The 51,536-nt window shown below is 36.1% G+C and overlaps 2 protein-coding genes across 4 annotated transcripts; one reads left to right on the forward strand and one right to left on the reverse strand.

The window, feature by feature from the left end:
• Nucleotides 1-367: 367 nt before the first annotated feature.
• Nucleotides 368-33,310, reverse strand: LOC121413084. Its single transcript, XM_041605848.1, has 4 exons — nucleotides 32,854-33,310; nucleotides 31,653-31,816; nucleotides 30,870-31,135; nucleotides 368-1,980 (listed from the first exon to the last, which is right to left on the reverse strand). The coding sequence occupies exons 1-4, from the start codon at nucleotides 33,094-33,096 to the stop codon at nucleotides 368-370; spliced, it is 2,286 nt and encodes a 761-aa protein (XP_041461782.1). The 5' UTR covers nucleotides 33,097-33,310.
• LOC121414371 lies at nucleotides 6,707-19,626 on the forward strand. 3 transcript variants are annotated; one of them, XM_041607524.1, is made up of 6 exons: nucleotides 6,707-7,595; nucleotides 9,305-9,401; nucleotides 14,050-14,163; nucleotides 14,455-14,553; nucleotides 15,392-15,484; nucleotides 16,846-19,626. In XM_041607524.1, the coding sequence occupies exons 2-6, from the start codon at nucleotides 9,305-9,307 to the stop codon at nucleotides 16,986-16,988; spliced, it is 546 nt and encodes a 181-aa protein (XP_041463458.1). In that variant the 5' UTR covers nucleotides 6,707-7,595; the 3' UTR covers nucleotides 16,989-19,626. The 3 variants fall into 3 exon arrangements, with proteins under 3 accessions (XP_041463458.1, XP_041463460.1, XP_041463459.1); XM_041607526.1 differs by lacking the exon at nucleotides 9,305-9,401 and adding an exon at nucleotides 12,265-12,452; XM_041607525.1 differs by lacking the exon at nucleotides 6,707-7,595 and adding an exon at nucleotides 12,265-12,452 and having other exon boundaries at nucleotides 9,314-9,401.
• Nucleotides 33,311-51,536: the final 18,226 nt, after the last annotated feature.

The raw sequence follows: 51,536 nt of genomic DNA on the forward strand, positions 1-51,536 counted from the left end.
AGAAGCCTACTTATTCCAAAGGTTTCATTTCCCTTTAAGAACAACAAAACAAAATACATGTATATACACGTTTTGTATTACTTTTCCCCCTTCTTCTACGTTTTGTTTGTTTTTAAATAGTTATCTAATAAATTTTATCAAATATTTGAAATTACATTATTCTTTTTGCGTCATCTGATTACAAGGGTGTATTTTGTAACAGATATAAAGATAAATAACAGTGAAATTGGGCCGAGCAATGTTATTTGAATGTTTCATGTTTTTGAGGAGCAGTGCACTTTGGTCTCGTTTGTTTTGAATATTGCGGGTAAAAAATAGAAGTAAGAAAACAAATAATATCTAGTCTTTCACAGATTATATCTTCGGATTAAGAGGGTGTGTACTTTTTGTTGAAATTATTTACCACTTTACGATGATTCACGATGAAGAGATGTCCTGATACCGTGTGGGCCTGCATATGTTCCCTGATCTCAAGTGTGTTGCTGGATGAAGTCGATGGATGATCTGCCACAGCTCTGGCCACTGTTTGGTCTTGACTCTCATATGCTACATCAACAATGAAGTCATCATCTGTACGCCCATATCCCATAACGCGTTTTGATTCTATGAGACTAGTTATGATATCCAATCCGACCTCCTTCTGTTGGGCCGAGGTGAAGTACAGAAGCTCGCGGAATTCACGTGCATTTCCGACTATATCCTCCATCAACCTGTCGTACTCGCTTCTGTTTGAGTTGTGAAGAGATGCAAGATACATCCCTGATAGATACTCCTGAAACAGCTTGTGGGGGAACTGCACGGATGAGTCTGCGGGATGTTTATTGTATCTTTGTTGTCTCCTCTGAAGGATCGGTGCTTGTTTAGTGAGTACTCCAACTTGACAACCTGTGTTAATACACCCTGGCCAGCTCTTGAACTCTTGTTCACTGAACACTAATCGCCTTTCCACGAGCCCCTGGAAGGCAAGACAACCGATGTTGGATAGATGGAGAAGTACTTCTGCACGCTGAACATGCCATTCCTCGTCTCTTGACGTCAGACCGAGCTTTGAAAGATAATGATCGACCAAGAATTGAACCATCTCATCAATCAGCTGAGAAAATGTTTGTAACTTCGACATTGCTATGCGACGTTCGCCATCGAAATCTTTCCACATGATACACAGCATAGCTGTGTATATGGGGTATGGAGCCATGTTCTCTCTGATTACATCGTTATTTGATATAAATCGATTCAAATCTTCAGCCGAAGTTGTGTCTGGATTGAAGAACTTGGTGACGTAGGAAGATAGATTTTCATCAGAGAAACCTTCCACGGCAATGAAGGCATAAAGCTTTCTAAGCTCTTGAATCTTTCGTATCTCATCTGATCTCCAACGTCTGGATGTGATTAGTACTTTCCCTGACTTGAATAGCCGATTCAGGATGATAAGGGCGATTTGGTAACAGCTATCAAGATCGCCAGCAAACTCGTCAAAACCGTCCAGAACGAGAAGGACGTCTATCTGATGGGAAAATACATACTTGTTTAGCTGCATGGCTGTAACCATATTGTCGTCTGGGAGGTAGGACTTTATAATATCTCCAATAGTCTTATCCTTTACTTCACGAAGGAGGACGAGAAGTACAAGTTTGAAATCTTGGTAGCCTGCTCCATGAATCCAGTCCCAAACGATCTTTGCACAGAGAGTTGTCTTCCCCACACCACCTTCACCTTCAACCAACAAGCGTTGAGGAAAGACTCCGTTTACCTTGGTCTTGAGGAGGTCTTCGTAGAGTAGCGGCGTCTTATGCTCAGTTCCCTTATCTTCCTCCATCAACGTCAGATTTGTGAAAATCCGCTTAAATTCAAGTATAAGTCGGCTGTTCAGTGGATCGGCTTGAATTTGACAGTGGTGAATGGCCGAATATTTCTTGACCTCTTTGATGACCCGTTGGAATTCATCTTCCGTCATTGATGGTATGTGATCTCCGGCCTTACCTGTAATGAAATAGAAAATAAAATATATCAATTACAAAGGAATGCATTCCTTTATGACTGTCACTCAATGTCTTGATATTTTGTTTTGTGCGATATTTATATTTTCATCTCATTTTTATGAAATATCTTTTTTTATTTTGGGTATGTTTTTTAGTTTCGTTTTTATGATAATACTAATAATAATAATATAGGATATTTATATTGCGCACATATCCACCTTGTTAGGTGCTCAAGGCGCTCCTATATAGGCGTTCATAGCGCACACAGCTTCTTAAGGAATTACTTCCTACCGGTACCCATTTACCTCACCTGGGTTTATATTTGCACCTTATGACTCAGAGTGAAGAACAACTTCGGTGTCTTGCAATCATTAGTAAGATTTTTTCTATTTTTCATATGAATGAACTGATTAATAAGATTATTTTTTTTCTTATTGTAAATATTGTCAATGCTGTTGTTTTGGGGGTCATTCTCTATAAGCAGTTTTTTTATGGTCCTAACCATATTTTGTACCATTTTGCCAGGGTTTGTTTGGCATACTTGTACATATTATTTTTACACTCAGTTATTTCATATGAATGAATTGCCATAGTTTGATAATTGCAATTAAATTATTTTGTCAGGATTTGTTCGGCATACTTGTACATATTTATTTTTACACCCAGGTATTTCATATGAATGAATTGCAATAATTTGATAAGTGTTATTGAATTATTTTGTCAGAATTTGTTTAGCATGTACATATATTCAAGTATTTCATATGAATGAATTGCCATAGTTTGATAATTGCAATTAAATTATTTTGTCAGGATTTGTTAGCATACTTGTACATAAATAAATTGCCATTAATTTGTTAAGTGCAATGAATAACCTCTTCATCTTATATAGGGCATATTTATATATAATATTAATGGTAATATTATAATCCACAAAATCAATAATATAAGGCAAATTATGAATCTGCACTGTGGTATTACACTTAGAGAGATTGCGTTCATACCAAACAATTATGTTGAAAAAATTATAATGCCCTAATCGTTCGATTATTGAAACAGTGTTATTTCATTTGTATAATGCTGGTAGTGAAAGTAATGCATATTTGTTTTAATATTTTCTTGAATCAGGTACTTTTTATAAAAATATATAAGCATGAATATTCACAATTTTCAATGTTATATTTGATGCAATGACATTTTCCAGGGTTATTTGTAATACACATACTTTTATTCCCACATATTTCATATAAATGAGTTTTCATAGTTTGATAAATGCAGTCTAATTGTCGCATAACTTAGGAAATTTGGGGCTAAATAAATATTTCCATTTCTACATATGATGTATATTGTGATGAAACATATATTGAGAAGTTAAGACAAGGACTTGAAGCGTTTCTTTCTCATTACTATCAGAATTAAATAAATATGCACTCATCAATTGTAATTTCTTGTCTAAGTTGTTCATTTTGTAGTAGTATGATTTCACCAGTTAAATGTAAATATTACAAGATATAAAAAGAATAAACAGAGAGATAAAGCAGAAAAAAAATTCAAGAAGAGAAAGTGAGAGTTAGAGGAAAAGAAGCGAATTTGACTAAGGGGAAATGAACATAAAATGAATGAGAACCTACCCCCTCCCTCCAAAAAAGTACTAGTGATAATGATAGAAAAAAAATATAAAAATATGAAAAAAAATTAAATGTGATTAAAGTAATTTTTCATGGTAATGAAATGAGAGAAATAGAGGTGAACTGGGTAGATGATGCGAAGAGAGGAAGAGAACAGGCGAGAATAGCACAAGTGTTAGAGTCGGGGGAAAAATAGAGGTGGTGGGCGGAGGCATACTTCTCTCAAAATGAGAGCGAGAGAAAGGCAGAGGAGACGCAAGATTGAGTGCAATATGACATATGGGAAGACGACGTCAGAGAGAAAAGATGTAGAGAAATAATACCCCCTCCCCCCAAAAAAATAATGAAATGAAGGATAACGAGCAAAAGACTGATAGAATAAGGAAGAGAGAGCGAGAGAGAGGGATAAAAAGAGAACATGAGAACAAAATATAATGCCGAACCATAACGTGTGCTTTTTGCTAATACACTGAATAATTATTTAATTCAATAGAATATGATTTGTATGACATTATTTTTTTTAACTGGGTAGATGATGCGAAGAGAGGAAGAGAACAGGCGAGAATAGCACAAGTGTCAGAGTCGGGGGAAAAATAGAGGTGGTGGGCGGAGGCATACTTCTCTCAAAATGAGAGCGAGAGAAAGGCAGAGGAGACGCAAGATTGAGTGCAATATGACATATGGGAAGACGACGTCAGAGAGAAAAGATGTAGAGGTTAGGATATATAAAAGATGAAAGATAAGACAGCGGCCCGGGGGGGGGGGGCACTTCCATTCACGAGTGGATACCATACGCGACCATGGGGTCTCGAAAAGCACCCTAAACACGTAATTTCCATATTCTGAAAATGCACCCCTTAACAAGTATTGACGTGTGAAACCCTACCCTTAACAAGTATTGGAAACAAAACGATACTCTTGGCAAATATTTCCTGAAATGAACCCTTAAACAAGTAAAGGGATGTTTTATTGTTACGGGTCCTTTGGTTGTCGGCTTTACCTTATTTGGTTTAGTACGACCCCACCTTCTACACCTCGCGCAAATAGGACTCTAAACACGTAGTGTTGGGGCAAAAAGGACATCCTTTATAGAACATTTTAATTTTGTTTTATCATCCCCGCAAATTGGACCCTAAACACGTAATTTTACTAGCGAAATGGATATCCTTTTTTCATTATTTTTGTGTTTTTGACACCCTTTTCACGTTACGTACGTAACGTGCCCTATCGTGAAAAGGACATCCTTTTTACTGTTTTTTGGTCGCGCATGGTATCCACTCGTCAATGTAAGTGCCCCCCCCCCCCCGGGGACAGCGGATGAACGAGGGAGAAGGTCAGAGGTCGGTTATGGACATTCAGAGGAGAGTCCGGGTGAATTTTTAAACTTTCATCCTCCTCGCCCTCCCTCATTTTCTCATCATTTTTTGATACTTTTTGTCTACTATTGTGAAAAAAATGAAAAAGGAAAACCATTCAGCACGCTATTATCGTCTGTTTTTTTTTTAAAGGGAATCGTCTATGTAGTCTGCTCTTTTCAAAGGGAGCCGTCTATGTAGTCGAGACACCCCTAGATACTCCCGAACAAAAGAATATCATGGCGGCTGCTCAAACAAATTCCTTTTAAAAGACCAGGATGTAGAGATTTGGTCAACGCCCTGCATGAATACAAGGAAGATTAGCATTTATCGTCAGGTCGACCACCTCAATGCTCTCCGTATTTTGCAACTCCAAAGCTATATAGCTGTACATATATATATAAAGAAATGAATGTTGACTCTTTTATTTTGCTTGCATGGGTTTAGGAAATCAAAGTATTATTTACTTCGAACGCATGGCAGTGCATGGTTTATACATAAATAGTACAATCTTCCCTTGGCAATGATGCATGCATATGGCGTAGTGATGGAGAAGATGCATGAGATTTAGAGAAAGAATACCCCCCCCCCAAAAAAAAATAGTAATAATGAGATGAAAGATAACAAGCAAAAGACTGATAGAATGTGGAAGAGGGTGAGAGAGGGAGAGGGGGTAAAAAGGGAAAATGAAACCAAAATATAATGCCGAACCATAACGTGTGTTTTTTGCTACTGCACTGAATATTTACTTCTAAAGAATATTGCATGACTTTATTTTATTTATATTGGATTATTACTGTTCTACCGGCAGTAGTTTTTTTATGGCCTTGCAGAGAATGAATTGATCATACATTATGCTTTAATACTTGTCATTTTATCCCGGCTGTACTCTCTTTCCCTCCCAGGTAAGAGCATTTACCTAGAAAAGTCGGTGGAGAATCATTTCAATTTTCAAAAGATGCGTGATAATAAAATGGACCAAAAGATAAGTAGTAGAAACAGATGAAATACAAATACACCCCCTTTGTTTGCTACAACCAGACAAATCCTTGTCAAATCTGCCAACTTTTTTTTCCATTCTTGACCCCCCCCCCAAAAAAATTATGTATATATATATATATATATATATATATATATATATATATATATATATATATATATATATTTGGGGGTGAATAGCGATGGAGAATAATATTAGTGGAAAATAAACGATCGACCCAATTTTTTGTAATGGCAAATGCCCACTCTTATTTTTTTTGTGGGGGTGGGCTTACCCTGTTTAGCATGGAATATGAAGTATTTTACATTGCAGGGACATTCAGAGGAATGTACGGGAGAAATTTTGAACTTTCCCCCTCCTTGCCCTCCCTCATTTATAATGTTTTGATACCTTTTTGTCTACTTTTGTGAAAAAGAATGAAAGGAAAACCAGTCAACACACAGTTTATCGTCTGCTCTTTTCAAAGGGAACCGTCTAAGTCACGGTAGTTATTAGTCGAGGCACCCCTAGGTACTCCCTAACAAAACAATACCATGGCGGCTGCTCAAACAAATTCCTTTTAAAAGACCAGGACGTAGAGATTTGGTCAACGCCTTGCATGAATAAAAGGAAGATTAGCGTTTATCGTCAGGCCGACCACATCAATGCTCTCCGTATTCTGCAACTCCAAAGCTATATAGCTGTACATATATATATATATATATATATATATATATATATATATATATATATATATATATATATATATATATATATATATGTATCTAAATCCTACTTAAGGAGAAGCTTTAGGGTTAATAATCAACGGAAGGGCGAACTCGACCCAAAGGGGAATATTTGGATTCGCCCTTACGTTTTAAAGCTAAAATTCTCAATGACGGGGGTTCAAAACAATGCTTAAAATCTATTCCAGCAGAGGGCAGTATTCCTTTTTACTTCCTACGAACTTTGGGCCAAATCTACCCAGCAGTACTCTGACATTACAATCATGCACAAAACTGTGTGTATATACCGTTTGGAGGAAAACTGGTTGCTAAGGCGAATTGATGTATATGCTGACAATCTTTGTAAAATGGGGTATATATCAACATTATCTGTCAATGAAAATGTAACTCAATCCACCACCTACGTTATCCCAAAACTACACCACAATATATAAACTGTACAAAACATGAATGCTTTTAATCCTAATAGTGCCCCTCCTTTTTCGAAAATCTCTATATATTTTACTTTTATATCTTCTACGAAGATTTCGCTGTTACAATGATAAGCGTTTGCAACGTGAACATGTAGTGTGCACGAGAACAGCGAAAAGCACAAATTACCGAGCGCGCAGGCCTCGGCAGCGCCTAGCACGGCCTAGCATATGGGAGCTGCACTAGCTAGGCGGCCGGCCTGGCCCGGCTGCCCCGGCGCAGCGCGGCCGGTGCAGGTGATTAGGTCGAGGAGCTGCGTCGCGCCTAAAACCAGTGCAGCCGACCGAACACGACGCCTTCCGCCAGTGAGTGGAAAGTTTCTTGAAAGTTTCCTGAAAGTTTCCTGAAACTGTAAATACTACGACAGATGGTGGACTGTACTCACTAAGAAGAAGAACTTTAAGTTTTGGATATATTTCTAGCAACTTAACGCAATAACGGTAAGTCAGTGACCACTGTGCATACCGGTAGGCCTAGGCTAACACAAAACTATGTAATATATCAGTCATGATTTGTAATATGAAGGGAGTGTCTAAGTCTGCGCACCTAAAATTTGATCTCGATTTTATTACAAAGTAAAATATTATTTTGAGAGTCATCAATGTCATTCCATTCTCTATATTCTAATGATCAAGGAAACAAAAAAAATCAAGAAATTATTTACAAGAACAATGTTTTTCTACGATTTTCAGACGGGCTTGTCACTTTGTGTAGCAAAAATGATTGGTGCCCATGTCTGCGCACTAGCTCATTTTGCACGCAAATCAAATGCAGTGAAGTTTCGGACATTTCTTTTTTGACAATTATTGAAATTTTCAGGGTAGCAAATTGAAACTTGCTGATACTCATTTTTAATCAAATATTTTTGTAGTTTTTGGTATCAAAATGGATTGCTGCGGTCAAGATTGAAAATTGGTATCACTATCTAGTATCAGTTTGATGTTTTGTTCTATGAAAATTGCGCATTTACGTGAGTGCGCAGACATGGGCACTGCACAGACTTGGGCACTCTTACCATACGATTTGTATTTCTGATTTTGTCTGCCTTATTTTTCCTCTTTTCTTTTAAACGTTGAGCACACATTGAAATTTTCTTTGGCTAGCCTAAGCCTTCATTGCCGTGTTGAGTGCATGCTTTTCACAACTCCTCAGTCCTCTTTTCACAACTCCTCTCTCAGTTTTGTATTTGACTTAGATCTAGATCTACATGTTAAACGTACGAATGTCACTGTCTAAACGTAAACCCTGTTCTGTGTACTAGGCCTACCCCCATCTGATCCTGTCATCATGTAGAACAACTCCTCTGCACCATTTGCAGTTCTCCAGACTGGAGGAAACTTACCGAAGAAGAAGAAGCTGCCGAGACTTCTCTTCATTAGATCTAGTCCTAACAGTTAGGACTAACTGTTAGATCTGAAAATGAAATGTAGCTCCGCGGCCGTTATTGGTGCAAAAAATTCCTCCAAGCGGCAGGCCCTCCAAGCTATAAACTAGTTAGTTTTATAATATAGATTCTAAGTCTAAGTTAGATAGGCTAACTATAGGCCTAGGTCTAGACTTTGTCTAGGGGCCTAGACTAGTCCTAGGATGGGGGGTTGGGTGTCCGGACACTTGTCTTAACAAAATTGAAGCCCTGTTTTTTGTCTTTGGATTAAGCCAAAATATATAGATCTAGGCCTACGTTGAATTGTGCTTTTCATCATCAATATTTGATCTCCACAATATTGTTTCCCATTTTGTGCTAAAAAACAACGAAGAATTTGATTGTAAACCTTTTCAAATGGCTGTTAAAATGGAGTGTCCGGACACCCAACCCGTCCGGACACCCAATAACTGGACAAAAAGTTACTAGAGTCTAGATTTACTAGTATTAATCCGAGTGAATTACAATAGACCACACTGATAAACCTAAACTAAATAGTAAATTTTCTAAACAACAATTTTTAGAATAATAGAAGTCTAACGTAATAGGACAAAGAGGAATAAAAGATCTAACCAGTTGTTTATCAGTGTGATCTACTTTTAAACTGTTAGGCCCCTAGATCTAGTCTAGATGTTAGATCTATACCGGTAGTCAAATAACTTAATGTAGATCAATAATCTTAATGCTATTAAGTAATATCAATAGATTTACTTCTCATTTTTGCAGATGAAAAGAAGAAAGCCAGAGGAGGTAGCGAAGCACTACATTAGTTGTGGCCAGGACCCAGACTGGATCCAACAAAAATGGGTGAACAAGGAAAAAGGTTAGATTTTCTTTAGCTCTGTCATCAGCATTTTCCACAATTTGTATGTTCCTTGCAGAGAAAAGTGCAAGAGCAATAATCTTCAGGGGGCTTAAGTTAGGGAATTGTATGCCTTGGGTGCTACGTAACATAGATCTAGTCTAGCTACGGACAGCTCAATGTGTGATGGGGTCACAATAATTTGTGCAGTTTTCACAATTGTGTTTAGAATCTGATGTTTGGAGCAATAAATCTCTTGAAATACACAATTATTTGTTGAATCTATTTATATAAAACAAATAAATAGATTGTTGACTTCAAATCATCGAAAACAGAGCATTGATTTACGAATGGATTGCGGTACAGAGATCGCTATATCAAAATTCGAATGACGAAATGATCGCATCACTCCACAGAGCAAAATTGCAACAATTGTCAACAACGAGGGTCATATATTGTATGGCATAAGAAGATGGATGGTTTTCAATATTCATATTTGTAGATCAATACAACCCTGGAAAAGATTATTAGACAAGTAAGTGTTGAGTTCATTGATAGAACTTTCAGACGATTTCTAATAGCTAACTCATGGTTAGAGGATGACTACTCTAAGGGAACAATTACCGTCTGCATTGCTCAGACAATTACACCAAGGGTAATTACCCCTAGGACAAATATCCCCAGGAAACCCCCCCCCCCCCCGAACGACAATTACACCCCAGAAGATAGATAATTTAGAATAAGTGACAAAACATAAATGTTCTAAAGGGTAATTGACCCAGGGATATTTTCACATTAAATTTGCATAGTTATCCAATTGAAACAAATCAAGTTACTTTTAAGCATAAAAGTAAAACTTTAAAATGCCAAGACCTACGCTTGAGTAGACCTTGGACTTGGTCCTTGCTCATTTCTACAGAGTGAGCCATTCTCAGCCTCAAGCTAAACAATAACTGGAATACTGGAATTGGAAAAAAAGCAGAAGTAAAGTAAAATCAAAACCTTTTTGAATTGTGGTTGTTTATGTAAATTAGATCTAAGTCTATGCAATACACTTGAGGGATTCCAATTTCCAGCAAAAATGTTTTGATAAATTTTCTGGAGCAATTCTATATTGAAATTGGAAAAGCAATGAGTGGTAGGTAACTTCATATCTACTCAAGATACATTTGGGTCATTCCATCTGGATTCACCCAATGGGTTTCCTTACCGTCTCAGAATTTGCTCAAATTTGGCATACATAAAATTGACATTTACTTAATCCCAAGAACCCCCCCCCCCAAAAATAATGTAAATGGTCCATTGGTTTTTGCACTATGGCCTGCCCTTTTTGTTTTGTTTTGGTAAAAATGGGTGTGACCTTCAACATTCAACGGCACATTGCGCCTGAACCGGTCGACCAATTTTTATGAAACTAGTACCATTCAATAGGAAATTCAAATTTCAAAGAGGAATTCAAAAATGGTATCAAAACTATTATTTGAGTAATTTAACGTGGTATGGCCTGAATCTGTGAAGTTCCTGGTCCTGATCCTCAAGTGGATATTGATGACTAATAAGAACGTTAGCGATCGAGAGAGCTCAATATTTTCAGTACATTTTGGAGTTGAGTTCCACCACTTTACAATTGGCTGGAGGGACTATAGTAATTATTCCTTTCATGACAGTATTCTACAGTTTATTTGGGATACTGTCATGAAAGGAATAATTACTATAGTCCCTCCAGCCAATTGTAAATTGGTGAGATTCAACTCCAAAATGTACTAAAAATATTGAGCTCTCTCGATCGCTAACGTTCTTATTGGTCATCAATATCCACTTGAGGATCAGGAACTTCACAGATTCAGATTCAGGTCATAGCACTTTAAATTACCCCTTGACCTTTGCTTTGACCTTGATTTTGACCCCCGGCAGAATAATTTTTTAACTTGATTTTTATGTAACTTAATCGTCAATATAATATCAACATAATATGTAAAGATCTAGGATGATATTTTATTTCTTCATCTAAAAAGCTCTTTTAAATTATATTTACAAATTTACTGTTGGCCCCACATATTGATATTGGTGTTAATGTGTGTACAAGTCTCCATTATACATGAATACTCCCAAACTAAAATTACATTGAAATCAAATAAAAAAGGGAAACTCAACTTATCAGGTATTACAGGAAACATTAAACAAAATGAATAATATATGTAGACTACATGTATATTTGCTTATGAAAAGAGACATTTGTTTAGCCCTTTTGATTGGGGTGCAATTTGCCTACATACAACTCACAAGAAAGCTGTATTTTTGACGGAAACAACAATGAGTGTGCTTCCTAGTCAGCTCTACTGTCCCATACTAGATATACCCTACAGATCTTTGAAGTATCAACATGAGATATGTAGTATTTTAATTGATTGTAATGTAACTTTAGTTTGAAAGTATTCATGTATCATTGAGACTTGTACACACATTACCAACACCAATATCAATATGTAGGGCCAACATTAAATTTGTAAATATCATTTAAAATAAAAATTGGTCAACCGGTTCAGGCGCAATGTGCCGTTGAAAGTTGAAGGTCACTCCCCTTTTTGCCAAAACAAAACAAAAAGGGCGTGCCAGGGCTCAAAAACCGATGGGCCGTTTACACTAATTTTTTTTCGTTTCATGGAAAGCAAATGTTAAATTTTATGTGTGTCGAATTTGAACAAATTCTGAGAGGGTAAGGTCCAAAATGGCACTTTTATTGGGTGAATTGGCATGGAATGACCACCTTACCCGCGCCCATCCCCATTATCTTAATGCTTGCCTATAAATCGATCAAAAGGCATCAAACTCTTATTAATAAAGTCATATTTAATCTTTTGGAATTAACATTTCTCATCATCAGGTCGTGGTGTAGTTGCTACAAGGGATATTACAAGAGGTGAATTTATAGCTGAATATGAAGGGCATCTGATTACAGAAGAACTTGAAAGAAGGGAAGAACAAATGTCTTCAGATGTGAATTCACCTGGAAATTCACCTGTGAACAAGTGTCTTCATATATGAATTCACCTGGAAAGGAAAGAAACTATGGTAGGTTTCATAGCAGACCCAATCTTACATATCCGGAAGTAATATATTATCCCACATGTTTTGCTCAGTTCTCACTATCACATTGTAGCTCACATGAGTTAAAAGCTTAAGGTACCAAGTATGGTATTAATTGCCAAAATGGAGGGGGTGGAAGCATGGCCCAAAACAATCACTTATGATGTTCAAAACCCTAATAAACCATACATTTGTGGAATGCCGAGTTACTAAGCTATCCAAAAATTTGACGTTTTACAATCTTGGACCTTTTATATGCTAATTAGCTAATTTTTCCCCCAAAATTGTAAAAAATAAGGTTTTCAAAATGTGAATTATAAATTGTAACCTCCTACATCATTTATGCTATGTGAATTTTATCTTTTTTATTGGGTTATGGGCTGTGAAATCTTCGATTTTACGCGGAATTCCAATTTTTTCCCTCAAACACCAATCTACATTTTCCACATTTTTTTTCCTTCCCGGATCGAGATCCGAAAGTCGGAAATGCGCGCTTCAGAAAAGCGGTAAACTTCAGTTCTCAGCTCAGGCATAATTGTCCTAGCTAGAAAAGCATATATACTTCGCACTGAAGTTAGCTAGTATTCTTGCGTCGGAAAAACCACCAAAATTTACCCTTGCAAGCTACACGAAAACAGCGCATTCGTAGGGAAGGCGGAAGGCCATCAATAGTACATGCACGTTGATGTTAGTGCATACACAGCGAAAGACGAAAACAGCGCATTCGCGTATAGGTGGGAGGCCATTCATAGTACACGCATGTTGATGTTAGTGCATACACAGCGCTATGGTGCAAGTGCACTTTTTTTTGTCGCTAGCGAAATATGCAAATATACATTTTTGTTCAATAACGCTTATATATTTTTTGTAATACAAGGGGACATCAAAATGAAAAGAAATGTAAACAAAAATAAAACAGCATCTCATCCGAAATCAATATTAGGAATACTTTGAAGGGTTGCTTGTGCTTCCATCTGCACTCCATTTAATTTATATCCTGACTATAATCACATACAGTCACATAAACACCAAGGTATTTTGCTACATATAAAATAGATCTGTATATTGTCTCGCCTGCATAGCAGAGCGAGACTATAGGCGCCGCTTTTCCGACGGCGGCGACGGCGTCAACAATGAAATCTTAACCAAGGTTAAGGTTTTGAAATGTCATTATAACTTAGGAAGTATATGGACCAAGTTCATGAAACTTGGACATAAGGGTAACCAAGTATCACTGATCATCCTGCGTGAGTTTCCAGGTCACATGATCAAGGTCATAGGTCATTTAGGGTCAACGAACTTAGAATATGCACAAATTTTTTTGAAATTTCATCATAACTTGGAAGTATATGGACCTAGTTCATAAAACTTGGACATAAGGGTAACCAAGTATCACTGATCATGCCAAATTTCGGCGCACTTGCGCGATCAACGATGGACTGAAGTGATTGAAATATCCCAATAGGATTAGGGTTAATATTCTGCCATCCTCATCCTATTACTAGAAAAATGCTAGAAAAATCTGTCTATATGATTGTTATGTCTCATTTGTAGCTCTGTATTTCTGTATTGGTCATTTCAGCCGGATCATCTGTTGGTGTACCAACCCTTGGACCTCTTTCTCCTCCTAGAGTCCCACAGAGTCCCACTAAGGAACGCCTTGATCCTCAAAATTCATCACGATGTAATGATGGAGGTACTATGTTTTTTTTCACTTCAATTAAACATAATCATCTTAAAATATTCACTTTTTAGAACCTCCTGCACATTCAGTAAATTTCATTTTGGTATGAGAAGTATCAAGGTACTAGCAATTGATATTCTAACATCGTCATCATAATATACCTAAGTTTGTTTTTTACATTTTCTTGGAATAAATATGTTTTTATGATTTATAAGTCTCAGTCAGAATCTGTTATAAATGGCATTAAGTGAATTACCTGCAATGTGAAAATATAACTTTCTGTTTCTGTATTGTTTATTTCAGCTGGATCATCTGGTGGTGTATCAGCCCCTGGACCTCTTTGTCCTCCTAGGAAAAATCCTACCCTGGTACCCCTCAATCGTCAGGAAGATTCATCAAGAGGTACTGCATATTAAAACAATCCCTGTATATCAATAGTGTAACTAATTGTTTACTAGTTTATTCCTCCTTGTGCTAAAGAAAAAATATGTTTTAGAGACATTGATCTTTAATACAGTTTAATTTGCAATGAATAAACATGGATGTATGAATTTCTGTATGTCTTGTTTATTACAGGTCTCCCTGCAGTGTCCAGTCCTAATCAGGATTCTCTCTGTCCTTTTATGAAATTGTTGATTATATATTTATTTGGTACAACTTGCTGTAACAGTTTTCTTTGTCCCTGCTAGACTGACATCAAAGAAATGTCAGGGAAATTTATAATTGGCCCAAAATATCAAAAATATCAAAATAACATTTATAGGATAAAATGCTATGACCCTTTGATAGTGTAGTCTCTTTGACTGCAGTACAAGTCTTTTGTACTGCAAATAGTTAACTTCAACATATAGAAAACATTTATAGCTGGAAATGAGGTTGAAATAACTATTATTGAATTTTTAAGACTTCATCACAGATCGTCTTTTTGAAATGCTGGGAGCCCTAACTGGCAATTATTCACATGCAGATTTTATTTCTTGTCATTGAATTGATGTAATGGGAATTAACTTACCAGGAATGTAGCACCTTAAACACACCAATTCTTGAGGTAATCGAGCCTCTGATTGTGTGAAAGACCATTAATAATTCCCCATTCGCCAAAATAGAGTTCGTGATACACATTCTCCTGAAACATGACTTCTAATCCCATGCTTTCTATTTTGAAGTTATCTTGATATTCCAAAAAACAATAGTCTATGAATATTCTTCATTGACTATAATTATTCTCTCAACATTTTAGAACGGAGGTACACGAGATGGGAGTCTGGGGAAACGGCTCAACTAAAAGAGTTCTGCAAAGAATACTTCACATCAACTCAAACAAAACTTCCATGTAAGTTTGACTATCTGCTATATTTTAAATATGTGACCCTGCATCTCAAAACAACCATCATACCCCTCAAAATAATGAAAAGAAAGTACCCATTCTAAAAAAATATTTACTTAGAAAAGGGGCTTTGAAGTTTGGGGTCTATTCAAATGCAGAATCTCAACCAGGGGCGCTCCGTGCGGTGCATGGGACAAAAAGCAGAATACAAATCTCCACAGCAATCACTGTGAAGGTATTATTAAATTAAGCTGAAATTTGACACACTCATTACAAACAGTCTAGTTATGCTTATTCTCAACTTTCGATGCAATAGCATCATCCTTTTAAAAGTTATCTAGAGTTTGAAAGTGAAGAGGGTATAAAAGAATTTCAAGAATGAAAAGGGAACTCTACCCCCTAAAGACAAAGTGTGCTAGAAAAACTGCAGTAAAGACATATTTCCTGTTTGTTTTATGATCCAAGAAGAATTGCTCTTTCAGAAAATATGTAGAAAAATAAATTGACACATTTTGGTCCTATATTTTTGGTCCTTGTGTAAAATCGGTTTGTGCAACTTTTTGTTGGTTTTGAGATACGCGGTCACATATGATCTACACAAACATTGACAAACTACTAGGTGTTTGAAAACACTGATCATGTAATTTTCAGGTTTGAAATATAATTACTAGACAAATGCAGTTTGAATGTGACCCTTGTCTTTTTTTTTGCCTCTGCCACACTGTTATGTTTTTGGGCCATCTGTCATACTGACCATTCAGGATAATAATACATTAAAAATATTGAGTTTCCCCTGACCTTGTCTGTTTTGGCTTTTTTTTCTGTTCTCATTACAACTTATAGGTCATTTTGTAGTCTGAAGCGGTATTTGTTTTTTCACCGAGTACTCCGGTATTTAAAAAGGGAATACCAGATACATAAGACTGGTTAAGGATAAATGAGACTGAATTATGAATGCCTCATAGAGTACAGATGCTTCCTTTTGTTATGTGACTTTTTACACATAGAAAGGATCAGCAAAAGTGGAAAAGCGGAAAAAGGGGCAAAAAGTATTCCCTGAGGATTTGTCATACTGCTAGTAGTCTATTTTGCTAAGTCGTATGCATCATTCAGAGAAGAGGTTTCCACGGGTGTTCGTATCATTCTTTTTCTCATGTAAATACCATGCATACTTTTATAACGTGTTGGTGCATCTAACAACTTGAGAGAATCGAGTTAGACCTCACTGAATCTCCCTGATATCGGGGAGTTTTTTAGATCAGGTGCTTCTCACCTGTTAACTTATTTTAAATTTATGGCAATCTGTGCTATATCTATCTTTATTGATAGTAATTGCAATAACTTCAATGTCACTTTGATTTCAACAGCAAGAGCAGAAATTAGAAAATTCAAAATGAGATTTCCAGCCTTCAGACATGATGTAAGGACCATAGCAACCAAGGTCATGAACGAGGTGCGGAAGACCGAACGACTGACAGAGGAAAGAGTCAAACGAATTGGGATAAGATAATGAGGTGATGGGCTAACAGGTTAATCGGGACATTTATGGTAACAGTAACACGCATCTTTTAGGATAGATTCCGGATTGTGCTTAGAATAAAATAAACTTACAGTCTTCATAAATCCCTTTTGAGTGTTTTCAACAATCCAATTAGTGAAGTCTTTCTATATGAGCTCACCTGAGCCGAAGGCTTATAACTGCACAGATGCTCGTCCCTGCAAAAACTGTCGCCTCATGGGCAACAGAGCATGCGGATAGTGATTAATCACCTAAATATTAGCTGTGGGGTCATGCTTGTTATCAATTATTTTATGGTACTTTGATGAATTGTGTTAGGGTCCCTTACAATCAAGTGGGTGGAGCATTGGAGGAGTACCCTCTCATGATCGAGGATTTTAAATAAAATAATGCATGCAAACATATTTTTAAAATGTGATTCAGGCAATTGCAGGGGCAGAGGTAGTTGATGTCAGATTTGCTGGCAGGATTAAGAGTACATAGGGCCCACAGGGCAACAGTTTGTTCAGGGGTGACCATTTGGTAGGCAAGTCAGAGGATCTCTAAATCAAATTTATTGATAAAATACTACTAGAGGCATAGGATTGAAAGTTGCTCAATTGAAGCATGTGGTAATTACTAATTTGCAATTACATATGACAATTGCATGACATCAGGTGAGCACCAGGCCCCCTGGGGCTCTTATCATTTATCCCTAACTGCCCTCCTCCATAGTTTTGGCGATTGCATCGCGACCGCTACCAATTTCAGATTCTCGCTTTATGACTTTTTCCCTTGCAGTCTTGTCTTGCACACATTTTGCAGGGACTGATTTTTAAAATTTACAGGGGAGCTATAAATAGCTCTCCTAGAGGCTCTCAAGGAGAATTTTTAGGGGAGCTAAATTTGTTCTTCACGTAGAAAGATTGGGGTTAAAAGGGGCTCTGTAAATCACTCCCCAAAAAGCATTTAAGGGGAGCTTGGGAGAGCAATCGCTCTCACTCCCCTTAAATCTTACTCCCTGATTTTGATACCACATTTGTCCTTATCAGACCTACCTAAGGGGTATTATGGGCCAATTAGCAGACATGCCAACAAAAAAACGTATTCCGTACTTTTCTATCCTCTTTCGCTTCTTTAGGGGGTACTAAGATCTATAGATGTCTATGAATGCATAGCACCATCATGCCATACTGCATTGCACCTGTCTTCATAGAAAACATTTAATTGTCCAATGAATTGTCTATGTCCCTCATTTACCAGAACGAATGCTTTTGGTGCAGGAATGAAACACTTGTGAAAATGTATGTATGTATGTTTTCTATTGAAAATAATTGAATAATAAAAGGTTTCAGGTCGACAGGTGGAATGAGATTGATATTTTTATGATCTGAATAATTATTGACATCTAATGAGTTTGGGACCCTTTATCCAAATGTAAAAGACAAGAATGCGCTTTTAGGTTGGCAGTACTGAATTGGTATGCGCATGTCATTAAAAAGGCTATAGCTGCATATATTTGTGTACATTTACATACATTAACACTTTATGCAAATCTGCTGTACTCATAAAAATAGATAAGAATTGATTTATTTCACATTTGGGAAACATTAATCTTCATTATTACACAGTTTTCATGTAATTTTGTACTTGTTTAGGCTGAAGTTATGAAAATATCCCCCAAATGCATAAAATACGCATTATGAATAATTCATTTCCTAATTATGCACAAAAAAAATGCACAATTGATTGTAAAAAATTACACCACCAGATTCAGCATCCAGCATTCAGATAAAATTTAGCTTCTCAGCCTCACTCTAACTAGAGCATTTTACCCACTGTACAATATATAAATACAAATATATGTTGTGCTAGTAATGTCATGCCTAGCTGATTCTAGTTCAAACTCGGAGATGTAATCATTAGTCTAGTAAGATAGATGATTTTTTGTTTGTGAAGGCAGCTTTAATTGCAAATAATTGGAATTAAGTATTTCATTGTTGATTCACCTAACTCTCAGCAGCCTTATTAAAAAGGCTGTATAAAATTAAATCTGACTTATTGCCTACCTGAGCAAATGCCTTCTAAAGCCTCCCCTAATGTTTTGGGGGTTTACTTCTTTTTTTAATGATGTTGGTGCTGGGGACAAAGCAGGTATACTTGGCAGACAATCAGTGTATATATGCATAAAAATATACATGATAGCACAGGTACGTCATTTTTGTAAGTGTAAGCATGGCTGGAGTATGTTTTTTTTTTATTCAATTCAGTTGACTTCTGCTCAGGAGATCAAGTGTAATGTGAAATGTACTGGAATGGATATCATTTATTTGATAAGTGCTTGTCTTATGTTTCACTTGCTCTAGATGTGTAACAGCTACATTGTAGTTCATGTATTTGTGGAATTGGACATGAGAAGAAGAAATTCATGGCATATCCTTCCCTTGTCAGCACCACCCCCTTCTCTTTCGCTGTACTAGTTTATCGAAAAATTCACCTAAAAAACTGAGAAACAAATTTTACCTGCATAATATCGATTGCTGTGTTTATTTTTTATACAAAACAGGACAAATATCAAAATTCATGACGAACGTTGAAGAATTTTGCTGGATGTTATTACATGCATTGCTCCTTTTCATAGTATTGTATACCCATTGCATAATATACGTTTGTGTGTTTATTGTTCAAGTATGAAGTAGGAAACTTATTAACAATTCATAAAAAAGGTTCAACAAGTTTTTCCATTGCCATAATATGCAGTGTGTTACATAAATTAACCATTTGTCTTGGTTTAAGATATACATTTGGTATAAATATAACAATTATTAATTAATTATTAATTTTTATTTTATTATTAATTATTAATACAAAAAAATTTGCTCATAATTATAGATAAATGAAGCGCTCCTTGTCGTTCATAGCATCAATACAATGCTTCCCCTTATGTCACATATGGCACTGCATGTCTAGAAATTATGAGAAATTGAAATGAATTTTTTCAAGAACTGAGATTTGTAGTATCTGTAGTAATCTGTATGTATTTAGTACTGTGAGTTGGACATGTACAAGAGGTCGTAGTTCATGAAATGTGACATTTCAATTGTTCCTTTGCATGTTTGGTGTTTATAAGTACTTTGTGGATAACCCAGGTTTGGAGCAGTTCATGCTTCAACTTCATTGTGAATTGTCTTTTTACATTGTGTATGAATGGATGTTTTCACATTGTGATAGATTACTTGTTTCATTAAAATTCACTTAATCAGATGCACTTCTGTCCTCGTATGACATTTGTTGGTGTAAGTTTTTGTCTTTAATCTTGGACGCAGTCTTTTTCTTCATTTGTCTGCAGGGGGGGGGGGGTAATAATCATGCAGACTTCTCAATAACACTGCCTGCAGTTACTGTAAGAGAGTAAGACTTAGAGTGTTTTAGAAACGCACGACATTGTGTTTCAGGGTGAAATGATTCTTCCATATGAAGACAAAGTTACTCTTCCAGGTATCCCCCCTCTTGGTGGCACAATAAACGTGGCTGCCGTGCGTACACCTTTATTATTTTTTTATTTCATTTTCAGGCGGGGACAGGGGAGGGGGCTCTCACCACAAATTTTGTAAGCTTCAAGCTTATTATCTAAATCCCACTGTCAAAACAGACTTTACTATTATTCATGTACAGGTATTGGTGTATGTTTGTTTTTAATATGTGTGTGTGTGGCGTGTGGGGATACATATATTAGTCTGTAAATATATTGAAAAAGTGTTTGTGTATGTATGTTATACGTGTTTATGTAAGTGTTCTTTTTGTTTGGGGGTGTTTATACACGCGTATAGGGGTGTGTGAGGTGGTTGGCCTATTGCTTGGTTTGGTGTAACTATGGGCATGCGTTTGAGGGAATGAGGGAAATGAGATGAATTGAATTTTTATTTATCAAACGCCTAGTGGGCAATGACCACAATCTCATAATGTGTTTATTTGAGTGTGTGTTGGGGGGGGGGGTGCACAACAACAACGTGAAATGAGCGGAGAAGAGTGTGGGTGGATTAGTTTATATGCCTATAAATGTGTTATGCCTTAAATTGGTATACCTACTTCAAGAATGTAGGCGCATAATGAGTTTGTAATCAACATCCCATTGCCGTAATTAGTCTTAAAATGAATGGGCATCCACTACCTTATTGATTGTAAATTAAAAAACAAAAAAAAATTAAATATAGCCCCAAAACTTCAATTTTTTAAAATAATCATGATCCTTTTCGGGGGCGGTCTTTAACCCTTTTCAGAACTTAAACTCACTTTCCCCTGACTGAACACCATCCCAAACTGGGGGGGGGGGCGGGGGTACGCCCATGCCACCCCATGATCATCCCCCAGCTTGCGCTGTAGGCTACATTACGTTGCTCAGTATTTAAACTCCTTACCGCCATGCTATGAATCACGGTAATCCACTGCCCAAACCATCTATGAAAAATAATACATGCAGGTTAGAATCTTGCATTCTCACCGGTCACCCCTCCCCCCCCCCCAATCATGATCACTCATTGGCACCGTTTTTAGCAACACATATTTTAAAAAGAAGAGTCTACCCAAAAATATTTTTTCAACAGGATCAGAAATATTAGAAGATCAGAACAAAAAAAAAGTTGAGAAAAATCGGACAACTAATAAGAAATTTATGAGTGTTTAAATCATGGAGCTAAAGCTCCATGATGATAGATAGGTAGATCCCCTATATGCATGTTTACATCAATACAAACTTTGTAGCTTACGTACTGTAGAAATGATGCATTTTGCACTATAAATATAAACAAAATTATGGTAATTAGTGCACCCACGACGTCATCAAATTGGCAACATGTCTAAAAGTTTTCACTGATTTGCCCATTTTTTTCAAATCATTTAAAAGTCATAACTTTTTTTTATTACCTGTCCGATTTTCCCCAAACTTTTTTTTTCTGTATCTCTCACTTTAAGGGCTATTTTTTTTCTATTGCCAAAATAAACAAAGGTGCCGGTAATGGATATCCTTGTCTAACGAGTAACGCCTCTTGATGGGAATATATCGTCGGCGGAGGACCAGAAGGGCGCTATTGCAGATCAAAGATGTTCCGTTGGAAACCAGAAGGGCGCTATTGCTATTGACTTTGTACAGCAATAGCGCCCTTCTGGCTCCGAACGAAACACCTTTAAAATATAACAACGCCCGTATGGCTCTCAACAGACGATAATATGTTAGCCATCCATTCAAAATGACGTTGTTGAATATATATAATAAAGCTATCGATTTCCTAAATCCAGTTTTAAAACCATAAGCTCTTAAACAATTTAAAATAAAATTCCACTCTAGCGTGTCAAACGCTTTGTGAAAATCAACAAAAATAGACACCTTTCGGCAGGTTGCGTATAACACGACTAAATATATTTCCGAAAAATTTGTTCAGCTTTTGAAATCGGGACCGGCTTGCGATTGTGATGTCCACTCAGTTCAATACATGACGTACGTATCTATTGTCCCATGACACACGGCTTAATTCTACGAAAGTAGCTTTAATTATGTTGTATTTGAAAATATCAATTACATCCTGAATGAGCCTTGCTACATCAAAACCACGTCTAATATCCCTCCTGATCTTCGTCAATCAATTTATGCAGGACTTTCTGTAATCCATTAGCGAGTACTGTTGTAATCAACTTATAATCGATATTGAGCAACGTTATTGACCGCAAATTTTGTAGGTTTTCTCTTTCACCATTTTTGAATATGGGAGAAATAATCCCTTTCCTCTGTGAATATCATAGTATTCCTTTCGGAAAGCTCTTATTAATACTCTTAAAAATAATCCCCTATATAGTGGTGTTATGTTTGACAAAAACGGGTATTGCGTGTACTTCCAAAGGGAACATGTGACAAAAAGAGGTATTGCATGTACACAAAGGGGAATATATATAGTGGTGCTGTATATGACGAAAAAGGGGAATTGCATATATACAAAGGGGAATATAGTGCTGCTATATGTGACGAAAAGGGGAATTGCATGAACTTACAAAGGGAATATAGTGCTGCTATATGTGACGAAAAGGGGAATTGCATGAACTTACAAAGGGAATATAGTGCTGCTATATGTGACGAAAAGGGGAATTGCATGTACTTACAAAGGGAATATAGTGCTGCTATATGTGACGAAAAGGGGAATTGCATGTACTTACTAAGGGAAATATAGTGCTGCTATATGTGACGAAAAGGGGAATTGCATGTACTTACAAAGGGAATATAGTGCTGCTATATGTGACGAAAAGGGGAATTGCATGAACTTACAAAGGGAATATAGTGCTGCTATCTGTGACGAAAAGGGGAATTGCATGAACTTACAATGGGAATATAGTGCTGCTGTATGTGACGAAAAGGGGAATTGCATGAACTTACAAAGGGAATATAGTGCTGCTATATGTGACGAAAAGGGGAATTGCATGAACTTACAAAGGGAAATATAGTGCTGCTATATGTGACGAAAAGGGGAATTGCATGATCTTACAAAGGGGAATATAGTGCTGCTATATGTGACGAAAAGGGGAATTGCATGCATTTACAAATTTATATTTATTATTAATATCATGTGGTGCAATATATTTTCTAGAAAAACATTAATTTTTGTTTTGTCTGATCGTAAAATAAACTAATTTATTTTATTTTCTCATTTTTAAAAAAATAAATACTGCCCAGTTAATAAGGCGAAGGAGCCGACTTTACAAATACTGAAAGGAGAAGGCCCCTTTCGTTCATTGTGGGGTAAAAATACCTTAGGGAGAATTTTTGGGAGAACCAAAAATTGTATATTCCAAATTAAACGCAGGGACACAGGGAAAAGGTCCTCACTTTTTTAGATTACCTCCCGTTATTCACAAATATTTATCAAAATCAAAATTTAATCACGCATAGCCTCATTAACGTGATATAGGTTGAATTCCCCTTTGCGTACAATTTTCGAGCATTCGCCCTTTGGTTGAATCTAGGTATATATATATATATATATATATATATATATATATGTACAGCTATATGTACAGCTATATGTACAGCTATATATATATATATATATATATATATATATATATATATATATATATATATATATATATATATATATATATATATATATATATATGTACAGCTATATAGCTTTGGAGTTGCACAATACGGAGAGCATTGATGTGGTCGGCCTGACGATAAACGCTAATCTTCCTTTTATTCATGCAAGGCGTTGACCAAATCTCTATATGTACAGCTATATATATGTACAGCTATATAGCTTTGGAGTTGCACAATAAACGCATGCATATGGCGTAGTGATGTAGAAGATGCACGAGATTTAGAGAAATAATACCCAACCCCCCCAAAAAAAAAAATAATAATAATGAAATGAAGGATAACGAGCAAAAGACTGATAGAATAAGGAAGAGAGGGCGAGAGAGGGGGATAAAAAGGGAAAATGAAACTAAATATAATGCCGAACCATAACGTGTGCTTTTTGCTAATACACTGAATAATTATTTAATTCAATAGAATATGATTTGTATGACATTATTTTTTTTTTAGATTACTTGTGTTCCACCCCCATTTCTTTTTAATGACGTTGTACATAATACATTGATCACAGCTTATGTTTTAAAAAACGAGAGAGAGGGATAAAAAGGGAACATGAGAACAAAGTATAATGCCGAACCATAACGTGTGCTTTTTGCTAATACACTGAATAATTATTTAATTCAATAGAATATGATTTGTATGACGTTATTTTTTTATTAGATTACTAGTGTTCCACCCCCATTTTTTTTTTAATGACGTTGTACATAACACATTGATCATAGCTTATGTTTAAAAAAAAATTGTCATTTTATCCCGACTTTGCTCTCTTCCTCTCCCAGATAAGAACTTTTACCTAGAAAAGTCGTTGGAGAATCATTTCAATTTTCAAAAGATGCGTAATAATCAAATGGACCAAAAGATAAGTAGTAGAAACCTATGAAATAGAATTAGAAAGTTATCATCTGGCCAAAAAAAAATAAAGAAAGAAATCAAATACACCCCTTTGTTTGCCACAATCCGACAAACTCTCGTCAAACCTGCAGACTTTTGTGTTTTTCCCCTTCCATTTTTGACGCCCCCACAAAAGAAATATTTTGAACGTCCCTATTTCCCCAGATTTATTATTATTTTATAATGTCAAATAGCACCGTAAATATCATTATATTTGGACGTAATTTTACACAGCAAAGCATTTGGAGGTGTTGATCGGAATGTGGGAGGGAAGGGTGAAAGGGGTAAAAAGTCACAAATCAATCGCGTTTTTTTATATAATAATAATAATAATGTAGTTCTTATATAGCGCATTTCAGACCTGAAAGGACTCTCAATGCACTTTACAAAAATAAGAATTATACAATATAAGGAATTACTTAGAATAATAATTAGCAACATCAACATTAATCAGTTACATACATGTATGGCATAAGTATTTGGAAAGGCCTAGTTGAATGCTTCATTAAAAAGAAATGTTTTAAGTTGTGATTTGAAAAGTCCAGGATTATTTTGTGATCGGAGAGTACTGGGGAGGGAATTCCAAAGGGTTGGGGCACTGTAGGAGAAGGACCTTTCGCCATGCGTCTTAGTTCTTAGTCTGGGTACTTGAAGGAGTAGTTGAGTTGATGATCTAAGTGTCCTAGAGGGATGAGAGGGGGTGTATGGAGAAACAAGTTCAGAAATATATTGAGGGGCAAAACCATGGACAGCATTAAATGTTATTAGAAGGACTTTGAAGCGAATTCGTGATTTGATAGGTAGACAGTGAAGTTCTTTGAGGATTGGGGTGATGTGGTTGTGTTTCTTGAATCTGGAGACAAGTCTTGCGGCTGAATTTTGGATTCATTGGAGCTTTGCTATATCTTTGTCCGGCGTTCCGTACGAAAGACTGTTACAGTTATCAAGAAGGGAAGATACAAAAGAATGAATGAGGATCTCAGTCACATTCTTACTAAGGTATGACCGAATCATTCCAATACGTCTCAGAGCTAACGAGGCCTTGCGACAAACAATATTTACGTGTTGGCACATGTTCACATTCTTATCAAAAATGACACCCAGATCACATACTGAAGGAGATGGCAGAACCTGGCCAATCATTGATGTCAAAGGAGGGAGAGCCTCCTGCACTCGTCTGAAAGGAGATGAAACATGAAGCAACTCCATTTTGCTGTCATTAAGTGTAAGATGATTGCTCACCATCCAGTTCCGTACTTCCTGGAGGCAGATTTCCAGTCTCCCTACAACATTCTCCCTATCCGAAGACTTTAAGGAGACGATAAGTTGTGTGTCGTCAGCGTAAATCATTGTAGAGAAACCATGTGCCTGAATGATGTCCTGAACTGGCGTAGTGTAGCAGGTAAAGAGAATCGGACCGATTACCGATCCTTGAGGCACGCCCCACCGCAGTGGTGTTGAAACTGAGGTGTTGTCTTGAATGCGCACTTTCTGCTCTCTTCCAGACAGGTAAGATGTGAACCACTGCAATGCCATACCAGTCACTCCAAATCTGTATTTCAGTCTAGAAAGCAGAATCTCATGGTCGACTGTATCGAAAGCAGCCGTAAGATCAAGAAGGAGGAGCAGAGCCTCATTCCCATTGTCTAGAAATTGAAGAAGGTCATTATGTACACGTAGTAAGGCAGTTTCCACACTGTAGTGTTGACGATACGCCGATTGCCTAGATGGGAGAAGAGAGTTACTAGCCAGATATGATGTAAGCTGCTGACTGACCACACGTTCGATCACTTTCCCAAGTAGCGGGATGTTTGATATCGGACGAAAGTTCTTCAAGTCCTCGGGATCTAGATTCTGCTTTTTCAGTATTGGTGTAACAACTGCAGATTTGAGTGAAGTTGGAAAATTGGCAGACATAAGACTCTGATTTGCCATATCTGTGATGGCAGGAAGAAGAGTATTAAGACATCCGCTAAAGACACATGCAGGAACAGGGTCAAGTGCACAAGTTTTCACCTTCTTAGATTTAATAATCTTGCGAACATCTTTCTCTGAAACTTGATGGAATTCTTCAAGTTGACATGCAGACCTTTCCAAGGTAGCTTCAGTAGAGGATGGTACAGGTGACAGATTGACGTTGGTAGTTGATGCTCGAAGTTTGGATATCTTGTCGTTGAAGTAGTATGAAAATCGTTGACAAAGTTCATCCTTCGAGCTGTGGGATGGCAACAGTTGATCAGATTGCTCGACTGTTAATTCGTGTACAACTTTGAAAAGCTCCTTGCTGTTGCTACCAGCTATTTTCTCTCGATGGTAGGCACATTTTGCTTTCTTGAGTACACATTGATAATCAGTCAATGAAGCTTTCATCATCTGTTTGTCTGTGACAGTTCCGGATTTTCGCCACTTCCTTTCTGCAGAACGCAACTTTCGTCGTCGGGCTTTCAGAGATTCATCATACCATGGGGCATGTGGGCGTAGCTGAATACTCCTGGAAGATATTGGAGCATGCTTGTCAAGGGCGGCTTTTAGAGTAGAGTTATAAGTGTCAACCTTTTGGGCTAAGTCAAGATCGTCAAGGTCTCCAATGTTTGAGAAGTTACCTTCAATATCACGGCTGAATTGTTCATAGTCGATGCTACGAAGCATACGATGGCGAACTTGCTGCCTTGATGCAGGTGGACGAGCAAGTGCTGCTGTGAACATGATTGCCGCATGATCAGATGGCATTGCAGGTAGTACTCTAATGTTGTCAATGATACCTTCACTTTCTCTGACGATCAGGAGATCCAGTGTATGACCACGTTTATGAGTAGGCTCTGAAATTCATCTGCTTGAGACCACCAGATTCAAGAAGGTCATTTAGAGATCTCGCATCAGCATCCATGTTGTTGTCAGTGTGGATATTGAAATCTCCACAGATGATTAACTTAGTACATAAGAGGTTGACAGACTCTAGAAGCCTTGAAAACTCAACAAAAAAGAGAGCAAAGTTTTGGCCTCGGGCAGGAGGTCTGTAAATGAGAATCATCGTAAGTGTATCCTGGTCAGATGAACTAACCGATACCTCAAGGCATTCAAACATTACAAATGAGTGACTTCTCTTCTTTGTAGTGAAACTGTTACGTAGAAAAATGCACAGACCACCACCTTTCTTTCCTGTGCGAGGAAGTTTCAGTAGACGATATTGCTGAAGAGTAGTTTGAATGTCTGCCAGGGTAGGGCCGTCCCGAGCATCTCCCTTGAGCCAAGCCTCAGTAACGCCTAATATGTCAAGTTGTTCTGTCAGCACAAAGTCACATATTTCTGCAGGTTTATTCATCATTGACTGAGCATTCCAAAAGCCAATCTTTGTAGAAGTAATAGCTTTACTATTTTGCGTCAGAGGTATAGTCCTGCAGGCTGAGGGTCGACGATGTATCTTTCTAATTCTCTTTTCTCGATAGGTAACAATCACATCAATTTGTTTCTGCTGTTTCGCCCAAGACAGTTTGCCCCTTCTTGTAGGTTTTATGGAGCAAATTCCAAGGGACTTCAGATTGTGATAGACATCAAGAGGGAGTTATAGTTTTCCTGAAGTCTCTCTAATCTTCAGCAGGACCTTGCGATTGTAGTGGCCAGTGTCATGGTGTATCTGGGTTACAGCCATTACTACAAGTAACATACAGGCAAAGGGTATAGCAAGATTTTCCATTGTTGCATTTTAAACTTGCTATTCAGTCAACTTGTCCATGGTCATCATGCATGAAAGGGCTGAAGAAAACATAAAAGGATGTAATCCCCTTTGGCTATTGCAGTGTCCAGATTAGTACACAATGGGTGACTGGTGTGTTCTGTATGAGGGGAAACATGGAGGTAGAAGCCCAGCAATCGAATCGAATCCTCAATGATGAAAAATACTTCCATAAATTTCTTATCCAAGCCAAGTCAAAACGTGATGAAATTTGTCTAGTAGGATCCAAGATACATATTACAAGTACTGGTAACAATATAATAAACAATCTCCAAGTAGAAATGCAAAAAAATAAGTCAATTAATAGAGAGCCACAAAACTGAGTGCAACTACAGCGCAACATCACATCACATCATCACATGTTGTAAATGTTTGCAGGATGGGGGAGGAGGACTTACGCAGGCCCCGCTTCTCCCCCCCCCCGCAACATTTAATTCATGTACTTTGAAATATAGAGTTAAAAATATTAAAAATATAGAGATAAAATGATTACAAATAAAAAACCAATGAGTATATGAATGTGATTCTTTTCCATTATTATTTGCCTTGGTCGTGAAAACAACGGAAAAATTAGAAGCACTAACAGAACAAAATGAAAGAACACCTCGAAATAATTTTGATTGCGGATGCTAAAACTACGTAAATCCGAGAAAAAATAATCATTGTGAAAAATAGTAATCACTCGCCTGGCCCTTTTGAATCGAAAAGAGAGGTAAAGAAAGAAGCTATAGAAAGAGGCAAGGAACGAGTTTTTTTGGGATGATTTCTGTCTCACTAATTGTGCCAATTTAACTGGTTCTACTTTTTGAAATAACAACAGGGAAACTAATAAAATACTGGTACACAATCTTCATGAACAAAATCATTTTATTATCCCAACTGTGGAAAAAACGAGTTAACAGAGAAATAAAACGTATAAAAAAGATTATACAAAGCGCGATTTTTAGTGACAAAGCAATAGTGAGGCCACCATAATGACATAACTAAAGCCATAAGTTGACAAAATTGTCACGGGTGAGATCATGATTTTCATTTTCATTTCTATTATTCATATTCTGTTTCGTTCCTACTTATACTTTGTGAGTTTGTTTGAAATGAAGAAAAATGAATTCAATTAATCAATCATCATATATTATATTATATTTTGCTTTACTTTGTAACCTTGTTGAAATTTTGGAATGAAATAAATTCGTTATCAATCAATCGTGCCGGTAAGGAAAATTGCTTTCTTTTTCTGGGAAATAAAAGCACTTTCCACTTCACTGCTGTGATTTTACTCCAAACAGATTAGGTACCGTCATATTTACAATCTTTATAAAGGGCCTCTATACCTGATCGTAAAAAGACCATTCATCCAGGGAAGTGGGAGGTACCCCCCCCCCCCCCCCACTTCCCTGATTCATGAGAAGCGAGATCAACAAACACAAAAGCACGGAGAGCAGACGACAATGTAGTATTGATCGAACCCTGGTTTTCCGCGCGTGCTGTTCGCTCTTACGCTTTGTTATACACAGCGTCTATTGATTCGGGGAAAAACGAAGCTTTGACAAATTGACACAACATTTTTCCTTCATGAAAATCGCATTTTTTCTAATGATTTGAGAAACAAAAACTGCATACCCAGAAAGAAAAATGTCTGATCTTTCATGTTTACATTTACTAAAAATTCTAAAAACCTATCAGTTTGGCGCAAATAGCAATTAAATTAGAAAATACTGTCAAAGTTCCCAATACCGGCAATGCACGAAAAATGGCTCCGCCGTGGGGAGAACAATCGAGATTCGCGGGCCCGCACGCAAAGGGATAATTATGTACACTGTGTGATTTGTATATTCATATTTTTATGGTTGAATGAAATTGAATTGAGGTTTGGTGGTTCGAATCCGAGCCATGGTGTGTAGTTAGAGCTAAAGCCGAGGTAATAATAGCAATTGATTTTCATCCTCAGGCAAAAGCGCTATATAAATCGAGTTATTTTTATATTAAAATTACACTTTATTACTTACATCGTTTTCACAATTGCCTATCGTTATTGTAATCATCAGCATAACAATCATAATAATCTGTATCATAAATCAACGTCAGTATCCTTTCTCTGCATAGGAGTAATGAAAGTGGTGGTAATTACCTTTCTCTACACTGTCGGCAAGCTGTACCAGATTGATGTCTTTTAACTTGATGGACAGTGTCTTCCTCGCCTCACTATCTCGTACTGTCTTCAGCCATTCACAAAGCATCTTATAGGTAGCTTGCATTATGTTTCCAATGTTGTCTTCCTTGAATCGACTTAGTTGAGCCTCAGTAAATCCTAAAGCTAGTCCAACCTTCGTGAAGTCTGATGGATCCATACCGTCAGCAAGGAAATGAAGTTCAAACTCAGTTAGATTCCCAAGGCTAAAACATGAACAAAGACACGAGAGAGGCTAAGAGAGAAGTTCTTTCAATTACTTTCAAGGGAAATTTTATATATTGCGTTAAATGTTAAGTATTTCACACAAATACTGTTAGGCTTGGCACTTCTCAGAAATGAAATTGGAACGGAAATATGATATAAATGGCCCTGCAGACTGGGGAAATTATCATTTTCAATGAGACATGTGTACACATAGTCAACCGATATACGGTACTCTGTCGATATACTCTTGGATTCCAACCGTCATTAACATGATTAATATATTGCGAACCGGCGATTTGTCCAACACCCAGTCGTAAGGCAAAAGAGACTTCATAATATTTTGATCGTCCCTTACTGTGCTTATAATGGTATAACGCAATACGCCGTATTGATGTACAATAACATAGTATAGTGATGATTAATAATAATAATAATAATAATGATAGTAATAATATTAATAATAATAATTATAATGATGGTAATGATGATGATGATGAATTATTTCAATTTTCTTACTCGGTATTTGGACCAGGATTTTTCTCCACGTCACCGGACCTCAGGAGGAGCACGTTGGTTATACCAGAAGAGAATGAATTCCTTTGTGTTTCATCTGATCCACTGCTGGGTGAACGCGATCTACTGACTGGAGAGATTGGTGCTCCATAAGACCCTGCGATCTCCTAAAACAAAAAAGAGGGATATGTGGCAGAGAAACCTTTAAAATAATAAAAAGATTATCGTACACACTGTTTTATATCCTTCCGACTTATTTTGTTCATGCAGTGCTAACATGCCTAACATGACCAAAATTATCAAAGCATGGTAACAATAAAGGGAGGGTCAGAGAAATTTCAGAGAGCAAAATGTTGAAAATTTCATTACAATTATAGAACAAATAAGAATAATAATAGAGGACACTTATTAAGCGCATAATATCTGGTTTAGTTATCTATGCGCTTTACAAATTATGAATAAACAGAACATATATATATATATATATATATATATATATATATATATATATATATATATATATATATATATACAAGAATAAGTAAATTATTCACAATTATTACAACACATGTATAAGCAGGAATAATAACGAAGTTATTGAATTTTTAAGTTTATCAATATTTTGTGATAACAGTTATAAGCACATCGCAATGAATATTCATTAGGTGGGCTGATGATGTCTCATCTCCACTTTCCCTTTTCTTATTTTATTACATGATATAATAAATATTTCACTTTGTTTCATACATGTGTAAATGATTGTCTCCATTATAATGGAAATAACTTGTGGCAATAAATAAAGAATGCACTTAATCAGTTGTTAATCCCATTGTTTTAGTTCTTGGTAGAAAAATTTCGAATAAACATAAATTCATATAATAAAGTACAAAAGAACTAGTGGGGATATGGCATCATCAGACCACCTAATGAATATTCATAAAGACATGCCTAGAACTGTTTCACCGGAATAATGCAAATCGTTGAAATTCAATAGCTTTGTTATTTGTAATCCAATTTCGATGAAATTTTCAGCATCTGCGTTGTGAAAATTACTTAATTCAATGAAATATAAATATTTCCAGTCTGGACGATCCGTTTAATTGTTTTTTTTTTATTATATATACATTATATATATATATATATATATATATATATATATATATATATATATATATAGAAAGAGAGAGAGAGAGATTATACATACCCTCGTACACGATGTGAGCTGAACGTTGCCAGACGTATCTAAATCAGTACTAGGCGAAAATAAGCCAAGTATCCCCGACGGTAAAGGACTTGAAGTGTCTTTCTCGTCATGCTTGCCCTCGTCCTGAGAACTAGCAACCTGTGAGTATGACTCCGATGTGCCATCATGTTGGTCTGGTTCACTTATTTGAGTTGATTTGCAGAGGCTAGCAGGTGATGTGCCATTAATGGTTATATATCTCATGTCCAACTCGTCAAGGTCACAAGGCTTTTGGGCCTTGATGTCAGTAGGATCAGAGACAGAAAAAGATTCCTTCTCTGTTGAACAAGTTGAAACATTACGGTCATCATCACACTTCAAAGATCCGTGCTGAGCATGTTGAGTGATATTACGGAGGTTTCTGGTATCACACCGAGATCCGTTAGCGGTGTCACAATCAGGAATAGTCGAGGTCGACAGAGTCTCCGAACAAACATTAACCTTTTTTATGTTACTTGAAGATTCATTTTTGGCCGTTTTCAGGTCTACAGAAGAAGACGGTGGTTGTTGACAGGACTTACTAACAGTTTTGCTCTTGTCACCTCTTGAAGAAACATTGGAAGATGGATTATGTCTATTGTCATTGTCGTTTGCTTTTGATTGTTCAGTTTCTGTCTTTGGATCATTACGATACCTCCTGAGATACGTGCCGATCCTGACACGCCAGACACTGAGAGACACAGGCATGGTGACATCAGGACACTGCGTGGCAAAAACAGAGAACGTAACATTGATACATAGTACAGTTGACGCATCGATCTATTAATGCACTAAAACAATCGGGATAAACTTTAAAAGTATATTCTTCAAATACGAATATAGCGGTCAGAATTCTGAACACAAACCATGGTCTAAAGTTGGGGTTCCACTGTGGGAGACAGATGTGACGCAATTATCCATAACTATATCATCGATTTGTCATCGCATTTTGGCACTCAAACATTGATAATAGCTTCGCATAGTTTTACCCCAGACTTAGACCAGGCTTTAAGCTAAACTGCAGTAATATCAGCATGTTGATCTGTTGATTTATTTTTTTCGAGGTTGTATACATGATAAATTCGTATTCCAACTAAAGCAAGGTGGTTCGCGAACCACGAGTCTCGTCTTATTTCGCAATCAATGAAATATGCAATGTAATATTTTGACCCTATCATCCCTGTGAACACACACCTGTTTAAGGATGGTTTATACCAAGTGTAACACAAGTGATGCAGAAATCAAGAGAGGATACCAAGTTGAACAAATACCTGACCTTTGACCCCTAGATGACTTTCGACCCATCAACCTCAACACCACAAGTGGTACATTTAAAATGTTCATGATTTGACCATGCAATGTATTACCATTTTCATTAAGTGGTCCTTTTGTTCCACTGCATATTCCCAACGCTTGTATTAACATAGCTTGTGACTGTAAGGGTGGCACTCCACAAACATACATGATGACATGACGTCACGACACTTCTTTTCCGGCATGATATAATTCCGGAACATATCATGTTAGGTATGATGATTGATCTGACAGACTGATTGGAGAAGGTGGTATGCTGGGTGCCGGGTAATAATGGCAAAGGTAAGAATGGCAAAGGTGGGGTAAAAGTGTCAGAGGTAAAAATGGCAAAGGCAAAAATGGCAGAGGTAGTTATGGCAGAGGTAAAAATGGCAGACGTAAAAATAGCAGAGGTAATAATAGCAAGGGCAAAAATGTCAGAGGCAAAGATCATGACATGCAACATCAATGAGGAAAAGACAGAGCCTTTCCGGTGTACATCAGTCATAATTATTAACCTTGAATGGACTCCTATAGATTGGATTGACACTAACTTTAGTGAATCACTGTGCTCAAACAACTGCCATTCGCCAATGTCAAGCAATGGATAATTCGGTTTCCGCGTTTGCGTACCAATTTGTTTATGCTCAATTTTATCAATTTGAAAAAGCGAAATAGGCATTTCATTTCAGCATTGCATATACTTAGTCAAACAGTGTACTTCCTCTATTTCACTTATTAGCAACTTGGCAAATCGATTAGTTTTGTTTATCGATATGTGTATTGGTCAATAGATGATCAATTCAAACGTTTAACAGTACAATTCATGTAAACAGATATATCAACATCCTCACACATACACGATGCACATCCATACGCATACAGGTATATCATGGATTTACTCTTAATATTGTTTATCTCTTATCCTTTTCATCAATTGCCAACTCGCCCACTCGTCACATGGTCTACTTTTATCTCGTCTAATGCAGGGGCGGTGGAATCGGAGGAGCAGGGAGGGGCACGTGCCCCCCCCCAAAAAAAAAAAATCCTCGTAGGAAAAAATGTCCTTTTCAAAATGGAAAATGCCCTTTGCTTATTTATTTATTTATTTTATTTATTTATTTTGTTTTATTTACCCAGGGTGGTCTCTTCAGTACAAAGCTGCTTCACAGGAGAGCCCTGTTAAGATACAAACATATCATAGTAATATAGAATGTAAAAAGAGTAAAGCATTACATACAACATACAGAGAAATATAAAACCAGAAACAGCAACAAATAACACCAGCATAATAAATATCAATACTTAAAAATAGAGTAATACAATAAAATCAGTGTCGGATGAAGACAAGTACTAGCAGCTGCCATTAAACGTCATTATAGGGGTCTTATCCTTGATTTTTTTTAATTAAAATCAAATAAAAATGCTAAACAGGTTTAACATATATAAACATATAAACATAGATTACATTAAAAAAAATTAAGACAAAATCCCTCCCCATCCCAAACCCCAATAAAAGGCCACTAAATCACGTAAGATTATATTATCAGGATTCAGTAAAAATGTATTTAGTTTACTTTAAAAAATTAACTAAAATTCTAAACTTAGCTGTATACAATGCCTCTTAAAAATAACAAATGATCCACAAGTTTGTATATTTAAAGGAAGGGTATTAAAAATGACGATTGCTTGATAAGAAAAAGTTGATTTCATATACTGTTCTAGATGTTGGGACATGGAAAAGATTGGTTGCAGCATACATGGCATATCTTGTAGAGTAATACATTGGTCTATAGGAAACGAGTCTTGTTAGATACATTGGTACAATGTTATTAATTATTTTTTACATCATTATACAGTAATTGAATTGTATACGTTGTTGGACGGATTGCTAGTTTAGGGTATGTAACAGAACCTTAGTTGGTGTATATCTAGCGACATTAAAAATCCTTCTAGCGTACTATTTTGAACTCGTTGTAGTTTGGTAATGTTATGCTTCGTTGAGGTTCTCCAAAAAAATAATGCAATAATCAAGGTATGATACAAACATAAAATGATATAAATCAGTTACTGTTTTCTGTGTTAGATAAATCCGAATTCGACGTATACATGCAGCGAAACGAGAGAGTTTAATTATACAAGTGCATCAATATGTATTTGTTAAATATGATTGGAACCAGTTACTTTCAGTGCATTGTATACTATACAATAACATTTTTGAAACAGTGCAGAATCACATCGAAAGCTCTCCGAAGGTCTAAGAATACAGCACCCGTTCGGTAGCCAGACCTCATATTTTGTAAAATATATTCAGTGATGTCAAGGAGGCAAGAATTTGTGGAATGAAATGGTCGAAATTGTGGCTGATTAAAAATCAATCGGAACACCACCAGTTCTAAGTGAAAAATTAAATATATAGGTTAGAGGCCAGCAATAAAATCTGCAGCGTCTTTGATTAATCGAGGGTGAAGGTCGTCGACACTATAAGCTTTATTCGTATCAATATTTTTAAGCTCTTTTAATAAATTTATTAATGCCCCTCCATTGTGACATTTCATTTATTTCTGTAAAACAAAATATCGTATCAACAATTGGTATATTTTTAATGCAAGGATCATCTATATTACCAACATCTATTTCTGTCCTTTGTGTGTCTGAATTACGAATTATGTCTCTTACAGTATTGAATATATGATTGAAAACATTACCAATTTTATTACTATTCTCAATTATTTTACCCTCAAATTGTAGATAATATTTATCATTGGTTCTACTTGTTGGCTAAAGCTCTTTTATTGTTTTCCAATTTTGTTTCAGATCACTTGAGAAATCTTTTAATTTATTGTTGTAAAATTCACGTTTTATTTTTTTATTCATATTGTTTATTCTATTACGAATATGTTTGGATTCAGACAAAAGTAATTCATTTTCTCTGCATCTCCAGTAAATTAAAAATAGACGAATTTAGATTTGTTAAATTCTCTGTCTCTTCTAAGAATTAAATATTCATTTGTTATCCAAGGAACAGGATTATTCTTTTTCTTATACTAACATAAGGCGCATGTGTGTCACACAGTTCAATTAACTTATCGTTAAAAGTTAACCACATCGTATTAACGTTTTATTTGTCTGAAAATGATTCATCCCAGTTTAATAAAGTAAGGTTATCTTTGAAGTTTTCTGAATAATAGTTACGAAAAGATCTCATAATTGTAATCTTCGGATAGGATTTCAATTTCTTTTCTTTGAGATTTTCATATATCAAAGACTGATCGCTTATACCGACCGATCGAACACAACACGACAATGTATCCAGGCTGTCAGATATAGGAAAAAAATCAATTAGTGTTTCACTGTATGGAAAAATGCGAGTTGGCTTTGTGATCACTTGTCTAAACTGAAGGGAGCCACACAAGTCTGTGATGTTCCGAAAAAAACGTTGTTTGTTAACATATTACAATTCATGTCTCATGTGATTAGTATTTATTTCTTATATTACAAATGTTTTCAATCTTATATTCTAATTCTTCAACACAGCTATTATTGCCTTGTGAGGGCGATACACAATACCTAGTAGGCATGATTTCTGGTTGGTTATTTGGATTTCCATCCACATTAATTCCAAAGAAATCTTTTCAAGGTCATTTGTCTTTTTATGTGTAATATTTGATTTAATATAGCAGCCAACACCACCACAAGTTCTATCTTTTCTCTCTAAGTTATATGGATTAGATTCTAAAAACAACTCTCTTTCATCCTTTTTATTCATTAAACTGTGAACATTAAGGTGTGATATTCTAATTCCTCTTTCTGTTGGGAATTTATGTGATTTGAATTTTGAGTTCTCGTTAGAATTATATTGGGATTATCTTGCTAGATGTACATTTATTATATCTTTTTGAGGTGAATTTCAACGTAAGAAGGAAGTTCATTTATTAAACAGTTACTACAAATCCAGTCAATCGTCGACATGAAAATATTATCTAATACATTTCCACATTTCAAATTAGACCATTTTGAACATTTAACACAAAGGATAACTTTGTGATCGTTTCTAACGGACTTATTATAAACAATCGACGGGAAAGCTAGGTTCATAATTTGAGTGTTGCGTTCATATTTGTCCTTTTGTAGTTTTCATGAGTGTACAGTTTTTCCCTTTGGTTTTCAGAAGTGATAGTTACCCATCTTTGTGTTGACTTCAGAAGGGCTTTGACTCTATCAACAGTTTTATATACCTTCGATATCAGATCAGGTTTTGTTAGCAGCGTTGACGAGGGATTGACAATGTCTTGTAAGGTCTTCATGGATGAAGATCCTGGTTCCTTATAACTTTGTTCTGTTACTGTAGATCATTTTCCTGACGTTAGAACGAGCGAATTTCAAGGTAATGGCACGAGGCCTGGCACCTTTTGACATTCCTGATCGCGACGTGAGACGATGACTCCGATCGATATCGGTTGATCTTAGATTGATGCCCAGCTTCTCGTTGACCACTTGTCGTCTGACTTCGTCCGTGTTTTTCGTCTTCCTTCTCTGGAATGCCGTGGAACCGGAGACAGCTTCGACGACTCCCTATATTGTTCCTCGATTTCACTTAAAGATTTGAGACTCGTGATTTCTTTCCTAAGTTCATTGACCTTTTTTCTCAGAGATGTTATTTTGCCCTTTTGATTTTCAAGATCCAATTTAACAGCGTCGTACACTAATTGCGTAACATTGTCTACGATCACGTCAACAATAGCATCCACGAGCCTTTTATGAGTCTCCTCGGCACAACCAGCTTCAACAATAGATTTCTGAAGAAGATTTAAACTAGTCTGAATTCCTTTTCCGATGCCCGTGATTCAGTTGAGTGCCCAGCATCTCTATCACTCGGACGCTGATTCTGCAGCGTCCGACTCCGACCCACAAGGGTTTTGGGCAGATCCCGTTGAATCTGGGTTACTCCTCGTAACCGGACGAACCATTTTCTTTTCAGCTTGAAAATATCAATTTAGACGATATCAGTATGAATCATAAAGCTGATACAAGTGACTGTAATAATCCAGACCAGATTTCGTTAACTGGTAGCCTCGTTAAAACTTTCACAACTTCAAAAATGTCTAGCGTAAGGCGTGACAGCAAACTCTTTTGTTCAAAATAAAATGTGAAATGTGCCCTTTTTTTAAATGTAATACCCTTTGTGAAGTAAAACATAATACATTTTAGGTTAGAAAATCATATTTTTTTTTTTTTTGGGGGGGGGGTCGGGCTTGTTTGTTAAGGTACTCATTTTGATCTTGGTTATACAAATGCTCAGAACGTCAAATTTTCACGTTAGAATATCATTTTCCGCTTGCATTAGTTATTGTTATAAGGTACTATTTTTGTTCTTGGTTACAAAAATTGTTTACAATGTCCAGTTTTCAGGTTGGCGTATTACAAATATTCATTCGATTGCATTATTCAGTCATTAGATATAGCCCTTAGCAGCTCCCTTTACTGGTCAGTATATCAAAAATGTCAGCTCGCTCTTCGCGCTCCCGTCAATTCTCTACTTTTTTAATGATAAGAAACTCAATGGAATTTTAAATTTTCATGTATTTTTAAAGAGTAAAATGAATGTCCAAAAGTTCGAGCTTTCGTTTGGCGCTCGCAACATCTTGCGAGGATGTTCTATTAATAGTATAATGAGCGCCATATTAAGCAAAAAAAAAACACATCTTCAAATATGATTTTTTTTCCGAAACTGCTCGCATGCAGAAAAAGGAGAAGGATTAGATAAATAATTTATTAGTCACGAATCGCGTCAAAAAAGCTTAGCTCAACTTAATTACTACACAGCACAAAACCAATATACGCAGATGATACTCTGATCTTGGTGAAAAAAAAATCCGTTTGCACCAAAATGCCAATTTTGGCATAGAAGTGGTTTTTGGGGCTTTGCCCGCCCCCCCCCCCCCCCCTCCCGACAAAAATACATTCCGCCACCCCTGGACTAATACCCTTCCATCCATCACGATTTCGTCTAACAACCATTTGGTTCAACAGCCATTTAGTCAAATAATCACTTCGTCCAATCACTAATCTGAAAACCTGTTGGTGTACATGTAATATCCAATTTATTTTAATTCATGTCACTCAATCAGCACCAAGTATCATCAGGCAAAATGGTAAATTGCCATCGGACAAAATGGTTATTGGAGAAAATGGTGAGTGGATGAAATGTCAATTAGATCATGTGGATGGTGGGCCCATTAATGGTACGCCAATCGATAGTACATGAGTTGGTAATTGGACGGATTGGCATTAGACACTAGGAAATACCCCCCCCCCCCCCATCACATAACACACGTTTGTTTATAAATACAGTATGTAGAGAAAAAAATATGAGGCATATATATAATGATATGAATATGTCGAGTCACGCATAAATATCTAACGTGTTCGAAGAAAAATGTGAGTAAAGCTTTTATTTAGTTTTCTAATTCACCGTTATTGGAGACTATATATCGTCACTCGAAAATGCTAAGGGCATAACAGTGTTCACATTGAACTCTATTTTTAGTCATATTGTAGTTTATTATCCATTGATAGATCCAGACATATTGTGAGTTCCCTTGTCTGATACAAGTCAAATAATTCCATTTAAAATGAAAACAGATCAGGCGTGTATATTCAAATATCTTTGAAAGACTGCATGAAGCTTCGTACACAACCATTGGAATGGGGCAATATTGGAATATCGTACGAACAATCCGGTCTGAATACATCATACGACTTTATTCACCGATTCTTTATGAAAAATATGTTTCATTTGATTGCACTTGGTATTGTTGTACACTTTTTGTAATTTTCTACATAAAGGTGAAGCTTGTGACTAGGAAGATTTCAATCTTCAATGCTTGAAGAGGATTAGTATTGTCAAGGGCGATAATTCAAATTTACACTCTGAAAAATAATTGCTCAATATTTTGTAAAAAAGAGAACCCTTTACCTCTGTAAAAAGGGAATATTTTTTTTGCCATATTTTACTTAACTACATATAATGTGCGGAACATTTGACACAATGGAGAATGTAAGATCTTTAGTATTTATGTTATGTAAAAGGGAACACGGTTGTTGGGTAAAACACGGAACCACACAGGTTGAGTAAACTATTTTACAGTAAATGCGCAGTATTTTACTCAACAAATGTGCAGAATATGTTTTACACGACGAGGAATGTAACATTTTAAGGATTTATGTTGGGTAAAAGGAAAACATGGTTGTTGTTGGGTAAAAAGCGACACAATACATGTTGTGTAAAATGGTTTAATATTCAAAAAGTGTGCATAATATCTGGCACAAAAAGAAACATGAAACTCTTTAGTATTATGTTGGTTAAAAAGGAACGTGGCTGAAGTTGTTGCTTTATTTGAAGGAATTATTGTTTATTCAATTTTATTCCAATGTCGTTTTTTAGGCATGTTAGATTTACAAGAGTTTAAGTTGTAGCTGTACGAACAGGCTGACTAAATAACACCTTTAGAAAATAAATTATTTTATTTTGTTTAAGGGTTAAATCTATGTTATGTTACTCAAATTGGCAACATCAATATTTCAATTTTAATGCTAGATGCTTCTAATTGAGTGTGATGTGTTTGAAACCAACACACATACTTAGGAACTTCGATTTTTTCTACCTCAAATTTAAATGAAAAAATGGTGATCTTCAACTTTCAATGTGTTGCCATCTTAAGGAATTTAATGATTGTTCTGATTGCAAATAAAATCCTGCCCTTAAATACATTATATCGTTTACCAACATTAGGAAGAATGTATGTTACATTCATACTATTTCGACCATAGGAGTCGATTTCTTGTGATGATTGGGGGGTTGATCGGCGTGGAAGCAAAGCAGCCGAGGGAGGAAGGCTGTGGGAGGGGGAACTGCGTAAATTAATATGTATGCGAAAATCTCATTGTTGAGGACTATAGAGCAGAACCAAATGGGATTTTTACCTCAGGACTTGTTGACTTTGGAAGGGCTGGTTACAAAAGACTTGCGACCGTCATTCTCAATAAAAAAATCCGTTCTGTGAGCACATAGTTTTGTTTTCCTTTGAATATAGTACTGATCTTTATTTGCTATCTTTGATACAGTACTCTTTTAGGATACGTTTTATGCAATATTTATTGGGGTTTGCAAAGTTCGATTCTTGTACAAAACAATAACCCCTTTCTGCTATTTGTTACGTATATTTTTTTCTCACCAAAAGTGCGACTATTGCTGCAAATTGTTTGACACGATAGCGGAAAAAAATATTTTTGACAAAAAACCAAATTAGGGAAAACCAGACTCATCCGAAAGAAACAAAAAGGAAGTTACTCGCGCAAAAACACTAATTGTCCATAAGTTGGTGATACGCCGTTTGAACTTCCTCTTTCGTTTAAGTTATGAATATGAAGGTTTTTTTAAGATTAATGCGTTTGAAAATCAAATTTTCTATCAGATTTTTGACGAAATGTAAAATTTTGCCCCCCCCCCTCTTCATCTCTGTCCCTGTTTCCTTTTCTTTCCTTTTTTCTTGGTCTTGAAAAAATAAGTGGGGTGGTAGGCAGCCCCCCCCCCCCCCTATCTGTACGCCAGTGCTAATGATCTACTAATAATAAAATGTTGTTATTGGTTAATGAATAATTGTCATAGAACGAACTGGTTCGGAAAGCTAATAGCCTTTCGGGAAAAGCTCCCCGGTTTTCCGTAAAGCGTGCGTTAATTTGACTCCCCTTCCTCAACCCACCCTTTCGAGAAAATCTCCCGGTTTTTCTCGAAATGGTGGGGTCATCCCCGGATCCCCGCTCTGCGAACGCGGATGATTGTAACAAACCCTATAAATCGTAGTAAGAGTAGCACTGGCAGTATTCGTGATAATGATGGCGGCAATCATAACCGTAAAATTGATAATAATAATATAATCATTATTATTATCGTTGGCAATCTTGGCATGACAGAACGGTCATGAATCAATATATTCAATTCATTTACAGATATTTGTTTTGAAACGTTTTTATTTAGTATAACCATCTCATACACATATTACAAAGAGGTTTAATAACAATATGAAATAACAGTGTGCAGTATGGATAGGTTACATTTTGATAAAAAAATATATACAAAAACAACAAAGGGAAAATATTAGAAACACAGAGAAGCAATACAAGTCTGTTCGTCTACATTACCCAAAATCTAATAGATTCCATTTTCTAAAAAATCTATACATTGTAGACTCCCTATAAGCAATACACTTTTTTTAATTTACTGGTAAAAAAGTCAAAACAAGGAAGGATATATTAATATATTTACACAGATATAAAGTTTTCTTTGCTACAATAAGGCAATGATTCAATAACACATCTTGCTTGTTTTTAATTCCGAATAAAATCTCTTCATCCTTTACCTAGGATATTTTTTTTTAATTTACTATGCCACCATCTTAAAGTTCATTCACAAAATCTCGAGTATGCGAACATTCTACCAACAGGTGTTCAATTGTTTCCTGACTTGTTTACAAAAAGAACACATCTCATTATCTACAACTTTCATTTTCTTTAACTCTTCAGGAGACTGAAGACGGACTGAAGACGGACAGTCAACCTGTCCGAAACGTCGAGTCTCTCTACTACTCATCATCTCTACTCGCCGACGCAAGCCATCATCTCCTCATCAGCTCTACTACTCAAGCTGTTCTCACTCAACATTCCTTCTGGTTTCCAGTCCTTTTCAGGACTTTTCTCAAGAAAGAATACTCTATTCTCAAATCTCCACTTTCTCGCCTATCCACTTCCTTCTCTTCTTCTATCCACTACTTCTATAACACTCCACATGGTGTACCGTAAACAACATCAGCAATTGTACATGCCACCATGCAAACCTTCAAACAACATCAAACTGGTACGAAGTCTTTATTCTGTCGCCGTGCAAGTGACCATTCCATCATGAAAACTGAATTATTCATAATGGTAACAAAATATCGATGTACATTGATCAAATACAATGTATAGAAAATAAGCAAGAAATGTGCAATGATATCGAAACGAGACAGGGTGTGAGTCAGTTTTAATCAAAGAACAATACACGAATACCAATAGGCCTATTGTAGAAAAAAAAGACATGATTATGCTGTGGAAATAATGTTTGTAGTGTTTTTCTTTTCAATAATTTCAGTTTATTTAATGAATGAAAATAAAACCTTGACAGAAAAACAGATCTTTCAAAATAGTAGACTCGGATTTTTTTACGAATAGAACACGGTCAGATAGCTCTACATAAAGTGTGGAAATTTAATTTCGATTGCACACAATATTATAAATGTGTTGGTGAGTTGCTTTGTTCATTATTCTATAACTCCATATTGTAAATCATTATTGCACTCTATCTACAAGTTATTACCAATTGGGTTAATATACTAGGACAATACCACATATTCAGGTTGTCTTGTTTAGCAAAGATAATATTCAAACGTGAGAAAAAATGACGGGTCATTTCACCCTGTGAGCTTGGTATAAACGATTAAAAAATAACCAAAGAGCAAATGCACAGTAGAGTATTTTGAAGAAACTAAATGAAAGTCTTGATTTTCACATGGATCTCTGTCCATTCGAGGTATCCTAGACTTCAATGATGAATGGTTTTATGATATAAAAGGTGAAAGAATTCTGACGCAAATGGTCGATGTAATCTCATGCTGATAAAAGATGAAGAAAACCCGTTTGTTGTGTATACATGAACATGCTGATGTGTATACGGCAAACATTATTACATAGCAAAAAAATCATGTGATATTGTACACAGAAACATTAGAAAGTACTGAGAACATCCAGGAAATGAGATGAAAGTTTGTACGACGAGATCCCAATAGCATAGAACATCCGCAGAATATTACCTCTGTTTTCTGCCTGTGACCATCATGACCATGAAGTGGTCGACGTATTGCATCACAAAATATCCTGAATCTAAGATATTTAAATGAATAAAGGAACGATTTTTAAATTCAGAATACCTCCTAAATAAGTGTTTGTATTTGTAAAAGATGCTGACATTATTCCATATCTAGCCATGGAACATTCGACGATTTATTGTACCTTATTTTTTTTAAGAGAGATAAATTTTATCTACGCAATGTTCAGATAATAAAAAAATAATTGGCATTTATATAGCGCTTTATCAATCTACGACTGTTCAAATCTGTTCACAATCATTATTACCCGGTATACTGAATTCATAGCATTTCAAGCAGCCTGTTAGGCGCACACTTGCTAAACCAACCGCAATGACGGTTGTTTCCTACCGGTACCCAATTAACACCTGGGTGAGAGTGGCAAAGTATGGATTTAAGCCTTGCCAATAAAAGGACGCTAGACCATGGTGGGATTCGAACACAGTCATGACCATCTGCTTACAAGGCGAGAGTCAGAAACGCTAAACCAGGGCGCTTCCTGTACTTCTAAGAGAAATTAGGATACAAATGTAGACCAACATCTGCAGTGTTTGTACCACAGCTGATTCAAGGAGTCTGCATACATGTAGGAAAAGAACAAGTCAAGAAGGATGAAAGGGGGAAAAGAGGGGAAAAAGAGGAAAGAAAGGAAGACAAAGTCTGCAAAGCAGTCTAAGTCTAATGGCTCGCTTCGCTCGTCCTTTCAGACTGGTTTGCATCGCAAACCAGCAGCAGCGCGCTTCGCGCGCTGAGATCCCATCTCACGAGCCATTCAGAGTCTGCATAGCAGACTAAAGAGAATCTGATGGTTTTTGAAGGGGAAAAAATAAGAGCAGAGAGAGAGAGAGAGAAATGGATTCGAAGAATGACAAAAAGAGAATAACCAAATGAAGATTTTAAATAAGGGGAAGGGTGAGAAAAGAAGTTCAAATGCATCGCTTAGTGCTTCAATTAGGTTGCAAATTAAAAACACGCTCCTAAAACGAAATAATTTGCCCGCCCAAAAAGTTGGTGTGTGTAGTTTTGTCTGGGTCAAAATTGAATATACGTGGTCATGGACGTTTGTAATGCGCTTACCTTCAACAGGGTTTTCCAATATCAACGATGAAAAGAATTTCCTGCATGGTGCATCATATTACCATTCATGATGACTGGATTGCACTTTATCTTCCACATTCAAGCACATTCAAGATAGATGTAGGCGTAGGTGACGTCACTTGGTATCCTTCCTCTGAGAGGTAGGCCTATCATAAAAGTTAGGACAACCCTTAGAGTCATGTAATTCGGTTCCTGGTGAATTATTGCAACTTAGTTCATGTACTGCAAAATGCCAAACCCGACTGCCAACTTCATCAACGCCCGCAAGCAAAGTTTGTAAATTGTATAAAGGAGTTTAACCACGAATATGACATTGAAATCTGTGTTCGATCAAGCGGGACGAGGTTTTGTGCAGCTTGATAGTCATGATAGTGTTGGTGCGAATGTATTGTGAATGTTTAGGGAACTCTAGTTTGCACAAGGGGAGTGGGTGTTCATATTATTTATTTCGCATTTTCTTGTTTTCATTGACATGATAGAGATACTGTAGATGGAAATAATAGATAAAATGGGGACGGAATTAGAGGGAGAGAAGAAAAGAGAGAGAAATAAATACTGTGCAATACGTAGTAATGTCTATCGTTCGTGTCAAATGATACTGTATATGTTATCTTAATACATGGAAGAGGAATTCGTTTTCTGATCCTCAGGGTGTCGTGTTGTGGGCGTTTATGGGTGTGTATACGTTAAGAGTGGATTCATTCATTTCATTTATTTATTATGAAATATTAGGATAAGCTCTCTGAAAGGTACCCTTGTTGTTATTGTTTTTTTCGCGTATTTAACTTAATATATCTACAAAGTTTAAATGCGACTTTCCATAGGTATAATTCAGCTTAGAAAAAAAAACACTCATATACCAGGGAATGATTGCGTGACTGAGATATCACACAAGGAATATTTCATTTCAAGTGATAATATAGGAAATACAAGAGTTGAAGTATGAATGCTAAAAGATGTCGAATCTTGCAGAAGAAAGTAAATCTAAAAATCTTACCGTGCCTTACTGCTGTTCCTTCTCCTTAAAGAGGTTGGAGGTCATGGTTTTCCATCTGTCTCTGTCCAGCGCTAGCTCACAACATACGTATATCTTTCTGCCTGTCATCTCCTCAATATTCCCAAGCCAGATTTTCCCTTTTCGCCCCTCCCTCCTGTTCCCTCAAATTTACCCTTTATTATTCTATCTGGCAAAAATTCGTGTCTTCTGGTATGGGCATTGTATAAGAATTTGTGTTCCTTCAATAATATTAATCGTTCTGTAAGATCCATGAGTTTCGATTTCCTTTCTTTCCATAATATTCGTACATGAAGATGGACAAAACGTAGCATTTATTGAGGCATAATCGTGTGTTAACTGATAATCCGGTTGATGAGAAAGCGTTCGTTGCAAGGCAGATCCTTCTTTTAATTTCTCGTTCAAATGTGTCATCCTCTGTTATTTTCTCACCAAAGTTTATAAGACTATTGACTTTTTTCACCACCTTCCGTTTTTAAAAATATCTGTAATAGGGCATTCCGTTTTTGTGTTCTAAATGTTTATTTTCTGGTCTAATTGTTCATTTCTATATTTGATAATGGTTACAAGTGACTGTATATCTTCTCTGCATTCAACCAAAAACGACTGTGTCATCTGCATAGCGAAGGTTATATAAAACTGAAATCTAGTGCTTGAAATTGACAGAGATTCAAAATATTCAACGCTGAAAGACATAGAGAAACATATATAATGGTGAGTCAGAAGTAATCAATTGGTAATTTAAGATTTTAAGTCATGAAAAATGATGGCAATTTAGTGGAACAAAACTCGAGACCGTTGCATCAGAAACTTTGCCGTTCCTTAACAGAAGAAAACTGAATAAAACTGGGATATTAATATCCGAGGACCTTACCGCTATAAACTAAAAGTATGGAATCTTGAACACAGAACGGGAATAATAAAAATGTTTCGTTTTTTGGTATCTAATGGATGTAAAAACATTCGCAGCTCTGTAAAGTCAACCAAGAAGCTCATTACGTCCGTTAAAGAAAATCAAAACCGAAGAAGAGAAGCAATCTTATTGGAAAGAGTATAATGAGAGGAACAAATAATAAAAAGTTTCATCAAAATCGGTTTTGAAATAAGCAAGTTATGGAAATTGGAAAGTCTTGTTGTTCTTACTATGCATGCTATGTGGATCCTCAAATTGGCAAACGTGCTTCAAAATGGCTAATTTTGTGTACAACTCTCCGTTTATTTTGTACACATATTTTCAGAATTCCCCTTTATTTTAAATATTTCACATTATCTCCTCCTGACCTTGACATATATGGTGCTGAATATATTTTCCCATGACATATGTTGTGCTCAGAAGGAGGCAAGATGCAATTTGAAAGATAATGAGGAAAATATGAAAATTTGTGTACAAAACAAATGGAGAGTTATCCACAAAATCAGCCATTTTGAAGCACGTTTGCCAATTTGAGGAATCCCATAGAAAGCGCAACAAGAGTTTTCAAACTCCAAATACTTGCTTATTTCATAACCGATTTTTATGATTTTTTGTATTGTTCCTCTCAATTTACTATTTCCAATAAGATAACTTCTCTTCTTGGGTTTGGTTTCCTTTAAAAAAAGCATCAGACTTACATGTATATGGCATAGTTAGCTATATATTACTTATACATGTATTATTTTTTCTTCCTGCATTTTCTATCATTGCAAGTCAAGCCTCTGGGAACGATTTTGTTTTTTCAATGGGGATGCTGACGTAAATTTGGAAGGCAAAAGAGGTATTCCACCGGAAAATAAAAGTTGTTTTGTTTTATATTCCTCCATTGCTTCGCATCTTCCAGAATTCCAGGAGTGCTGCTTATGTAGAATAATACACGCAGCACCCCCATTAAAATATTGGGGGTGCTTCGGCATCCCCGCTTCCCAGGGCCATGTTACAGGTCTATTCACATCCTTGTAATACATCTCACTTTTATTATTTTGCTGAACTTTTTTATCATAAGTTTTGTTTTAAGGATAAATTCGTTTTGGGGTAGGGATAATCTTTGTGGCATATTATGTCAACAATTTGTGAAAGTAGATTTTAAAGTCTATTATTTACGAAACGCTTTAAATGGATACCTATTAGATGTTCATCTTTCTCAGTAATGGTACAATGATCTATTTTACCATTTTGTAAACTGGATTTGTCCACGTTGTGTATTTTAACATTTACCCTTTCCAGCTGAGTAAGACCATTTGCAACCAAAACGGAAAGCAAAACAGTCACATAATTTTATCAATAATTCTTGTTTTTAAGCACAGTGAGATTCCGGTAATTTCAGTGAATTATGGGTAGGGATTTAAATTTATTCAATTGAGTGGGGTCAGCTTATTGAAGAACCTCGATGAAATTAGTGATATATTTATTACATGTATGCAATAATTATATATTTGTGGTTGCCAAAACGTTTAGGCTTAATGATTTACTGATATACCTGTAAGATAGTGACGTACGGCCATGCGTTTTGATTTGAGCAAGTAAATATGTGGAGTAGAGTATCTACAAGACAATTTCCAGCAATGAAATATTCGTTTCATGGAAGCCCTCAACAGATCACTTTAACATTATTGTCCTACATTTGAATTTATTAAGAAATACGTAAGTGGAAGGAATGGCAATGTCAAGTATTGGAAGTACCAAAAACATGGAAGAGGCAATATAATTGTACTAAATCCAAACTTGGGGAATATATCTTTCTAAGATAGATAACTTTTGCATTCTTGAAAAAGAGGGTCATGGAGACCTAATGTGTAAAACTGCCTTGTAATCTTTATCTAAGTCCGTTTCTTCACTTTGGATAGCATGGAGATCAAACCTTTAATAACCATAGATGATTAAAATGTTACGCCATACTAAATGTTAAGCAAAAAAAAACCCAATAATTTATTCTTATTTTGTTTGATTACATTCACCAGGGTCCTGACAATCATTTTGATAGCGACTAGCTAGATTCAGATGGGTCCCGTTAAATATTACACAGTAGTGAACAACAGTATTTAATATGTGAATCGCACAGAAGTTGTATAAAGGTTTTAAACAAGTGTTTATATTAAAAAATACGAAACTTGCATGTCGCAAAAACTCGCCGCACAAAACTGGCAAAACTCAAAACGCATGGCCGAAGATATAGAAGCAGAAACGGAGGAGGTGTTAGCATACATGTACATGAAAGTATCATATTTGACAAGTGTGTATACCCAGTTGTGTTGAACACTAAGAAATTGTTTGTATTCTTACCATTAAATATTCAAAACCTGTCTTTTTTGTAAATTGGTAAAGTACTTCATTCCTATGAAAATTGATTTATTAAGGGAAGTCAACGTTCCGATTATATCAATGGGTGATTTGATTACTGATATTATTAATTATTATTTAAATGTAGGGTCTTACAACTATGCAAGCAGCATTGTGAATAAAAATGACCATTTATATAGGCACATGAGTCATTTTTCAGATTGGGTAAAGTCGAGCGAAGGTTGTTGGTTAATTTAAGAGTTCTAATGTCGTCTTACTATCCATCATAGTATGTTCATGGTTGAGTGACCACAATTTTGGGTGACGTATCATCTTAGAGGTTCGTGTTAATATCCTCTATCACTATAAAAAATCAAATTTGGAAATGTTAATTCTGTTCCCTTCTCACAAATCCTCGGCCCCTATTTATATTCAAATTCTGGATCCATCACTAATACTCCATAAATTTAACTCATCCTGAGAAATTGTTCTAAAACATAATGCATTCATGCACTATAAATAGTATTCATTTCTAAGTTTTCCAGTGTGCTCGCTCAACCATGAAGGTGTAAAAAAGTTCAGGGAGTGTGTGGCGATAAAAATTATGGATGATAAAACAACAACAATTAAGTCATATCTAAAACTGATTTTGCCTCCAATATTCCCTTTATAACCCCTCAAAAAAGACTCTGTGACGTTAGAAAATGTCATTTTCCTCTGTAATGCGTGTTTACTCATCCATAAATACATAAATCGATTCAATTTTTGCTCAAAATTCTGCCGATAGCTTAATCAACATTACTACCAAATAACATTGCTAGACAGTTTTGAAAAAAAAAAGTTTCACCATATTGAATAAGGGGTTACTTATTATCAAGCTTATGCACTCATTGTTTATACAATGTCTATGGGAAAAGAAATCAAACTTTTTTAAACAAAAGTCTTCACCTTGTTACCCTTGAATGTACTTCCATTGACACAGCGGCCGTTACACGGCAAAACGTGTATCTGCAAAATGCACATTCTTAGAAAAATCACTTTGAAG

Source organism: Lytechinus variegatus, chromosome 4 (assembly GCF_018143015.1).
Source record: "Lytechinus variegatus isolate NC3 chromosome 4, Lvar_3.0, whole genome shotgun sequence".
NCBI lineage: Eukaryota > Metazoa > Echinodermata > Echinoidea > Temnopleuroida > Toxopneustidae > Lytechinus > Lytechinus variegatus.

Bases quoted from the DNA above. Each gene is read 5' to 3' on its own strand.
- LOC121414371 (XM_041607524.1), top strand. From the start codon at position 9,305: ATGAAAAGAAGAAAGCCAGAGGAGGTAGCGAAGCACTACATTAGTTGT. The intron at 9,402-14,049 runs GTTAGATTTTCT...TGGTCATTTCAG, and splicing joins ATGGGTGAACAAGGAAAAAG to CCGGATCATCTGTTGGTGTA. The intron at 14,164-14,454 runs GTACTATGTTTT...TGTTTATTTCAG, and splicing joins ATCACGATGTAATGATGGAG to CTGGATCATCTGGTGGTGTA.
- LOC121413084 (XM_041605848.1), bottom strand. From the start codon at position 33,096: ATGAGATATATAACCATTAATGGCACATCACCTGCTAGCCTCTGCAAA. The intron at 31,136-31,652 runs GTAAGAAAATTG...TTCATGTTTTAG, and splicing joins AATCCTGGTCCAAATACCGA to CCTTGGGAATCTAACTGAGT. The intron at 1,981-30,869 runs GTAATTACCACC...ATTTCATTACAG, and splicing joins TGCCGACAGTGTAGAGAAAG to GTAAGGCCGGAGATCACATA.